This window comes from Aquila chrysaetos, chromosome 2 (assembly GCF_900496995.4).
Source record: "Aquila chrysaetos chrysaetos chromosome 2, bAquChr1.4, whole genome shotgun sequence".
In the NCBI taxonomy this organism is placed as follows: Eukaryota; Metazoa; Chordata; class Aves; order Accipitriformes; family Accipitridae; genus Aquila; species Aquila chrysaetos.
Window position 1 is genome coordinate 46,516,226 of NC_044005.1, and position 71,393 is coordinate 46,587,618.

The following is a 71,393-nucleotide window of genomic DNA, read 5'->3' on the forward strand; positions in this document are numbered from 1 at the left end:
TAATAAAAGGCCAAGGCTAGAGCCAAGAGTCTCAGAGGCTAATGGGTTAGAGCCAGACCATGAATAATTGAGGGTATGTTCTCCATTTATGGCATTGAGTGGCAGCAACTGGCTGTGAAAATGCATTTGTGGGAATCCCAGGGTCCTCAGGCTTTTCAGCAATGAGCCCCTGTGGCTGCTGTTTCTCACCTTCCCCAACCAAGTCGGAGTCTGACACCACCACTTGCAGTCTGTCCTTCAGCAGCCAGAAATCAGACCTTTTCTGAAGTCTACCGAATTCAGCCTCAATTCCTGAGAAAAGCCAGCAGGGACCAGCCACACCACCACACATGGGAGAGTTACAGAGGAAAGAACAACTGCCACACATTACATTCGAGTATGTGCCATGCAAAAACCATCACAGAAAACAAGATGCTTTGCAACCTATAGGCTTACCCATACCCAGTCTAACTAATGCAATTCCTCTTCCCTTTCCAGAACAAAAAAAACACCTCATGGGAAGAATTATAGGAGCTTCTGAGTTCCTCATGATCACACAGAATGAGGAACGTCACCAGTTCATTACTAGGGGCCTTGCTTAAGGCCACAGGGAGGTCACAACTATACTCTTGCAATATTAATTATTGGCTTGGAACAGCAATATAGCAGCTTATTGGTTACGCGCAAAATGCTTCCATGTGCTGAGCTACTGCAGCGGCTGGAGCTGCGGGTTTTGCTAGACAAACACTGCAGCTCCCAAGAAGTCTGCTATTCTGATTTCTAGTTCCAGAAGCAAACCTTTACCTCTGGAGACGAGCTGGGAGCCTGGCCCAAGGAGCAGCAGCAGGTTTCTTGCTCTCTGAAGGTCTGACGACTTTCTTCTTGGAATCCTTTTTTAAGCCAGGTTTATAAGCATCGAATGCCCCCTCCTTCCCCCCGCCCCCCCAGAACAACCACACAAAGGAACTGAGGATAGAGGGAAATGGGAAAAAGATGGGAACAGGGAAAGAAGCAGCAGGAGAAGCTCTTCATGATATCTTCAACTTCCAGAGCTACATAGGGCAGAAACTCAAGAAGCAAGCACAACCCATATACAGTAGTGGAAGACATGCAACAAAATATCCAACTGGGTGCTGCTCCAAGAAATGGAAGGGAAAATCATCCCTAAAAATGCCAAGCATGCAGCACAAATCGTTTACGAGGAGAATACAGTTGTAATTACAAGTTATTTTAGCTACCCTGCTGCCAGGAGTAACTAGGAGCAGAAGGAAGCGATCAGTGTCATCATCTCGTCCCCCAGGGACCAGCCCATGCTGCTGATGCTGCAGCACCCGGGCTGACTTTTCTTGGTGGAACACCTCCCTCCAGTGGCCAAAGGCAAGTGGTTTCCACAGAGCTCGGGGGACCCAAGTGGGGGACAAGCAGCGGTCCTCACCTTCCCTCCTTTCTCCTTCCAGCTGCGCATCAGGCTGAAGGAGAACCAGCAGCACCCTTCCCCACTCAGCAGACATCTGGTCAGGTCTGCCATGAAGTGTAGCCCTCTAAATCGAGAGGCCCTAGGAAAGCACTGCCACCCGATTAAAGCAGGGTGCTCCGGGAAACCTGCCACAAAGAGGGGAGATCCCGTACGACCAAGAACCAAGCTCTCCTCAAGCACAGCCCAGGACAGCCTAAAGGAACAAACTGTACTCACAGATCGGACAGACCATTGCACGCTACTGCGGGTCCAGGATCCATTTAAGCACCTCTCGCTCCACTGGTCAGGGTAACTGAAGTCTTGACTTTAGACCAGTTGCCACCAGTGTTTTCTGGTAGCACCCCAGCACCTTCTTCTCTACAAACTTCACTCTGTTTCTTCAAACATGTATGAGGGCTTAGGTCATGCTTATTACTTCCTAAAGCAACAGCTCCAGACTCCATTAGCGCACTAGCGTAGGTCCTTCTAAGCACAGCCATTCTAAATGGCCAGAAACACCACCACGGAGCAGGATCTGAAGGAATTTGGAGATCCAGCTCATATCCACTTCTCAACTGCTTACCTGAGGGAAGCAAGAAGATTCATACAGTCGCTCTATCTACTTCTCAAGAGCTTTTCAAGCAGGCAAGCCCAGTGTGTGGTGGCATAACTTACAAAAACGGCTGCCTCAGCTTTCTTCCTCCTCACAGTGGCAGGGCAGGGGCTGAGAAGTCTTTTTTTAAAGTAGCAGCCTAGAAGCAGGAGCCTACTGAAGGCGAGTAGGAAGAGGAAAAAATGGTAAAGCTAAGCTAGCAAGAGCTGCACGCACTGTGGGCATAGCAGCAAGCTTATATTTTGTCAGTTAGTCCCCGAGGCTTATGACTTCATACAGTGCAGACTGTACAGACTTGGAGCGACATCTTCAAATACAGAGATCACTTAGCTTAGGCGATAGCAGGTAATTCAAAGGAACTACCACTCTGTCAGCTAACTCTAGGACAAACATACTTCATAAAACAAGGCAAAGTTTAATCTAGAATAGAGCCTAGGAAAATTGTCACCTGCATCTGCTGGGCAGTATCTTCACAGTCCACACATGAACCTCAGAACAACTGTTGACAGGCCCTTTGCTACCTTGAACAAACAAGGTGTCAGTGATTCATATGTAAAGCGGAAGGAGGTGGAGAGGAAGCAAGGGGAAACCACTGCAATGCACAAGTCATAGGCAGAGATACATTTTTTTAGCAAAGTCTTTATTACAGAAATATTCACCCTCTAGACTTTTATATCTGTACATGCATTTCTTCCAGTAGGAAGATGTTGCTAAAAACAGACAAAAACCAGAAAGGAAACCCAGCATGGGTTCCTTCTTACTTGCTGCTCAGCATTGGCATCTGTAACTGAACAAGAATCTTACAAATAAGAACACATTAGAGAATAGACTTTGTGCTACAAAAGCTAGCAAGCTTTACTGCTAAGAAGGGTGCCTTCTGCTATAGCAAAGGTCAGCTTGAAGGATCTGTGCAGGAGGGGGCAGGTGTCTCAAAATAGCAAAGCCTTAACAGACCTCTATAAAAACCAGTTGCCCAGTCATATTTACTCTCCCCAATCACTGCTGTGTCCAGAGATAAGGACAGAGCAGGGACCCACTGCCGGGGCCCTGATCCCCGGCACGAGCCTTTCTTCCCAGAAGGAAAACCAAGTAGGTAGTGAAGCCATCCCCTGGAACTCCTACTAGGGATATTTCTACCAAGCCCACCCCTGACAAGAGACAGTCCCGGGACCACCTCTCTAAGGCAAAGGCTCTCTCACCAAGTACCTTGTGTCAGGTCTCAGGCAAGGACCATCCACTTCTCTCTCTTACAGCTTCCTGCTGTCAGGGTGACTGCACGCACGTGCAACTGCAGGAAATCTCTTGTGCCCAAGCCACTTTTAAGACTGAGGATTTGCACCCAGCTCCCTTATCTAAGAAGCTGGGGCAGTTTTTCCACATACATTTCCTACTTACTTCTGCTCTACACCACTCCTTGCTGCTGGCCACTGGCTGAATAGAGCTAACAGCCCAGCCATTAAGTACAGAAACCACCCAGCCTGCGGAACTGCTAAACCAGCTACTTATCTGCTGCAGTGCTTACACTTGAGACAGAGCTCAGGATGCAGCCATGGCTCCAGACCACAGTGGAGTCAGAAGACTGGACAACTGAAATAAAAGCAACTTATCCTTGCATCCAAACTACGGAACCTAAACGGGACACTGGTAGCAGTGATGTCTCCAATATACAGCGTCAGCAATCCAGTCAGATCCCTCCATATTCATAGTTAAAAACCAGAGCTAACAAATTTTATGTTCATAAAGGGGGCAGGGGAAGAATCATGTTAATCGTAACCTCTATAAAAGTTGGCAACCCAAGAATGCAACCAGCAGACTCAGCCTGGGGCTGAGTCCACGCTATGCAACAGTCTCTGAAGTGCCTCCAAGCTGACAGGAGCCAGCAAAGCAGTGCTAGGGGGAGAGGAAGAGGTAAAGAGGCAAGTGGGAAAAACATGTAAGTGTCAAATCCAGAACCCAAGGGACCCATTCCAGAAGCAGCTGAGCACCACCGCCACAATCTGCCAGGCCACACTAGGAATAGGTAGGCTTGGCTCTCTCCTGGTGGCTTCTCATCAGGCTCAAAGGAAAGAGCTCCACTGAAGACAAGGCATAGCTGACTCCAGAAGCAGGAGAAGCAAGTATGAGGGTAGCACTCGATTTTTCAGATGAGAGCCTAGGCTGGAAGATGCATAGTAGGAGCTGAATCAGGTTAACCACAAAGGAGGAGAAGGCCTATAAAGCACGACTAGTTACCACCACAAATCAGTGAAGCAGATGAAGCTACAGAAGCACTGGAATCTCAACAGCAATCCTGGCTCATAGGACAAAGAGATGGGACTTCTGGGGGTAGAGAGAAAGATGTGTGGGAGGAGAATGAGCGGGGAGAGGAGTTATTGTATGTTAGGCCCAGTGGGTTGTAGAATGGAGATATGAATAGTATTGTTTAACATGGAGCAGGCAGCAAAAGCATTGTCCCCTCAGGTTAATCGGTGTCTCATCTGATACGAGACAGTTAAGTTCTGCTTCTTGAAGTAGAAATAATCCAGAGGCAGGATGCAGATGGCCCAAGGGCCCTATTGCCAGAAGATCAGGCTGTATTGCAGCTCTAACAGTTCTTAGCAGAGTGGTATCAGAAATGGGATGTCACAGGAGTAATGGTCAATGGTTGGACAGTCTGGGTATGAGGCAGGAATGTTCTGTTTGCTCCTTTCTCTGTGGTGCCGTAGCTCTGGAGTCAGCCAACTCAAGACTTGGGCACTTTGGTGTAATCTTCACTGTGTATGTTCTTGCAGAGCGAAATGGACAGTATCATCCCCAGCAGCTGGAATAAGTAATGAAGAATGGGAACAAAATCAGCAACCAGACAGATAAGGTGGGAAGAAAGGGTGATACAGGGGAGCAGAATACAGTGGTCTCTTTTTAATGACACCACACAGGTGAACAGAGTTGGTCCCCAATGCAAGGAAAATGCAATAATCGGGATGACAAAAATATTTTGCTGCAAAAAGGTATGCCTTCATCTGGAATCTAGGTTATGGGCTTTTTAAGGCAACAAGTGGGATCCCACTAGTGGGATGTTGCTTGTCTCATTCTTCTTGGTTATGCATACAGTGAATTGCCAAGCATCAGACACAGCAGCAGGAACCACAAGTAGACAGGGCTTTGTTCAATTTTTAATCCAATCAATGAAAGCAGCAGCTCAAAGCTCCAGGTAGACACAACCAAGAGCTAGAACTGCACTGCCAATAGACCAGGTGTCTATTACTTGAAAAAATAGCCATGCCTTTAAAAGAGTCTCCATGGTAAGACAGTATAGGTTCACGTCAGGGAGTGACTTACCTCTATAACAGCAACACCAGTGCAGACCCCAAGAATGACACCAAGGTTGTCCTTCAACCACTTCTCTACACTATCCATGCATCCCTACGGAGAAAACACGGTCACAAGGGAAAGAAGCACGAATCTAAGTATCTCAAGACTGAAAATCCCTAACACATCTCCTTGTGCATGCAGGGATTATCCCAGTTACCAAGTTTCACAGTAGCTTTAGCAGAAAAGGGCAGGATCCCTGTCCCCCCTCACCCCAACTTCCACAGGTACTTCAACAAATACTGATGTGAAAAGAGTGCTCTAAATAATTCCCAGAGGAACAAAGACAACGTGACTTCAGTGGAAGCTTCACAGGGCCCAGACATACCCACTCACCTGCTCATGAACAGGCCAGTCGGCATACGTTGCAGTACCGTTGACAGGGACATCCAGATTACAGAAACCGGTATCTACCTGAAAGTCCTTGGAGCTATTGGAGCAGGAGCAGGGATACTCAGTCATGCTTTTGTTGATAAGGATCTTATTACTTTCCCAGTCCTTTGCTCCAGCCCAGCCACAGCAAGAGATCTAACAAGCAGAGAGAGATCATCATGGTCTTACACATTGTACTGGTAACATACTGCCCATGAAAAACAAACAGACAGTAGAGGTAGAAGTACACAGGAGCTCTCCGTGTAACAACATCCATCAAGCCATACCATTTGCATGAATTAGTTACATTAGAACATCACCCTGTTACCAGACGATAACCTATGCATAGGGCCATCCAGAAGACAGGGGTATTATTGCCTACCAAAGAATCATTCTTGTAGCAAGACAGGAGTTAAAGGGCCACTTCTAGCAGACTGTGAGCATAGCAGACTATAATATGCACAAGTCATCCATAAAGTTCTAGCACAAGAGTCATGCTAGAATATGAATCTTTTACAAGCCTTACTGCACAAGGCCTAAATACTCAGATTTCAGCAGGCTCTACAGCTTGACATCAATTCTACAGAGTGTAATTTTGATTAGTTTTTGCACATAAATACCAGCAAACCTTATCTTATTTCCAGGTGACAATGCTAAACAGAGGTAAAAGTGCAAAACAGATGTTGCTGGTGGGTCAGCTGGAAGAGGGCAGTTGTCCTGTGTGACACATTTGAGAGATTTTTTCAGTCCCTCCAGTTCATCATCAGTAGATTGATTTGGTGAGGGAGAAGCAAGGCAGGCAAGAGATTAATGTGTTGACAAGATACCACATGTATTCAAAGACATCTCAAAAGGATTACTACCTAGTCTTCCACTAGCAATGCCACTTCCATAGCTTTAAATGCTAAGACTTCATTCTTCTTTGAGTAGCGCGCATTTTTTGATCAGACGTGAAGCAGGAACTTTCCATTTTCTGGTTCCCAACTGCAAGGTACCACTGATCCTAGCTGTGACACCCGGGGGACACCAGCAGCCACCGCACGATGGCGTCGACAAGCCACTGAGCCCCAGCAAGTCAGGACGAGTTTGCACCCGCCTGGCTGCAGCTGGGACTAGCTGGAAGATGGGATGAGGAAAATTTTCCATCTGAAGAAACGTTTACATTCCTATACAGCCACGTGATAAAACTGCAGTTGCTGGAGGGAAAAGCACATCGGGAAGTCCAGCAAAGACTAAGATCTTAAGCATGGCTCCCAGTGCTTGCATGGTGGTACAGAGCAGAAAGGCTATCAAACTTGAGGTGGAATTTAAGGAAAATCCCCCTCCGCTCAGAAAGAAAAAGTCATGTTTCAGTCTGACATAACAGACATGAAAGCGGAGGTACAAACAGCTGAACACCCACACCAGGACAAGCATTTCATTTCCAAACAAGTGTTGAAGATCTAGCCTCCAGAAGGAACTACCTCTGCCTCACAGTGGCTTGGAGTAACTCCAAGACTGGTCTACAGAACACCCATCCCCTTTCAAATGCTAACTCTAGTACACGAGGGGAATTAGGCTTCTAACACTCAACTTCTCCACCTATACAAAACCTTCTTCTTCTGTTCCTATGTAAAAGAAGGGCTCAAGCAGGATCCTCTCTCTACAACAGTCTCAAGCTTCTCTTGAGTCCACTAGCAAGGAGATGCAACTACAGTGATAAAACATAAACGAATCATTCTCCCTCCAAGGAGGGGAAATACTGCAGGTCAGTGTTTTGCAGACCAAAGAAAAATGCTATTACTTGTACTTACTGCACATCAGTCCCATGCTGGGCATGTATTTAACCACCACAGCCAGCCAGCTCTCAAGCTTGTGGTTCGACAGTAAACAGCTATCATGACTCCAGGGTGCCTGAACACTGACCTAGTTGCTCAAGCGCCAACCATGATGCTAAAACAGAAACCATGGGCAGTTGGATGGCTCCCAAGAACACTGACATTTGCAGAAGAGCTGTCACAATAAGCAAGCAACATGCACCAAGTAGTAAGGCAGGCAGTGCTGCTGACTTGTCTGGCAATAAGCTAGTGACTTTACTTGCTACAAAAATAGTATGCACCATGGTTTTCACACAGGCTAGTGTTCTGGAGGCCCTGCAGAGAAAGAGAAGTGTTGGGGTGCCATTCGATAGGCCAGATACATTAAGACTAGCTAACATTGGCTGCACAGCCTAACAGCCAGCATGCAGGAATGGTTCAGGGTCTTACCTAGTAATAGCAAGCAAGACAGTTTTCTGGTCTGCAGGCACCAAACCTCTCAGGCAACTCTGTAGATCAGCCAGATCAATGTGGTATACTATTGCCTCTTGCAATACCTGTTTTCCTGTCCTCAGCTTAGTTTTAAAGGCCATTGACTGCACTGACAAACAGCATCATCTGCCTCTTGCTGCCCCTCGTGACTCACCTGTGTTTGCACATAGTCCCATGCATCTTGTAAGTTCCTCTCATCATCATTCGAAGGGTCATAATTTTCAATCAGACTTCCAACTATGCGGGACAACTCTTCTTTCAGCTGGCAAGGAAAAAAGGCAGGAGAGTTAGATTAGTCAATTCCTTGTAGCCTTTTCTTTGGGGCTTAGGGTACACATAGGCAGCTTTGGTCACTCAAAAAAAGCTAACTGCAAAAAGTAACAAGTATAGATAAGATGATATATACAGCCTCAGTCTCGAAGGCAAGGCAAGACAGCAGCTTTGCTGTGCAATGCAACAGGCAAAGCACCAGTACTTCCCAGCAAGTCCTTGCCCAGGCACAGAGAAGGACTACAAACCTGATGAGCAATAAGGAAACAGAACTGGGTATGGTTACCCTGGTAAGACACAGGCTGAACAACTGCAGCCTGCCCCAGACGAGAGAGAGGTGAAAGGTAAATGCAAGCTAAAGGACAACATTGCCTTAAGTACTCACAGATAACTACTTCTGACCTTACCCTGCCAGCAAAACTCTGGACCAGAATCTCAGTCACTGCAGTTCATCTGCACCGCTCAGGGAAGGTATGAGTCACCCTGCTCCTGTACGCAGCTGGGTTTCTGACATACAGCTGGTGAAAACTTCCCTTTTTCACAAGGCATTGATCTGCCTCTCCCCAAACTCCTACAACTGCTGCTTCTATATTAAGACAGGAAGTACTACAACTATCTAAACTGCTCAGTAACAGTCTTATCACAAAGCTCAGGTGTATCAAATCATCCCTTCACCCCCATTCCTTATTGAGAGATATTTACACCACCACCTTTCAGTTTGACGAGAGGTGCAAGCTACCACCCAGCGGACTCCTTCACCTTCTTCCTCCCACCTCCTTCTGAAGCTCTTCTCAGCCAGCCTGTACATGAGGACAGCTGTTACTGCTAAGGACAGACCCAGATCACAAGAGGTTGGAGAGAAGCGTCATTAGACTGCCTGAGGGCAGGATGGGATAGAGATACATCAGCCTGAGCACTAGGATGCTCCCACCCCATGTCTTACCTTTTTGTCTGTGGTGCCACAGCATATTTCAGAGTAGTGGAAACCATTTTTTCCTTTCCTGCTACTGTTAAGCATTGCAAATGACCATGGCAAACACAGGGACACCCAGCAAAAGGAATCAGTACCTCCTGTTAGAGAGAAGCTTCTCTACATCAGCAACTCTTCTTCCTAGGAAAACTGCAGCTCAGCTCACTGGGATCAGCTACGGCAGACAGATGGGAGTTGCATGATCTTTCTTCTCATGAGGTCTAGCTCTTCCCTTTTTAATTACTTTGCTTCCCCTTTTCCTTCCCTTCAAATCAAGGCAACCTGACCTGGTTCTCACTAATGAGATTGGCCTCGGCTGCTGCCGTAAGCCTTATCAGTTACTGAACCTCTGAGTTCCCACTCTTGCCCCTCCTGCACACTGCTGCTCTACATGCAGGAGGAGGCACGGAGAGCTGGGTTTGTTGTCCTACCCCGTGGCCCATCTAGCCCCTTAGCTATTAGGTCAGATGGGAACCTAGTGTCACTTCTGCAAGAATCCCAGGCAGTGCCTCTGTTCTCCATCCCAGGACCCCACCACAAACAGAGACAAGGCCTGAACTAGATGTCCCCAATCACAGCTGCATAGCGAAGCTGTATCTCTACTCTTACGCAAGAACAGGCAAGAATTCTTACAAACAGCTCAGGTTTCAAAAGATGAGGCATTTAAGTTAAAGAAAAACTCAGGCATTCTTAGGTGTTTCAGAAAGTAATTGGAGAAAGGGGAAATATTATGCAAACAATAGCACAACTCTGGAGACCGCACACACAGGCAGCTCGTTCACAGGTTTAACCAGCAGAGCAACCCAAAGGGGAAAAAAAACACAGGCACCTGCAGCTGATCACCCTTCCGCACTTCGCGGAGGAAAATGGAAAAAAGCAACAAGCTAGAAAGGCGTACTGGACACGTAGGCAGGCCTTCAACATCCTCACCATCTTCACCCATTTAAGGCCTGTCAGGACTCAGTGCTGTGTGGAGCATGATTGCTCCAAGAAACAGCTACCCTTGCTTTCTGGGCTCCTGCTGCTTCCCAGCTCTAGCTAGCTGGGTGTCAGAAGGCACAATTCCACCACCCCACAGCACGGACATTCAAAGCCTAGGCACCAAATCCACAGACCACTGCCAGAAAGCAGCAGGGCTGTCAGTCTCCCCTTCACACACAGGCTTACTGAGGAGGGAGCTGGGGGAAAGCTGAACACCAGAGGCAAGAGCACAGGTCTTTGGTTCCAGTCTTGTTCACAGAATGAATCACGCAGGCTTCTTCCACTGTCAGTCATCTATTCCTGTCGCTCTGTCTGAGACTCAAGCTAGATCCGTACCCCAGAATTTATCAGCATCTAGCCTGCACAGGAAAACAGGCTCAAAACAACAGGAGGGGGCTCTCACCCCACCAGTCACTTCAGATTCTGAAAATAACCCATAGTCCATAGCCCCAGGCAAGTTGCTGCACGCAACCACACAGGCCTGTTTGCTGCAAACAATAGCTAGGAAGTAGGGCAATTCCCAAAAGACCACAGCTCTCCATCCCTCAAGGCATTTAGTGCCAAGCAGCAGAGAACTGTGTGAACCAGGCTGAGAGAGACCTTGCCCAGGCTCTCCCATGTTTAAGGCCTTGTGACCCACTAGACGTAGGTGACCATCGACATTCAGCTCACAAAGCAGAATGCCATTTGGAACGTTTGTGACATTACTATTTTGTCGTCACTAAAAACAACTGACCCCAGCACGCAGTTTCAGTCATTAACAGATGGAGGGAAACGGGTGTTACATCAACATCCTCCCAGCAGTACTGGGCAATTCCAGTCTGAAGGGGCATTCCTCTAGCAATACCCATGGGGGAGGCAAATCAGCAGCCTTCCTGTCAGAGACTCAGCCTTTTACAGTTACACTAACTCTATTTCAGCATACTTTATATGTCAGGGGTTGGGAAGGATTTTGACACTGAAAAGGAACAGATATTCCAACAAAAAAAACCCATCAAGTGAATCTGTTCAGTAGCTACTAATCAAGAAAAGGACAAGTAGAGAGGAGTACAATAATAATCCCGTCTACTCTCCTGCAGTGCAGAAATAAATACTTTAGTTACAAGAAGTGGAGGAACAAGTATCACGAGTATCCAAGATCCTTTCCTCCATTCTTGTTATTCCTTGTTTTATATCTAACCAAGTTCCTGAAGTCAGAAATAAACACAAGGAACACAATAGACATCCAGGGACTGCATCTTGAGCAGTTTTCAGTTTGCTTTGCTGTGCTCTGAGCTGCCCTGAGATGACGTACATCAAGTGAAGCAGAGCGACATTCATAGCATCACTGAAGCGCAGCCACAAACCAGTGTGTGGGAGGTTTCAGCCAAGACCTTCCTGAAACAGTTCTTCTTGGTGCTCCAGGCAGGTACTTCAGAGGATCCTGAAATAGAAGGGCTCTAGAAGAGCTTTTCTATAAGTTTTGTTCACTGAGGACTGAACAGGAGCATCTGTTCAAAGCCCAGCTTTCCCTACCATTCTCCTGGATCCGTACAAGTGATGATCTCAGCCACACCGGCTCCAAGGGCTGTGCAGAATAAGCCCCAGCACTTTTATTCTCTCCCTGGTCTGACTGAGGTTCAAATGAAGAGCTACAGCTCAAAAGCTGGAGTTTTCTAGAGTAGAGTGACAGCTGGAGGAGAAATACCAATGGAGGTACGGAATTTCATGTACGAAAAGTCACATTTCCCCATCGCAGGGGAATGCCCATCCCCACACCTCCTCCTCTGCATTAGTCAGAGCTGTTTGTTTAGAATCAGCAGCTTGTTTAAAGCCATAACTTTACACACCAGCTAGCCAACATTTCGGTTTCTCCTTCAGCTCCAGCCAGCCCAGAGAGCAAGCTACATTCATACCGCATTTGGCAAGGAACCCAGCCAACAGCTGCTCAGTCATCACAGCCACTTGTACAAAGTTCGTATCAGCTACGTTGGGGGCAGGCACCTTCCTCCCACCCCCAAACTTCACCACCAGGCCCCATCCATTACTTCCTCAACCACTTGCTTTCGGTAACCACCTAGCACGAGGGTTGCCTTAGGAGAAGCAAGCACAGCCATGAACTGGTATAGATATACAGTTATGTGGCAACAGTTACCCACAACTGGGACCAGAAACCTGAATACCAGGACAGAAGCCAGCAGAGAACCCACAGTTACAACTTGGCCCCACTGCATGAATGTGGCTCCCAGTTTAGCTGTCAAACAGCTGGAGGCCTGACCAGGCACTGCCCTGGACAGGGAACCTACAGCCAGGACAGGCTGTTGCAGTGCACTTAAGTAGTTCAATGTTCCCTTTACACTACTAAGCCTATTAAAGCTCTAGAAGCATACACTGTGAAACTGCATTCCTGACAAAGAGATCCACTTCAAAATGTTAAACCACTTGGCTTTAAGCTCAAACTGTAGTACAGGAACTGTCAAATACTTGGGTTTGCTCTTGGAGAAAGAGGACAGCTCTTCCAAGGAGAGTTTTACATACAGATGCAGAATGACCGAAAGGACAGAATAAGATGACACAAGGAGGGAGGGCAGTCAGAAAAGCAATCACTCAGGCTGGTAACCCCTCAAAGCACCAGTGATGACAACATGGTAGTAATCACTGCAACTACATGCCCAAATAGCAGTCTGCAGCAGGATCAAGAGGAGGTGTGGTCAAAAGCCTTTCAGGAATTTATTTTTACTGTTCCCACTACCCAAAAATAAAGCCTGCATACCAAACAGAGAGCTTCATAATCCTTGAGAAAGTAGCACTACTGAGGCTGGCAGATACAGAAGCAGCAAACTGTACAGCAAAGCTGCTGAGTTGGGTAGAGGAAAGGAGAATCCAGTTATGCCTGCTAACAGTATAGCCCGGTTTGGAAGAAAGAATTTCCATTTGTCTCCTGTTCCCCCAAACCAAGACCAAGGAAAACATGCACAGTAAGAAACACCTACCGTTTCTTTCTGGAAGTAGATGACCAGTCCAGCAGCAACCTGAGTTATAAGGATTACCATCAGGCAGGTGAAGTACTGGAAGCAAAAGAGAATAGGTGACTACTATCAGCCTTTAGAAAGGTCTGCACATAACAGCACAAGTTTTAGTAAGATTTCACAGAAAAGAGAAGTCACAACATTGAGCCAACACCTTTGCCTGCAGATGAGCTCTACTGTCAGCAATCCTCTCCCCAGTAAAAGGCTTAAGTACAAGCATCTACATCAGACCAGTGCACTTCAGCACTTCTCCCATCAGGCCAACAGGAAGACTTCAGGAGGGAGAGGGTTTAAAATTTAAAATTCACCAGCAAGCTGCTTTTAAGGAAAGTTTGACATCTGAGGTTACTTTTAAACAGTGGCAGCTACTACCATTACATTAGGAGATGTTCCTAATGCCAGGACACACAGTGTGGCCATACTTGGTTTCCTATACATATGTGCTCTGAATAAACAGGAGTCAAGTAGCAGGCTGAGGTGTATGAAGCTAGTGTCATCTCATCCATCACAGACAGAAAATTTCCTATAAATGAACTGTTTGAAGAGAGGTCCTTACATACAGGCCGTTCCCAGTCAAGTCTCTCTCGACTCTTGCACTTTCCACAGAAGCTGAACTTTGCAGCACAGCAGGACACCGTCACTCTTCCTCTTCTCTCTCCCCCTGCCCTTGACAGTTGTCCTTGCACAATGCCAACTGGGAAGTCAGGGTGGGGGGGGACAAGGTACAGGGTCGCCTGGGACACCTCTCCTCGGTTGGAAGTCCTCAACCCACAGTGTGTTTGCAGATAGCGTCAGCAACATCCCTTCTCATTTTGCAGAGTTTTTAGCTAATGACCAGTAATGTCTGAGGAACTGCTATTGCAGCCTGTTGACTGCTGGAGAATTTAACGGGTGCAAATTAAGAATTGGATCCAAGTTGACCTAGCAGAAGTACCATCCCCAGGAGACGTGAACCCCAGCTACAATCCAACAGATATTTTGCAGGATTGGTGTTAAAGGTTGGATCTAAAACACAGCATGAATTCTCTCACCAGACCCAAGAGACATCGGATTTCATTGACTGCTCCAAGACAACCCAGGAACCCCATCAGCATGGTAAGAGCCCCAACACCGATGAGGATGTATGCACCAGTCTTCAGGGAGGGAGATGACATCTCTGTAGGGGCCAGGAGAGGGAACAAAATTAGCTACTGACAAAAACTACATCTGCCGTCACCATTTAGAGAACTGCCTCCATATCTACTTAAAATAGTCTGTTCTCTTCTACAAAGGGACTGCACAGAGGCATGTTGGACAGGGGGACAGAAGGCTGCTTCTAGGTGTCTTGTGACAAAGCAAGACTTTCAAAGCCAACCTGCAGGTCTCCATTATCTCAGAGCCTGGAAGACTCAAGGTCAGTCCAAACAAATTAACCTTGTTTGGAGAAAGTTAGCTGCTTACTAGATTTTTAATTCCCTCATGAATGCACTCTGAGTGAGAGTAAGATAAAGTATGTCCTACTCCACAACTACTGCCTTTGCTTCAATTCCCTTCGCTATCTTCAAGGAAACTTTTTTTCAAGTCCCAAAACCCTTTTTTGCTTTGGCTTTTCACTTTAATGCACTATTCCTTTTCACGTTAATGCACTATTCCTTGTTCCAGCCATTCTGTTTTTACTTATCCACTTGCAGTCAACAGTGGGACACACAAACTTTGGGGAGTGAGACACAACGCAAGAGCTACAGCTAGTATTGAGCATATATGATGTGACAGGTTACCTGACAAGTCAGTGTTGAATGGCATGTGGCCAGGCACTCGCTGCAGGCTGTTGCAGCACCTGTGTATGACCCCCTGCAAATAGATGCTATTCCAGGTTCAAAACAGGTATTGTGCCCAAATTAGCTACGTTTACATATCCTCCTAGCTATCCCCTGCTATTGCGTCTGGAATGACAGTGCTCTTAAATGCTCAACAGTTTTTCAACCAAGTTTAGGTAGTATCATTTCAGATATGCTGGTGCTGTCAGTCCTCTCCCTTCAACATTTAGTACTGCAAGCAGCAGAAGAAACTAGCTCTTACATTTGGGTTGGTCACAGGACTGTTTCTTGCAGAATAGGATTGGAGGAAGCAAGAGTTACAGCACAAAAGGTGAAGAGATACTCTGTCTAGAAATAGTAACCAGAAGCCTCATTTATCATTAAGAGATATTCTTAAACCTGCAAGCTGCACAGTGTAGGGGAATTCTGGATGTCCAGTGACTAATGAAAATAATGTTCCCAGAGCTCAGCATTTAGTTTCCTGGATGTAAGTCCCAGGAGGCAAGCTTCTTCTGAGCTCCTCGTGAAATAAGTTGAGAGAGAGAGAGAGTAACTGAATCCAGACTAATACTCTTCCCCCTAACACATATTTCCTCCCACTTCTGATACCTGGTACAAGTCACCAGCTTCCAAACTTTTTCCCTAGAACATACCAAACAGAGGGGAAAAAAAAATGAACCAGAGCTCTTTGCCACACAGGTCACTTCAGACAATTCAGCCTTGATTCATTTCCAGGCCAGACTCTCCCTGGCTGGACATATGCCACAGAAACCACGATCCTGCTCCTCCTTCCTCACCAGTCCTGGGAGTCTTGCTGTGCAGGTTAGGTGCTGATACTGCAAAGCATTTACTGAAGTAGCAACTTTAGAGAAGTGGCCTTCACAAGACTACACTATTCCCTCCCCCCAAGTCTGCCCAGCCATCATACAAGTGTTCAAGTGCCTGGGTTGTAGCACCTCCACAGTGCTAGAAAGCAGTTGCTTAGTCGACTTCTCATTAGAAGAAAGAAAAAGGTATTTCCAACTCAAAAGCCCTTCAGAGAAGTGACAGTGGCAGGGGGACAGGAGCTGGTGCTTGCACTTCTCATCTGCAGCACTTCTCATCTGCAATACGTCTTGTCTTGCAAGAGAAGGCTCTGCTGGCAAGACGACTCCTGCTCTGTTTGCTGTCACTCCGTGTTTTCCTCTGCGCTGGGCGGGTGGCCAAGCAAGTACAACAGGCTCCTTTGGCAGCAGCTGGAGTGCCCTGCTGTGCAGAGCTCCTTCCCTGATGCCTGGGTTACTAAAGCAGAGGGAAAGAGGGGCAAGGCATGGGAAAGGAAGCAAGGGGGCAGGGAGAAAGAGCTGATGCTGGAAATCTCCAGGAAGGAAGCTAAATCCTTAAATGCCCTGTTAGCGGAGACTCTGGGTAAAATGGGAATAAGCAGAGTCAAGCTCAGGGACTTCATATCTCCACAAGTGGCATATACACCCATCAGACTGGGGGAACAGCTGCTGGCCCACTGGTATTAAACATGCCTCAGACCGTCAGGGGTGCTGCAAATAGCCAGACCCTGATAAGGTCCTTTTTGGCTGCCTGTACTAAAAGGGCGTTTCTGCCCCCACTTTATTAACCAACACCCCTTGTTGTGCTTCTTGCCCTTCTAGTACTGCAGGAGGAAGCCAGATGCCACAGCACGACAAACAGAGCAAGCAGCAGTATCTGTGTGTATGGCATTAGTGGGGGGTGTTGTCTCCACCCAGCACCTTCCAAAGCCAGGCCAGAGTGTTCAGTGGGACTTGGGAGATAAAGTCCTTTGCAAGATCAGTGTAGCTGGGAGCAGGGCTATGAATGCCATTACTGCTCATTCCCTGGGGCTGCAAGCAGCGCCCAGGCAGCCCTCCTGCAGTATCTGACACTAGAGCCAGAGTCAGCAATCCTGGAGGTAGTGTCAACGGGTAACCAGACCCATCAGGCAGAAAAGTTGTTTGAAGCCCCCTCTAGGAAAAAGCACAAAGGAAGCAGAGCTTGTGAAAGGTGGAGCTGAGCTACTCATTCAGTGAGAGTCTGCTTACAGCCCTGCGAAGCCCAGGCTCTGCTAAGCCAGCTCAGTTTTTTGGTCGTTGCAGAAAGCAGACCCTCTGTTAAGACTCAAGTCGATGCTCTTGGCTGACTTAAAGGGGAAGGAACATAGCCCCGTGCACGTGCGGCAACACAAAACACCTCTGATGGCCAGACTAAGTCTCACGAAGTGTGGATAATCAAGTATGTTTTAGAAGTCAGAGCACTAAAGACTTCAGACCCACACCTTCCATCCCCCCTCAGATCTACATCCTCTACTGCTTAGGAACAAATATACTGACTACTTTCAATGTACGTGAAGCATCAATAAAACCATGTACTTTCTTTCTTTGGCATTTAAAACAGTCAAATTGAAATAGATCATCACAGAAAGCAGTGGGATCATAGGGGACTCACATAGAAAACTACATTAAGGCATTGGGGGCCTTCAGACACGATGGTAATAAGGAAGATGTTGTGGAAACACAGAGCATGCAGTGAAAATAGGATGAAATACTAGTCCCTATGTTTAAGTTGAAGTATTTGGATTGTTGGGTGAAGAGGCAATGGTCTCCCTCAGTCTGACCCTGGTGTTGCAATCCACAAGACTAGGAGGAATGCTGTGTCTCCAGGGTTGCTCCCTTTCACCCTGTCCCTGATAGAGTCCCATCTTGCTATACACCATGTTACTGCTCAGGTCACAGACCATGCATAAAAGTACTGCCATCCCTAGACTACACCATGGCCAAGCACAGCCCTGGACTACAGTCAGTTCAGAAGGAGAAAGAAGATGAAGAAAAATGTTCTTACGTAGAACCGCAATGAAACTGGTTTTGTCGGCCAGAATCCATATTCCAAAACCCAGGATCACAGCGCCCAGAATCTGAAAGAGTAAGAACAAAACACATACAGCTTGCTTATTAGTTTAGACAAATAAGATGAGGCAGTCACTATTCTCCATACTTCCAGAGTAAAAGCAACCATTCTTTTGCTGCTCCCACCCATCTTTCCCATGCTACTCCTCCCAAAGTAAACAGGATTAGCACGACTCCAGGAAGAGCACCTCAGCCAACTGCACAGGAGCCCCAGGTTCTGCTTGGCAGTCCTTCACATGGTATTTTAGTAGTACACGATGTTGTACAGGACCACTGTTCAAAACAGTCTGAGGAAGAGACGCCCTGCTGCTAGGACCTTGCTGTCGGCAGCAAAAGGTAAGTGCACTGCTTCTGTCAAGAACTGAGGAAGGACAAACACATCTAAGCATATGATTGTAAAGATTTTTTTGAATAGAGAAATCCCTGACCCTATGGGACCAGGCTGGGAGCCAGCTGACAAAGGATTAGATATCTGGCAGCTGGAACCTTCCCAGGAAGGAAATCTTCGGCTCTGTTATAACCTTATGGCTTCAACCCACAAATGCAAAAAACCAGCAGCATTCATTTTACATGCAGGTTCCCCTGAGTGAAGTGCTTTGCCCCTTCCAAAGCCAAGCTTAGGCATTTTGGCTTGGCCACTACTTTATGCCAGAATACCCCAGCCCCTGAAACCAACACATCTTACCACCAACAAAGAGTAAAGCATTATGAAACATCAGCCAGTCTCTGCCTCACTCACCACACAGTCTTATCTAGGGCAAGGATTAGCAGAGCAATACGTCTCTGTGAGGACTCAGCTGAATCCATACTTCGAACTGCAAAGGCAAGAGACATACAGTTTTCCCATCTCATTTGGAAGAGGTGGGTGAGGGGAAGAATGCTCTGTTTTAGCTTCCAGGTATCACCATGTTTTATGCTACACTGTGAGGCGTTTGCATGTAGATGACCCCAGCTCCCAAATTAGGATGGCAGCACCATTATACCCATAATAAAGTAACTACGCTGAGAAGCCTGTAAGTCCGCGGGTTTGGCAAGAAGCTGAAATTTGTGCTGTTCAGCCAACTAAAAGTGGCAAAGGCTGGAAACCACTTGTGCAAAGATCTAAAACAGACTTTGAAGAAACAAGGGAAGGACAAGGAGTACAAGTGAGATGCTTCCAGAGGACATGAACTGCAAGCAGCAGTTCTTACACCAGCAGAATTTCAAGATAGGAGGAAGTGAAATACTAAATAAACCAAAAGGGCTGAAGAGAGATTGCAATTCTGTGCTTCATTGGAGTATGTTCTGATATTTGGGATACAAGCCAAACCCCCACCTGAAGGAAGCTGGTAGAGAGGGTTGTATGGACAGGCATTGGCTCCACAATTTGAAAGTTTACACTATGCTTCATCTCCTCAGACAAAGAAGCTTTTCTGAGCAAAGATAAAGCAACAGTCTGAAATAAGCTGCTTGCAAGCTTTCCTGGCTTGGCAGAGGGCACAACATGTAGTTAGCTCTGGGGACAGAATTAGAAAGTCACCAAGCAAGTTCCCATCTATGAAGATGGATGAAGAAGACTGACTCAGCTGCAGAAAGCATGTAGCTGTTGTATCCGAGACAAAAAAAAAAAAAAAAAAAAAAAAAAAGGACAAGATGGCAGTAACAAGAATTCCCCCTTGCCTTATGTCCCAACATGCTGTACCACAGCACTCAATCTGCTGATCAAAATAGAAAGGCCCCTTGAACACGCAACAGCTGTGGAGCCTAAAAAATTCCTCTCAAACTGCTGAATTTACAGTTCGAGGCAGTCTCACATTTAAACTACAGTCTTAATAAAATATTTGTCTTAACAAAGATGCAAACCGGGCTGTATGTGACATCTCTTTTGGCTCGCTGACCCTGAAATGTCACCTACGTTTTGCTGTTGCTGACAAAACACAGAACAGCTGCTGAGCTGAGTGCCTGGGAAGTTATTTGTTATGAGGTGCTCAGACTATCCAAGGCCTGTTTTCACTCTGATCTTTGCTCTAGTCCACAACTCATGCGTTTGCCAGGAGCTGCTGTGGAAAACACTAAAAGGGGAAGGCAGGGAAAAAATAAACCACAGGGAGAAAACACTGTCCTATTAACAACAGTATATTTACCTCCTAGCAGGATAGTATCTCTGCTCAGCATCTTCAGGAGTTTCCTTAGTATAGCGGGGCTGCTTCTGTCACTGGCTTCGCTTCAGACCCAGCTGTCCTCCCCCAGCACTGCCTGCCTTCACACTCAGATTGCAGGAGGTAACATTGAGCCTGGCACAGGGGCCAATAAAGGCTCCTAAACTCCAGGCTTTGTTTCAGGTAGTAGCTTTGTGCTTCATTTACAGAAGGGTTAGAAGTAGGACAGATGGTTACATATTCTAAATAAATAGTTTCCAGAGACTGTTGAACTTGTCTGAAAGAACTGTTTTCTCTTTAAGGAGAAGCATCTGCTGTGGCCTGTGTCTGCTACCCAAGAAGGTAGCGATGTATTTAGTTTTCATTAGAGAAACTAAGCTTTTACTCCAAGCTTGCTTTTTTGTATCTTTAGTAGCACATAGGCCAGCAGTCCAAATAACCTTCTTCCCTTTAATCAAAGCAGGTCAAACCCTTCCCTGAAGTAAGGCTCCAAGACTGCAAAATACCAAGTCCCTGAACTACTTCAGCTATAGCAAAGGACCTTCTCACAGACCTCGAGCTGTAGAGAAGTGCTATTTCAATGACTAACTCCTAAAAGAGTCACTAGCGTGTCTCTAAAGGCTTAATTCATCAGCTCTAAGCAAGGCTTGAGAACACACTTCAGACAGCGAGGGCTGGCCTGTACAGGGTGCAATCATAGAGGCTCAGCTCAAGGTCCAGAGCAGACACAGAGCTCCATCACTTGCATTAATGTTCCCATTTGTACAAGCGCTCTCCTCAACAAAACTCGGCAGCTCTGGGAAACCAGCATGAGGTATGCAAAACCTGCCCGTGCCAGGAGCTCACAGCAACGCAACAGAAGCAGTTTCTCTGCTAGATTAATACTCATCTACCACATTGTATGAGCTCAAGAATCCTGCCCCCATTCAGATCTTGAACAACTATAACGGAAAAAGCTTCTCATGTCAACTACTTCCTATGACAGCAAGGGAGTAACGGATACCACCTCCCTCAACATCTGGCACGTGCAAAAAGCCTGCCGTCGGTCAAGACAGAAGCATGCTCAAAATCTTCGCTCTAGAGAAGTATCAGGCTCCCCACCAGAACACAGCAGCTTCAGAGACCTCAATTCCACAGAGCAGCCTGAGGGGAAGACAGCGCCTGTGCTGCACGGCAGGCTTAGCAAAGAGCTCCTTAAAGCAGCTTCTCCCTTCAGTCAGCACAAACCTCCTCACATCCCACCTTAAAATTCTTACTCTTCAGGCCCAGCTCAGTGCATCAGATCAGCTTTCCCCAAGAGGAAGAGGGGCTGGCTGCTACACCAGAGGAGTTGGTTTGGAGCAGAGCGTGCACAGGACAAAGAACAGCTGCTTCCCATCACTTGCAACCCAGACAGGAGCGCTCAAGCCTCCCCAAGACCCGCAGAGGGATGCAGTGCCTGCCATCCTCCCAGTCTTGCAAAACATAGGAAAATGTTTTTCAGCGCAGACGTGGGTCAGCCAGACAAAGCAGTTCAACTCTGCCTCCTGACAGCGTGGCTATCCCCGCAGGCTGCCCGCGACCATGCCTGGCTCGGCAGAGAGGGGAAAGGAGGGCAATATGGAATAGAGGTGCCACGATGACCGTTGATAGCATCCAGCAAAAACAGCGACAGTATTGTAAGGCACCATAGTATTTCAGGCTGTTGTCCTTCCCCCTTCCTCCCATGGTAGGCTGACTTTCTTGAAGAGAACTTTCTCTATACAGAGGTTAGCTAATGAACTTGGAGCTAGGTTCAGGGATAAAGGAAGACTGACAGTGCCCAGGTACTGGGCTTCAGCAAGACTCAAAAACTGCCTTAACAAATGCAGCTCTGCTTCTCAGGGTAGACTGGTTAAGTTACATGCTGCTTAAAAAGTTATCACGTCTTCAAAAGAGGATATAGCCTGGATGCTAATGTCTTCAGAGGAGTCCTGCACTAGTAGGAGGACAGGCCTGGACTCAGCTGGCTTTTTCCTATCCTTAAAGTGGACCAAATCATACTCTGAAAGATCTAGTGGCACTTGAAAAACTTCACCTCTCCCCTCCCTCCCAAGAGTCTTCCCCACAGCTGATTTGAGCACCCCTGACTTTCAGCCCTTAGACCAGAGCTAACTACCCTTAGGATGCAAGCAAACCGCAGAGAGAAGAGAGCCAGCAGAGTGAGCCAAGGGAAACCAGATCCAGATGTGCCTCAAGTTCAAGCCCATGTGCCAGCAGCACAGCACAGCCATGCAGGAAGCAAGAGTGAAGCTGCGTGCAGGGACAGAGACCAGAAAGCAGTGCTCACCTTATCATGCTCCATTTCCCTCCCTGCCCTCACAGCCTGGCCCTTCCTTCCCCTTACATGCTGCACAAAGGGTAACGATATCAGACAGGCTATTTTCTTGCTGATATGTGGAAAGCTGAAACCTTATGCTTCCCTGCTATACCATCCCAGCAGAAGGGCAGCACCAACAGTACCATCACCATCCAGATGATACACAATATCTAAACTTCACAAACCATGCATGCAAGAATGTGTGTGGCCCTCCCAGACCCACTCTGATCCAAAAGGAGCTCATCTTTTCCTGAGCCTCACACTTGAAAATAACTGCATCTAGTGGGCTGCCTCATTTCCCCAGGCAAGCCTGCCCAGTCTCCCCCACCTCCCAACTCCATTTCAAATAGGGTACTTGGACTAATTCATCTTGTTAAAAATCAAAACCAGCCGTTGGGACTCGAACAAAATTAGAGTTGTTCTTTGAAGCCTGCTTGGCCTATTTAGGAGGGCACTGCCATTATGTGGCAGGTTTTGTAGCTTTGCTGCTCAGGGACAGCTCAGCTGCTGCTCCAGAAGTGGCAGAGAAAGTAGTTACAACTACTCTCCTTCCAGAAAGGACCTGTAACTCCTGTTTTCCCCTCCCACTGCAGGGAGGGAGCTGCGTGCATTGGAGACAGCAGGTGGGTAGTGGGAGCGGAGCTGCTTGATGTACCCGGGTGCCCCACAGCAGCTCTGATGTCCCTCAGCTTCAGGGATTCCCTCCTTCCTTCCAAAACTCTGGCCACCTTCTTTAATGAACACACTGGGCCAACATCCAGAAAAAAACACCTTTCCAGCTGATTTTAGCCCAAGCCTTCCTTTCTACTCTGCAGATGCCCACGATACTTACAAGGAACAGGAGATTGAAGAGGAAGAGGAAGTACTTGGTGACTTTTAGGCAGCCAGACCCCATCTTCTTTCACTGTCAGGACCTGAGAGGAAAGCAGACAGACAACCAGTTATATTAGTGACAGGTCCTCCAGGCAGGTTCAGAGCAACACCCTTACCCTGTGCAGAACTCTGGATCATCTGGTGGGTCTCAGAGCAGATGCACAGAAAGCACGTGCTCCGTAGAACTACCCGAGTTGCCTTTTCAGGGCAGCAAAACAGGACCCCACCGTCACTACAAACAGCCATTGCTGCCAAGATCTCCTGGAGAGTGACAAAGGGCTATCAGCAGTTACAGAAGGGATTTAATCACAAATACACTGCTAATTCCATCACTATTTATACAGACTTTGCATTAATAGCATCAACCAAAACACCAACTCTAGCCATCACTCCCAGCAGAAAAAAAGGCATGCACTTGTCTGAAGAAGGAGCTCACGAGGCCAGCTCCCTCCCCCCGAAGATCTCATCTCCTCGTGATCCCTAAGCAGCTGAGGGAGCACTGAAGAGCAAGGCCAAAGGGTCAATTTAAAAAGCAGCATTAAATCAAGCTTCCTGTGCACAACTTGGCACCTGATGCTTTGACAACACATGAGGACCAGCGAGTCTGCTCCATGGTTACATACTACCAATTACGCTGCAAGATCAAGACGGGCAAGATTTCAATAAGTCCCAGTTTCCAAAGCCAACCTCAGAAGTTCGAGGCAGTGTGGGAGCCCTGATAGGACAGGATGCTGGTTTTAGTTTGTTAGTACCAACCACAAAAGCTACACACATCCATGGGGTGGCTAGCAAGCAATACAGAGAAGGCAAGAGACAAAATCCAGGGCAGGTCTTCACACAGAGAGAAGGGACTTTAGTGTATCTAAGGTTAACTCTGCTCAATTACCATGGCTGAAGCTTATGTAAAGCATGAGAAGAGATGACAAGGATGCTCTTCACACTGCAAATTAGGCAGCTTATCAGCAATGGATCCTCATCAGGTCTTTGCACTATGGGACCCAGGGAGTAAATAGATCTGTATTACTGCAAGCTACTTCAATTCTCACTTGTCTGACAGCAAAGAGCTCAGAAGCTAGAAAAAAATCCCACAGACTATCCCTGCTACCGGAATAAGCCTCCTCCTGGGGAAGCAGCACAGCTGAGTAACACATGAGGACCGGTGGGGGAACATCTCAGAGGTCAGCTTTCCTACTTCTCCTTCCTCTCCCATGCTCAGTTATGTTTCCTGCCTAGGCAACAGGGGGCTTTTAAGTTCCTTAAAATTTGCTCTGGCAAGCTCCTTGCTAAAAACAGACCATGCTGCTTTAAGAAGCAACAGCTAGCGGAAGAGCAATACTAGGCTGGGGTCACCAGCCTGGCCTGGGAAGAGCCAGCCCCAACAGACAGCAAGGTCAGCAGGATTCCCTGCTGCGAGCCTGGGTGTACTGAGGGTCACTGGAGCCCAGTACGTTCTTTTGTTTCAATCAAAGGCTTTTGCTTAATCCTGTTAAATATTTAGGTTAACTCTGGAGCTAAACTGGTATGTGGGCCTTGTTATAACTGGCTAGTCTTCCCACCAAGCAATGGTCACCTTCCAGCTACCAGGAGAGAGCATGAGTTTGAACTCTGAGGCTGAAGACAACACTACTGCTCTAACTTCAGGGAATGACATAGCTAGAGGTTGTGCTAAGCCCATTGCTGCACAGCACCTAGCAACATGCTACTGAGATGGGAAAGCAGCACAGAAATACAGTATCAGCCAGCTGTGCTACAGGTTGATCTTAAAAATCCCATCTATATAGCAGTCATTGCTAAGGAGTCAAGAGCTAAGGAGCTCTTACTGCACAGCCACGTTAGCATCATCTCAGTCACTTTTTATTCAGTTAACTCCTCAGGTCAGAGTCCATAAAGCCAGCGGCATCCAAAAGCAGGTCCTTCAAATTAGCTGGGGAAAGCTCCTGTGATAGTTTCTGGTTCATACTTACATCAAATAGTAAACACACATTCCCATTCCCATTTCCAGCCCCCCCCAGGTGCAGCCATTGGCTATGAACTGGTTCTGTTCCAGCACAGATGCACTATACAACAGCTGCATCACTACCAACCTATGAAAAGTGAGTGAAGCCTCTCTGTTAGCAGGTTTTTACCCTTGGTTAATGACAGCAAGTTTATTCAACAAAGCCTTGCCCACATTAGAGCTTCTCTACAAACCATATGCCAGCTTGCTGTCACGGAACAGCTGTAACCCAAAGACTACCATGCCCTTCAAGGGTATCTCAGAAAAGGAGTGAGTGTTTGAGCAGGGAGAGCACAAACGTTGCTTCCTTCAGACTCTGTGCTTCCCTCCTTTCCTCTGCAGGAGAAACGTTCTCTCAGGCCATTAATCCTGGCAGGCACTAACACCTAAGACTGCACTTGGAGAGGATAACTAAGACATAAGTTTTCCCATCCAGCTGGCTTGCTTACTGGCTTCACCATGAACACATCTCCTCTTAATAGCATGACAAACTGGAGCCTGGCAGTCTAACCAGAACATTGAGGCAGCCAGGTCCCTAGGTGATGATGAATGTCTGTTGTAGGGGATACAAGTGTTTTTCTACTCTTCAACCTAGCCAAGAGCTAAGCTAGGTAATAACTTCCTGCACAAGGCACTGGACTTCTTACCTTAAGATGTCCAGTCCCAGGTGCAATCCTCCTTATTTTCAAACTGGAGGGGCAACTCCCAGTACTTGGCGATTTGCTTCCTAGCACTAAGTAGCCATGTGCTGCCCATTTCCAACTCTGTCCACACTACTTTGATTAGTCAGGAAAACAGAGATTTGCAGAGCTGTTAGGATCTTTACAATAGTTATCTAAGATAATTAAGTAGTCAAACAAGTTGAGAAGAGCTCGCATGGAAGATGACATGCCTGAGGTGACAAGAGTAAAAGATTGCTTCCAGGGCTCTTTTACTCTTAGCTATTTGTTAAAGGCATACCACCTTCAATGTTTATTAAAAAACCAAAAACCCAACTGCGCATTACAGCATTATGCACTGTTTGCCTCTTGCCACAGGGAGATATACCTCTTCCATAGCTCCTAGTCATAAAGTAATTCAAAGTACAGTTTTCAAGTCAAAAGAGAACCAGGTTTTTAGACTTTTGCTTTAAGCTTTTAAGATACTTTAGGGCTCCACATAGTAAAACATTACAGATTTTCCAATTCCTCTGCTATCCTTAAGAAATTAAACTTGCTTTTGTTCACTACATTAATGAAACTCCTCAAAACCCTATGTTCTGAAATTGCACAAACAGTCACAAAAGCAGCAACACTGCCATACAGCAGAAGCTGCAGCTCAACAAAATTTGAGATGGGCCAGGTTTGGAAGCAGACAAACTTGGCGTTACCACAAACCGGGCACATCCATGGGCCACTTGGCAGTGAAGGGCTGGCTTAAGTACTGAGTCTTGCTAGCCAGTGCTGACCGTGTCAGCAAGAGCTGACCATTCGCCTTTTGAAGCTGGTCAACTTTTGAGCCTTAACATCCTGCAGCAATGTGTGCAAAGGTTTAATACATTAAGTTTGCAACTTTTAAGTTCCATTGATTGTCCGCAATTGTTTCTTCCTTTTCCTCTCCACCCCAACTGCTTCGACCATTTGAATTTTCCTCCCCAAGCAGCCACACCCACTCTTTTCAACAATCCTGCCCATATGCTTCCAAATTTTCCATGTCATTCTCCAGATTAACGCCAGCTCTGCAGAGGATTTCATAAGAGATGGTACCGTCTACTTACAGAGTGGCATTTCTCCCAGCCTCTCATTTCCCATCCTGTAAACATATGCAGGATTATTTATTCACATCTATCAGTTTGCTGCTTTGAGGCACTACTGCCATAAAAACTTGGTTGCCAACACGGCCTGGTCAGCTTCTGTGTAGTTGATCCTGGGTCTTTCTTAGCCCAGCTTCAGCCCCAGGACCTGAAGGGATAACTAACTCCAGGAAGGCATCAATTGATCCAGGACCCTGGGGTTCCCCACGGGGGAGGAACGGGACAAGTCCGCACAGGCTAAACCAGCATCACGGGATGGCTTCCTGCCCCCTCTGCCACCTCCAGCTCTCAGACCTGTTGTTCTCCCAGCAACAGCGATAACAGCAAGACCGGAATGTGGAGCACAAAATCCAGGACAAGCGTGTCTGAGGAGAGGCAGACAGAGGCCTGCTTTGTTAATGACAGCAGAGGAGTCCCATCACGGCTCAGAGATTAGCTTATTTTTGTCGCAGGAGCCTGTGATACTCCCAGCCCCCGTCCCGCAGAAGGTGACCGCAGCAAAGGACAGGCGATATGATATGGGGAGAGCCAAACATCTCTGCCTCCCATCCCACCATCAGCCGGTGAGGCGGAGAGGGAACACTTACGCGCAGATGTTATAACCACCTCAGTCAAGGGGCAGAGAGGCTAAGTTCATTTTTAATTGCAATTCTGCTCTCTCAAATTAGACCCTGTATTGCCTCCACATAGCAAGCACTGCACGTTTGGTGCTCACTGAAGTTTATGATATTTGGCTGAGGCTAGCGCTGTACATGCCTGCGCCACGCAGCTCTGCCAGTAAGAGCTCAGCCTTCCTCTGCAGCACCGTTCTTGCAGTGCAGGTTTCTTCCCCATGAGCTCTGGCAGCTGAAGCACCTCAGCTGCCAAGTCACTGTACGGCACAAATAAGGGGCTCATTTACAAGCATGGTGAAAGAGGAGGAGACAAGCAGGAACAACCTCAACGTGAACCGGAGTAGATCAGTTGTGGAAATCACCGTCTTGGTACGTTTACAGGCAAGTGCAAAGTTCCTGCAAACCCTCGAGAAGAGCACGCGCACGCCTGAGAGCAATGAGCTCTGAAGGTCAGCCCCAATACTCCAAGTCAAGTAGAAGGGGGTTCACATTTGAATGCGTCTACAGAGCCTGGAACATGCTGCTCCCCTTCCCCCAAACCCTCCTCATTAAGAAAAGGAAATGATCGGTTATGAAGAAGCTGCAGGTTGTTTCTATGTACTTTGCTCAGTTCCTCCCCACTACCACCCCTCAGGCTCTAAGCCCAGGGAATGTAAAACAAAGGCAGACCCTATAGGATATGCTGCTACTAGCTTTTGCCAGGCTAGGATGAGGTCAAACCAGCACCAGAATTGGTTTTCCAGTTGCTATTCCTTCCCCTTGCCCCCACAAACACCTTGAATGCCCTGTACGGCTGGCATGCCAGCTCATTTCTGCCATCCCTCCTGCCTGCCGAAGGGGAAACTTCCAACTTGACAGATGCAGAGATGCAGCAGACAGTGCTGTGAAGTAAGGTTCCGCAGCATACCCTGAGGCCCCTGATCCTTTACATCTTGCACCTGATGTGGCAGGTGGGATCTTTGGATGAAAGTTCAACTAGTCCACTGAAGCAAACCTCCAAAGTAGCCTCAGCTGACGACGAGCACTGCAAGTGCCTCCTGACACAGCAGGCAAGCACCACTTTCCCCATGCCCTACCCAAGCCTTACACATTGCAACAGGTTGTTTCCTTCAAGATACTATTACCAGGCTGGACTTCGAAAAATCTCTACAGCTCTCCCTGATCTGGTTTCACGTCCCTGCCTTCTTTTCACACCACAACAGTGACCGAGGTTAGCTGGGCTCATTTGTAGACAGATTGACCAAGAAGCCCTGGAGAAGGAGGAGCTCCCACTGATGTACTCAGGTCACAGAACTGGCTTCCTCTCACCACAGCAACCAGCACCTGTCCCTAGAAGGGAATCAGCAAGCCACTGGTTCCATAAAGATGTTTATCTGCACACTAATTTGCATGAGGTTAAGGCCATTTTGAAGGCTAGGGCAGTTACTTTGTGCGGTATTATCCCAATCCAGAAACCAGAACCAGATCAGCCGTATACCACACCAGAGACCCACAGAAACCAGCTGAGGATGAGAAGTTGCTCACTAAACAGTCACTTCCCCTTCCAGCTCCAAGCCAGACACCGGCATGCAGGAGAGGCTGGGGAAGGGGCAGCCCAGAAAGCCACCATCTTTAATGGCAGGGGAGGAAACAGATCATCTTTTGCAGGATTTTAAGCCCTTGCACCACAAAGCCCAGCTGCCGGGAATGCTTCTCTATCCACACACATGAAGAACAAGCACTGGGCAATCAAAAGGTCTCCTGATCATCAGTGATGAGGCAGGACAGCTTCACACAACAGTACTGGTTAATGAACAATGACAGAGTTACTAAGTCTCCTGTTAACCAGGTACAGCACTGCCCTCAGGGCAGAGACTGCAAGTTACAGCCACATTAACATAAAAAGAATGTCCTAAGAAGAGTGCCCTCATCTTGTTAACCTTAATATTCAGAGGCCTTGGACTTTGAGTACACCTGGGAAGTACATCTTGTCTCTGGCAAGCAAATAACCACAGAACCAGTGAAAGACTCAGGTCTGAATTCATTGAACTTTTCCTTAAGCTCCACTGAGATAATACCAGCTGTGTAATGACCTTGAAAACATAAACAAGATCATGTTTGTCATGGAGATTTTCCAAACAGCGTCTCTTCAAAAGTTACAATGGAGAGATTTGAGGGAGAAGCTAGATCCTAAAAATTAAGGCTGCTAATTAGGGTTACCCCCTCAAACAGGCCACACTTGTGGATGCAGAGATTGTTGGAACTAGATGATCTTTAAGGTCCCTGCCAATCCAAACCATTCCATGATTCTATACGTGTGTGTGTGTGTATATGTCACTGATTCAGCTACAGTTTCTTTTTGAAGGAAAGTGTCGGGGCAAGGTAGAAAACTATTTCTGCATAATACAAGCTTTGGAAACAGAAGGGAAGAAAAGAAGGCATGCAGAACAGACTATCTCTTATTCCATCTACTCTAGAGACAGTTGCTTCTTAGCTTAAGTAGAAGCAATTGCCTTCAAGCTAGAGGAGATGATTTGAGGGCTAAGCACAAAGTCAGCCATAGCAGCATAGCTACATCAGCCCGCAAACTGCAGCACGATACTTAATTGTCAACAAATTTTGCTCTACCACGTAGGAGTAGACACATTTGCACTGACACCCTAACATGAGTGTCTACAAGACATTTGCAAAGCAGAGGCTCAAGCATGCGTGCAGTCCCTCTACCTGTGCTATTGCTGGAGTAAGGGGAGCAAACTAAAGCAAGGCAACAGCTGGCTGCAAGTACTACAGAAATACCACTGGAAAGACTAGATTTCTTAGGAAACCAGATGAGTTTGAGGAAACTCATCAACTCACACTGCAAGGGTAGATTTGTTCCTGTTGCACATGGTAAGACATTAAAAGTTTTTCCGTTTGACTTGCGTAGTTAGTATACTGTTGTGTGAATAATCTGACAAGCAACAGTGTCATCCCTAGATTTAGAAAGCACCCGTAGGACTGTCTATGATGGCAGAGGTTTTTCAGCATGTTTTACAACAGCAAGCGCACGTTGTGCATTTTGTAAAAAGGAAATGCGTATTTTATAAATGTACTTCTGACTCTCGAGGGGAAGTTACTAGATAATTATAAACCACTATTACACTGTTAAAAAGAAACCAAGTCACAGTTCAGTATCAAAGAGCAGCACAGGTTTTAGAAGCGCCTATCATCATCTCTATATTTGCAAGGGGTACAATCAGATTTTAAGAACATCTGGACTTCACACTTCAGTTTGAAAGCCAACATTAAAGTAGGTCTTCAGTTCCCACAACTGGCAAATTGAGAAAGTTCTTTGCTATTTTCAGTCCACACACTCATGCTTGCACAGCATGACAGTATTTGCAGGACAGTATTTCTCCCATATAAGCAAAACTTTCCATTCAGCAAGACCAGAGATACAACTCTGGCAAAAAAACTGGAAAAAAAACCCCAACCCAAAAAACCCACAACCTGTCCCAGAAGTCATTTGGTTCTCCTCTCCCCCTAAAAAAACCTAAACAAGCCAACAAAAAAAAACCACTTATCAGAAATAGCAGACAGAAGAAAAAGCCAGAAGTACAGTTTAGTGGACTTTTTCTCTTTTTGATCACCACGTACTAGAATGTTATTTGTACAACAAACAGTGCAGGTAGGGTCCAGAAAGAGGTCTCCACACTGACTAAAACCAGCACAAGGTACAGTAAAAATGCATAGTTTTCACAAAACTGGTTGGGCAACTCTGCCACTTGACTACATTGGCTCTGCACTTGGAGCTGTTAGGCTGTAAACTTAACCTCTGAAAGAGATGTCCCTGCCAGCTCCTCCACCCACGAGCAGCATCTGTCAAAGGCAGTCCCCCACCCCGGCTTGCCCCACACCTCCCCACAGAGGAGGAAAGCCTGTGAGCAGGACCTGCACCCCAAACTGCAGCAAAGCGGCTGGCACAGATGAGCAGCACCCTGCTCGTGCTTGGATAAGCTTCTCCCCGGCGTGGCTCCGCAGCAGGCAAAGGATGCTGTTGCCGTCAGATTCATCAGCCTGGAAATCCCTGGTGCAAGTACATGCACAGGACAGGCTCCCAAGCCGAGCCTCCCTTCTCATGCAAACAATGCCTTGGAGGTCAACAAATCTCCAAGGACAAGTTGCACAATATCCCTCCCAACACTACTTGGCTTGGAGATACCTTCCCAAGACCCAGCAGCCTTCCCTCCCTGCCAAAGCACCTAAAGGCTAACACAGTCCAGGCAGGAAGAAAGCCTTAATACAAGCTTTTTATCTACCTTATGAGACAGCACCAGAGATTGCCACACAGAGGTAGGAGCCAGGTAGTATAACTGATTTTTATCTTTTCCACCACCTCCTCCCATAAGATGCAAGAGGTCAAGGTCGAGGACTTTCTACTGTAAAGTTCCCTTTCAAAACAAACTGGTTTTCAGTTTACTTCCATTTTCTCAGATGCTAGGGCAGATAACTAGTAGGTGTTTAGATTTCACACACCCATGCCAAACATGTTTCTGAGAAGTCACAGCATCTGCCTGAACTGGGAAATGAGGTTTCCTATTCTTTTTGGTTCTTCCCAGGAATTAGCAAGGATGTACTGAAGGTGCAGAGGGAGTAGTTTTACTTCAAGGGCAGGAAGTGTTCCTTAGCTTAGCAACTTGAACAGCAATTAAACAAACACCCTCTCCCTCCACCTCCCCTCTGCCTGTTGAGCCTTGGGACTACACCACTCTTCTCCACAGACAAGTGGATGGGGCTGAGCAGAGCCCAGGCACTGGCACCCAGCGTGGGAAGGCAGCTGAGCCCAATGAGGTTTATTCACTGCTATTCCCAGCAATAGCAGGCTCTCCAGTAGGTCACTCCATAGCTGAAGCCAGACACTGCTAGAAGCCAAGCACTAGAGATTGCCTACCCAGAAGAGCATAGGAGGACGAGCACTCCCTCCTGATTCTCAGGCTAAGCCTCTGGAGGAACTTGGACACCCTGCCAAGCTAGCCAAGCGCTCACCAGAGCACTGAAGTCCCACGCTGCTGGGGGACTAGCCCACTGGAGAATGGAAGCGTCTCCTGGCAACAGGATTCTCCCCAAGACCTCTCCCCCTAGGGTCCATCCACAGGATCTTGAGTGGCAGAAAGGAAGAAAAACAAAAAAACAAAAAAAGACCACCACAAAGCAAACACAGACCTTTGGCTTGTTATTCTGAATGATTGTAAAGCTTTAGAATTAAGTCAGCCTTCTCAAACAACAGAAGAGACAGGCTATTAGTCTTTTTAATCGTATCACATGCTTTGCATCAGATCCTTTGGTGATAGCAAGGCACTGATTTCAAGAAGCAAAGGTTTTAACCCTTTAGCCCCACAGATCAAGCAGAGCTGGAAGACTACTGCAGACCCAGCATGACCAGAAAGTCACAGAAGTCCCACTGGCACAAAAAAGTGCCTCAGGCCACAAAGGGATGCATCTTTTGGCCTTCTCGTGTTTTGAACCCAGCCAGCAACTAAGCACCACGCAGCTGCTCGCTGACTTCCCCACCATCCAGCGGGATGGGGGAGAGAATTGGGAAAAAAGTAAAACTTGTGGGTTGAGATAAGAACAGTTTAATAGAACAGAAGAAACTAATAATGATAATGATAACACTAATAAAATGACAATAGTAATAATAAAAGGATTAGAATATACAAGTGATGCACAATGCAATTGCTCACCACCCACTGATTGACGCCCAGTTAGTCCCTGAGCGGCGATCCCCCCCGACCCCACTACCCCCCAGTTTATATACTGGGCATGATGTCCCATGGTATGGAATACCTTGTTGGCCAGTTTGGGTCAGCTGCCCTGGCTGTGTCCCCTCCCAACTTCTTGTTCCTCTCCAGCCTTCTTGCTGGCTGGGCATGAGAAGCTGAAAAATCCTTGACTTGGTATAAAGACAACTTAGCAACAACTGAAAACATCAGTGTGTTATCAACATTATTCTCATACTGAATCCAAAACATAAGGCTATACCAGCTACTACAAAGAAAATTAACTCTATCCCAGCAGAAACCAGGACAGGCCTGTTCACAGAAATAGTCCCTTTACTATTTGTGATCTCAGGAATCTTCTTTTTGCCAAATACACCTTTTGCTAACTGCAGCATCCTCACCATTTACCAGCTGTCTGTATGCCTGTGGCTACCGAACCACTCCTCTTCCCCTGCTAGTATGCTGGCACTGTTACATGTGATTCTAGAACAGAAGACCACAGATCAGCAGCTGTAATAACCACCTCTCTTCAACAACATCTGCCCTACCATAACCATGGGCCCTCCACTCTACAATCTGAAGGACCCTGTTGCAGGGCTGCCAGTACCCAGAGTCAGAAGTAGAGGATTCCTGCAAGATTCTCACACAAAGTATCTCACAGTGTCTCCCAGACAGGCATATCAGGGAGGACAAGGAAAGCAACTCAGCAAACCCATTTGTTACAAGGAGACAGGGACACCTAAGCCAGGCGTCTCCAAACTCAACGGACTCAATGGTACGGAGCCATTCGCGCAACAGCAGTGCCGCAGCCACGAAAGGTTACTGCCGGACCCAGCCTGTCCACTCACTGCCCTCTACTCTAGGAGCAGCTTTACTTCCCATCAGACCATGCCAGGTCCACACAAGACCTGCGCCCCACTGGAGACTGGCCCGCCAGCTGGCGAGATGAGCACCATCACGGACAGCCTGAGGACTAACATTTCACAATATCCTGAGTTTCACACCACGGATACCACTTGACTCTACCACCGGGCATGAATGAAAAGAGAAAGGCAGAACTATAAAAAGCTTCAGAGGAAGGGACTCTGTCTCAAGCAGCTCCTTCTTCCAAAGTGATGATTTAGAGAGGGCAGGGGGGAAGGAAAAGCCCTAAAGTACAAGAGTTTAGAGCACAGATGTTTTGAGTCATTCCCTTCTACTCAAAAATATCCACCTGCAACCACATTTTCCCCCTCCAATATCAATGTGAATAATACAAATAGTTTCACATTTGTAACTGGCAGCACCTGGCCACAACAGCCAAACCCCTCACTGGTCTGTTCCCTCTGAGCATGCAGCTCAGAAGCAATTCCATGCAACTCTGGAAGAATCGGTCCCGGCAGGGGCTGCTGTACAGTCTCCAAGATGTACGGCAGCATTGCCTAGCACTTTTTCCTTCCACCTTCACAGAGCAGTCTCCTCACTCCAAGTTCTTCCTACAGGAGGAAGAAAGTGCAAAAGAAAGCTGCAATTGTACAGCAGTAAAGGGCAGCACTGTGAGGAGGAAGAATAACACAGCACAAGCTGTTACAGAAGCTGCAGTGAAGCCGCTTCGTTTCCAGCCTTTCCTAAGAAGTGAAATGCCACAATAAGAAATCTCAGCAGACAAAGCTGGAAAACAAAGGGGGCCTCCAGAAAACACTCAGCTAGCTGGAAGAGATGCTCAAAAACTTTTGGTTTCCCTTCTGTGAAGATGGTCCTGAAGGCCAAGGCAGACTGCAATACACGCAGGTGTTTTGCTACCCTGCTGACTGCCACATTACCAGGCAGGTAATCCCAGCAGACTTAATTGGAGCAACTTAATTGGAGCAATGTGAGAACATTACTCAATTATAGACCTGCCACCTGCAGTTAAGATCACCCCTCCACCAAACACCATCCAAAAAAAGGAAAATAATTAATCCATCCTTCCAAGCACCACATGCGTAGGTTATGTACAGGGCTGCTTCAAGCCAAGAGGAACAGACATATGGGCTAAGTTCCCCAGGAATTTGGCAGTTAAAATAGACAGCAAGACTTCGAAAAGCTGCGTCTGTTTTGGGAAAAGGAGGGGCCTCCTTGGAGTCTGCAGACCTATGCACAGTGGTCTGGAAAACGGGTTCAGCTGAACCTGAACCAAGGGAGGCTGGGTGGCCTTTTCTAGTTTCTTGAAAGGGTCTCCTTTTCTAAATTTAGAGCACAAATATTTCAGAAGACTATCTGATGGAGCAATGCTAGAAGAATGAGATGGAAAAAGAGTAGTTCAGAGGTATTTATTTTAAAAGGAAAGAACTTTTATCCAGAATAACTGATTTACAAATATCAGATAAGCCTCAATGCAGAGAGAAATCCTCTCGTTTCGGGGGGGGGGGGGGGGGGGGGGGGGGGGGGCGGAACAGGGCTGTTTCATCTTTAATCAGTAAATCACGACCGAGGCTAAGATTACTTTTTAACATGGCTGCAGACACTTTTTTTTTTCCTTACTTGCCTCTGTCCCACCACATTGTGGTCTTTCCCCTACAGCCTGCTCCCCGAAGACCGTTTCTACTCCACATCAGTTCTACAATTTTTAAATCAAGCCAAACTTACTAACGACATCAAATTACAGCAAGGGGTCTCATGCATGTTACCTGTGCAGGTTATGGCTGTAACACAAGGCTCCTTCTGCCCCCAGGATACCTGCCCACCCCTCGCTGGTGCAGCAGCTTGAAACCTAGCCCAGCAAAGTCCCACAGCCGGCTCCTCCTCTGACGGGAGGCTGCCAGCAGGACAGCCACCCACCGCAAGACACCGGGGCTCTCCACAGAGACCCTGGGCACAGGAGTAACCATCAGAGAGCACGGCAGTAACACAGCCGCTGACCTGGCTCAGCTCGCACACCGCTGTACAGGCTGTTCCTCCTGACAGCAAACACCCTGTGGCAAAGGCTGTCTCTCTTCTGGGCAAACAAAGAGCAACTGTTTAGGTTCCCATGGGACAGCACGGGGTGCACAGCCGTCTACTTGAATACACACCGGTAGGTCTCGCTGATAGCTGGCAGCTGGGCTAGGAAGAGGTTTCCCATCTGCCTGAAGCTACGCAAAAGCAGGAACTTACTGTTTTACTATAGGATCACGTCTAAACCACCGCCACGACAGCCTCTGAAGCTGCAACACGATGGATTGGGAATGAATGCAGAAACACCCAGGCTCTGCGACCACCGGCAGGATTGCAGCATCAAATCAAAGCAGCCTTTGAGGTCCTGAACTCGGGCATTAAAGCAGCTGGCTGTTCCTCCAAATAGCCCTCCCTTGAAATAGCCTCTTCTGCCAAGGTAGCAGCCAGCTTGCTGCCGCTTTTGACATTAAGAAGTTCCCACGCAGTTTCGGCAACAGCATCATGGTCACCTCTGTTTCGTTCCAGGAAGCTGCGAGTCACAACCGCTCCCCCAGGGAGCCGGGGAGAGGGGAAACTCCGACCTGTCGGGTCCCCTCACGTCAGCCAGGAGAGGCAACAGCAGTCGTGGGCATCGCCTCCCACCCCTCGGGAGCAGGCACAACCACCCCTATTTTAGCTGCTCTCAGACAAGGTGTTATCACCCTTGGAAGACCTGGTGGGAGGGACCTGCTAAGCCCTGTGCACAGGGAGCAGCCACCTCCCGCGGAAAGTCCCACAGAAGGGCTGGGGCTCGCTTGCGAGGTTGACCTACCCCGCAGAGCTCCACTCCCCCTCACCACCAACCTCCGGGGACCTCCGTTGTACCCGCAGCCTCCCAGCCCGCTCCTGTGGGGCATCCCCAGGGAGGTGCAGCAGAAGGGCTGTGCCTTCACCTTGTTTCACGTGGCTCACCAGGGCTTCTCCACACAGCTCTGGTCTAGCACTGTCCTGCAAAGCAGCTGCCGAGCAAAAGCCTTCTCTAATTAAAAGAGCTTCCTTTGGGAATAGGCAGATTTACCGCACAACTCAGAGGGCTCTTTAGTTATTCCATGTGCAGTGTCTCTGCAAACCTGCATTAGAAAGGGATCTGAATGCAAAGAAGAGCCCAGCAGCTTCTCAGACTGTTGGGAAAGTACATCCAGGCAGCTGGGTTTTGTCAGGTTGGGTGTGGTTTTTTTTTTCCCTTGCTAGAAGAGACTTCAGAGATGAGCATAATTAGGACTGCTCCCTGCCTTTTAAGCCCCAGTTTCTTCAAGCATCCAGCATAGATGCTGGAAAATAGCTCCCATCTCTGCTCACTCAGTGCAAAACTCAAGGCAACAGCAGGGGGGAAAACAGCCTTGCTAAACTGCAGGTGAGCAGTCTCCTGAATCCAAGTCCAGCACAGTATTCTGGATCCACGCTTCTGTATGAACAGGGAACCTAGCTCCATGATCACAAGACAAGGAAGAATTGGAGCGAGGGGACAGGAGACAGAGTTTACTTAGTGAAGCACACTGGGAAGTTGAGGACCTTCCAGCAAAGCCACTCAAGACTGACTCATCACCAGCAGCTTCAATCCAAGCTGACACACACAGCAGACACATGACTGGCTCCACAGAGGTCAAGAGGATGCTTTGATTGCACCACACCACCAGCACGATTATAACTGCAGTACTAGAGATGGTGTCCTATCTTCACACGAGCCAGAACGCCACTCTTTTATGCAAAGGGTACTCTACAAATCATTTGATTACAAGCAGAAAGGAGAGGAGCAGAGCAGTCTGCATGGTGCCTTTCGAAAGCAGGCATGTTAGCTTTGGGGACCAAAGTCCAAAAAAACACTTGATAATGACACCACTGAATACAGAACCTCTCCAATTTCCGTCCACACGTATTCCAAGTAATGTTAAGTAATTTCGAAAGCAGGCATGTTAGCTCTGGGGACCAAAGTCCAAAAAAACACTTGATAATGACACCACTGAATACAGAACCTCTCCAATTTCTGTCCACATGTATTCCAAGTAATGTTAAGTAAGCCGTCTGCAGGACCAAGGAGAAATCGGAAGAAAAACAGGTAGGAAGGGAATAAGACATTCCCAACACAGATATTTTTGTCTCTAAGACTAGAGCACCTAGAAAATGAAATGCCATGAAAGGTACAGAAACTTCCCTGGAAAGGTCTAACTAGAGCACTGAACCGTTTTGTGCAATACTAGAGCTCCTCTAGCTAATTTAGACTTCACGATTGATTCCCAACCAAACAGCTAATCATCCATCACAGGAGACATGCCAGCTCCGGGCGTTTAGGATTTGCATATTATATTACGGGATGACAGCAGCAGCCCTTGCAGTCCTAGCCAAGTGCCAAGATGTTACTTCCACACCTGCCTCACGTGCCGCTCCTGAAGCCCTGCACCAATACAGCACAGCTTGTGATCCCACAGCACCCCGGTGCAGAAAACATCTAGAGGCAACTCACTCGAACCTGTGCCAGTCCCGTAGCAAAATCAGGGTCCTGGAGTGGGTTGCTTTTAAAACTAGACAGACAATTTGCTGTATGAAGCCTCTCTTGCAGAGGCAGGAGCTGAGGACATCAAGCTCCCCTGTGGCTCCCCGACCCCATCCTGGCAAGGGCACAGAAACCTCACGGACCGCAGAGGCAGCGGCCAAAGGAAGGTGCTGGTGGAGGACACTGCCACATCCAGTGACCACAACCCCTTCTCCCGGGCAACTCTGGGAAAGAGCCTCCTTCGTTCCCAACAGGCAAAACTACCATACAGCAAGTTTGGGCCCTGCTATGCAAATCCGTGTAAGCTAGTTCCTCTCCCGCAATTCCCAAACTGCCTACATGACAACGGATGGGGAGCAGCAGCAGAAGGGACCAAGGGCAGTATCCGACTGCAGCTGTGGGAAGCTCAGCTCGGCTCAAGGTGCATGGCTGCAGCTCTGACAGCTCATCCCTTCCTTTGCTTGCATACGAGAGACCTCTGACTGAAGCAGCATTATTTTTGCCTACAAGGGGAACTCTCCATTATATAACTTCAAACCTCCAGGCTGCTGGATATCCTAACGAATATAGCTTGTCCCAGATCAGCATTTCTCCAGTACACATGGCCATGGGATTATCATCATACTGGAAGAGATCAGCGATCTGCTTACAGCCCAGCAACAATTTTGCAGTAAAGGGTAAAGCGCTTTCAGGATGCACCTGTTTGCTCAAGGCTGTGCTGCAAAGAAACTAAAACAGCAGCCCAGCAGCATCCTTAACAAATGCCACCAGTCCTTTGCCCATGTCCAAGGCTCCTAGTAGCACAGAAGAGCTGGCCCTTCCCAGCTCCTGAGCTGCTTAAAGACAGACAGGCCACTTACCTCAGCAGCAAGTTTCAGAAATAAAGTATGTGCACCAGACTTTGATTTGACTTGCTTTTAAATGGTGGTGTCCCAGTTCTGAAGCTCCATCAAGGAGATAAAAGAACTAGAGCAGTCAGCCAGACAGCCCATGCATATGCCTCTTCCCACAGGAGGAAGCCTGCCTTCAGCTTCGTCTCCTTCCCTTTCTCCCCTGTATTTGCTTTGGATGAGCCCCAAACCACCCAGCTTCCCTGGCCCTGCTGTGTCCAAGACGACACACGCTTGGGTACTGAGCCGGCAGTCTCCAATCCCCGTCCCCATCCCAAAAGGCTACTATTTTATTCCCTTTTTCTGCTGTCATCTACCAGGCAGTCCCTTTCACAGAGCTGCCCACAGTAACGCCTCATCTTTCTTCCAGAAAATTAGCTCGCTCTGAATCTGTCAGCGCACGCAAGTAATGATTTAAGCAATCTCCAGCACGCAGTTCCTTGTGCTTCACTTATCACCCTGTCTAGGTTCAAGTCAGCCATTAACTGCTTCAGTGTTTCTGAGCCCTGCTAGCCCAGAGAGCTTTCAGCAAACAGGCTCTGCCACAGCCGACTGACCGTCAAGGAACTGCTGGCACTGGCTGTGCCTCCCATATTATTCCTTTTACCATGCCAAGAGAGAGCCTGTAATTTGTAGCCTTTCCTCCATTTCATTCCCTCTTTAAGAATACAGATGAGCCAGGAAGAGATGGAGGTGTTTAGGTAACGACTGCAGCTCATTACACAGCTCCTAAAGGGAAGGTGGCTCACACAGCCATCCCTTCACACACGTGTCATTAATCATTTGCCCGTGGAAAGCTCTGATCCCACATTCCTCCAACAGAAGTGTCAGTGCAAGAGCAGAGTTTATTTCTCAGCCCGTCAAAGCTGACAACGCGGGGCAGGGGGCAAGGCTACTGGGCCCAGCTCACCCTTTGCTGTACATAAGGACTCCAGATCCCAGGATGTCATGATCCACGTTCAGAGACAAATGAAGGCAGGGGAGGAAAAAGGGATGTAGACATGGTGCTCCTAATTTAGAGAGGTGAAGTTAAGGCACTCTAGGGTGAGGGCTAGAGTTCCTGGCAGTAAGAAGTTAATTTTGACGCACACAAGTTTTTCCAAAGAGGAAACTGAGGAAGAAGTGCAAGAACTGAGGCTCCCATCATCCCTTCTTGCAGAGGCCCACTGGAAGCATTGCTACCTCCTCTGGCCTTCCAAGCCACTCAACCATAGCCCAAGCCCTGCTAGACCCAGCACCTCCCACTCACCAGCAAGCAGAAACAGAAAGGAAACCAGGAAGAAAGTGGCTGCCACTCCGCTGTCACCATTGAAGCGGAGCAATAATCACCGCTTCAGATAGCATGGGGCACGGTCCACCTCCCAGCATCACCCTGGCTTTCCCGTAACAGATCCTGTGCCATCGGTGCCCAAGGTCCCTGCGGCAGCACCTTCTGCCTCTGCTGCATGCTTCCCACTGCAATGGTGCCAGTGGGCACCAAGAACCACAGCCACGGTTTGAGTTGGAAAGCGCCTCGGGCCCCGCGGTTACCAGAGGTCTGCAAAACTCCCACCCGCACCTCCAATTTAAACATCTACCGCATGAATGTCTGCAGTCCTGGATGGTCCCCTGCTGCCTTACAGCTGTGACACAAGGACCCAGAGATACAGGAGAGGGATAAAACCTTTCCTCAGCTACAGTCAAATGAGGAATTTCATATGAACCCCCCTGCACTTCATGGAGTTTTGAAGCAGAGAGCGGCTTGGGTAGCAGGGGCAGGAAATCCCTGTGGAGCTGCGGGAAGGCCTTGTTAGAGCATCTCCCGCACCAGCTTACAGTTGTAGGTCACACTACACCTGCCTGTCCCCCGAGAACTAAAATAGAGACAATAACAGGAATGAGGAGAGTCCAGATGAGCCGCATCGTTAAAGCCGCTAAATCCTCTTAAGGGAGGAGCTTCCATGCAGCAGGACAGAGATCGCCCGCAGGGAGAGCTTTCTCCAGGCACTGAGCTTGCGTCTTGCTCTATTTCTGTCGCATGCAGGTAAGAAGCTGAGCGGATGCTGCAAGACTTCACCCAGCCACCCCTGCCCTGTGGCACAGGGACCAGGATGTCATCCCAGCGGTCCCCAGAGCCCTCGGCAAGGGCGGAGAAGCCCTGGCCAAGGGGGGTTCAGGCCCAGAGGGGCTCCACCAAGTGAAGTTATTTTGGAAGCAAGATCCTTCTATGAAAGAGGTGTTAAATGAAAAGACTTTAGGAGTGAGGAGAGACTGCTCACTTCCCTGAGCCACTCCAAATCCACACATTGGCTTGCAGAGCAGTTGGCAAAGGTCCATTTCACCCATGTGGCAGCCCAACATGAGCAAGCGCCCATGGATTTTTTCCTTTCTTTTTTTTTTTTTTTAAATTAAAGAAACACAACCGTAGGTGTGGGAGTTCTCGCTCCAGCCAAAGGACCAGAAACAAGGGTGAATGTTAAAAACGACCCCACTGTAGCAACCACAAAGAGGTCCTGGGATGGGACACTGGCAGGACTGCCACCACCCACGCAGTGACACTGCAGAGTGGGCACACCACCAGTGCCCTCCTCGCCCTTTAACACTTTCTTTCCACTTAGTGCTCATGCAGTATTTAGTAAGATCTGAGTAATTTGTCATTTTTACAGCTTGTTTGTCATACGCTTATCTTGACAACAGCATGCAGCAGCACACTACTGAGACTGCTCCTCTCACTAGATACCTCCCTCTAGATTTTCAGAGCAGTGTTTCTACGCTTGGACCTGGTGGCCCACCAAAAGGATCCTAGCCACACGCTTCTGCTCGACTGTTCTCACGCAGCGAGCAAGCTTCACAGCAGCAGGCTTACACCTCGGTCTTTGAAGATTTTTCTTAAGCCCAAGGTGCCTGAGAAAGTTAAAAAGAAAAAAAAGTCTTCTGTGGAGAGGAAGTATCACCGATGGCAGATTTCAAGATGGCACCCTCCAGCTGTACACCCTCGCCAGCACAAAAGCACACGGGTGTTTTCAGAAGCTACACACTGAGAGGCCTCGCTAGTGCAGGGATGGGTTACATCCCTGAGAACCTCTACTGCCAGCAGCAGCACAAACATCTCCAAGAGCTGCTCTTCTCCCCAGCCACCACCTCCGAGAGCACTGCAGTAGGACACTCTGTCCCTCCCCTGCACGGCTAGTAAAGTTTTAAACTCTCATCTCACGCGCAAGATGGAAATGCTAGAGCTGGTCCAAGACACAGGAACACTTCATCCTGAACTAGCTTTACAGCTTACCGAAGCCAACATTTAGATTCCAGGATAGTTGCTTCCCCCCTGCCCCCCCCCCCCGTTTTTTTTTTTGTACCGAGCGCTCCATTTTATGTTAAAGCATACACAGCAGAGCTTTTATGCTCTGAGGCACAAACAGCACGCCTGGGTTGTAACAAGCCCTTATCCCCTCATCAACAGATTTGTTAACAGCCCCACTGCAAGACAATTCACAGCCAACATCTACCCAGCTGTTGAAATGCAAGCACTACTCCGAACTCTTCACTGTCATCTTAAAAGAGAGGGAAAAAGAAAAAAAAAAAAAGGGACACGGCAGGCTGGGCCTGTACCAGATTTCTGTGGCTGTAACGGGAGGCAAGATTGCTCCAGAGGCATCTCACCTACATCTCAGAAATCAATCAGGACAGCGTCCCACTGAAGGCAGCAGCGCTGCCCGCTCTGGCCGGTACACGGCCGATCCACGTTCAGCCTGCCGAAACCGCTGTACAGCAATCAACGCGTCCGGCCTGCAGGACACGCTCCTGCGTGACACCGGCTCCACCGCACCTGACGAGGATTCTTTATTGTTTTTTGTTTTGTTTGTTGTTTTTTTTTTTTTTTTAGGCCACAGACCAGCTACACGACAGGATCGAAACTCACCCACCGCTTCCGAACGGGCACACACGCCTGCGAACCGGCAGCAACAGGGACTCCCCCCCCCCCCCCCCGCCGCCACCCCCGGAGGGGCTCCCCGCGGCCCTCGCACTTAACCACCCACCCGGGGAAGCGACGCGGGGGCTCCCCGGGACGCCCGGAGGGCTGCCGGCCCGGTCCCCCCCCCCGAGTGAGGGGCTCCCCGCCTCGACTGCAGAAAGCCCCCCCGGGGAAGTCCCCGCCGCCGAAATCCCCTCCGAGACCCCCGGGGCTCAGCAGAGAGAGCCCGTGTGTGTGTGTCCCCCCACCCCGCGCCTCGCCCTCTCCTCCGGCTCCACAGAGCTGCGCGCCTACCTGCTCGGCGGGGCTCGACGGTCCGCTGCTCTCCCTCCCTCTCTCCGCCGATGTGGCTCCGGCTCCCGGCCCCGCGGGGCGGAGCACGGCGGCTGCGTGGAGCCGGCCCCCGGGCGGGCCGCCGCCCGCCGCCCCTTGAGCCCGGCCCCCGCTGAGGGAAGCTGCGGAGCGCCGGCGCCTCAGCCGGCGGCCCGGCCTCCCGCCTTTTTTTTTGCGGCCTGCCCGGTAGGGACGTACCCGCCTTAACGGTGAAGGCCGCTCGCAGCTTGCCCGCTCCTTGCCAGAGGCGGGCTGTGGCTCTCCGCCAAGTGAAAGCGAGCCTGATGACCCACTCCAAGATTTTTTTTTTATTTTATTTTTTTTTCTTTCCCCAGTGGGCAATTTCGGTGCCCTAAGTGAACCCCAGCAGGGCTGCCGTATTGTTCCCCCGTTGCGAACCCGTTAAGCTCTTGTTTGCCCCGGCGATCGCAGACGGCGAGGTGCTAGTCTGCTGCGGCTGCTGTTTACTCTGCTGACCCGTGTCCTGGCATTGTTTCCCTGGGTTTCCCCGTTTTGTGCAGCGGATCCGCTTGGTGCGGCGGGCAGCGAGCTCCCAGCGCCGGCTCTTTGTTCTTGGCGTGTGGCTTAACGTGCCCGATGGGATCCTGCCTCTTCTCTCCTGGCAGAACAGAAATAAAAATGATAGCGGCAAGGTAATCTAACAGTAACGATAACGTGACCCTCTTTAAATCCTCGTTTCAGAGATACTAAAACCAAACCAGGCGAGCCAATCCTAAAACGAGGGAAGGTCGGGAGGTCCCTCACCCTCCTCAGGAGCAGCATTCCTCGCTTTCACTGTTTCCCCTGCCCTGGCAGGAGGAGGAACAGCAAGGTCATGCAGCTCAAGGCCACGGTCCTCGATCCTGGGGCAGCAAAAACCAGTTTGGCCTTTGTACTGAGACAGGTGTACGATGGCCACCCTACTCTGTCCTTACCAGATGCCTCTCAATCACCTTTCCGTACCCGCAGGGTGATTCCTCACTATGCCACCAGACTTTGAAGAAGAGATTTTTAAAGGTCCTTTTCTAGCCTGTGCTGTAGTCGTCGCATTGACTTCGTTTCAATTCTTGCATTTACAGGTGCTGAAGCAGAAGAGGGACGATAAGGTGGAAGTGAAATTACTCGCTCTGCGCAGGGGCTTTCGTAGGTGTGGTCTCGCCAGCCCTATTTCTGCAGCTGGCCACGGCAATACCCGGCTATCCACGGCCTGCAAACTGTCTAATAAGCCTAACCTTGCTCAGGCTTCTCTCTCTTACCAAAAGAGTTGTCAGGTCAGTTGTTAGTGTCTAAGATGAGGACAAATTTTGCATCAGAATTATTGGGGGCACTATCTGAAAACTCATTTGCAGCCAGTCTGGGGGACTACACGTCTCTATGGAAATAGGTAGCGCTCCAGCACCTCTTTTCAAGCAGAATAAACCTTCAGTAAAAATACTCCAATTCTGAAACAGAATATTGAAAGTTGAAGAATCACTTTCTCTTTCCGCCTTCTCTCTCTGTAATAGGCTTTGTGTTTAATTTAAACTTCTGGTCAGGCTTATGCCCGGACTCTGTAAGCCAGAATGCTTACCTATAAAGATGCAAGGCTCTGCGGGGCAAGTGAAGCAGTGTCTGCCTGCTCCTATATTTAGTCTTCCTCATTTGTGCACTGACAGAGTATCCAAGCCTACAGGTACTGAGCACGTACCCTGGTTTTGGTTCTTGCAAAAAGTGTCTTACTTTGAGGAAGGAAGCCTGGGCTCAAAATATTCCCCCTGAGCATCAGTGCAAAGGCTCCTTCTTAGAGAAAATGGGTTTAAAATAAAAAGTGATTACAAAGTGCAGTGCAAATGGATTGTGTATGTTCCAGCAGCTCCGGTGCCGGAATGAATTCGTGTTAATGGCTTTGAGAATGGGATACATGTTAGCAAGGGCAGTGTGGAGGTATATATGCATCAGTGATTGCATGTATAACTGGTTATGCTTCAGTGCTACTCGGGTATGAATCAGTGAGTCTGTAGAAAAGCATTAAGTCTATACCACTGCATTTGCTGAGAACAGGGGATAGGTTTTAAAAGAGAGCTTCCAAAGAGCCTGAATTTTATTAGAAAGTCTGAAGTGAATCATCCTCTTCTGAGGGCTTGCGACAGGGACTTGGCAACAGAGGAGAAACAGATCTGCAGAGATGCAGCTAAACTGTGCGCAGATGATAAACTAAAAGCCCAAGTATAAACAGCATCTTTTACAACAGTACACAGTAGGCTGGATTCTCAGCTAGTGATTAGACAAAAGTGCTTGTAAGAAAACATGCAGGCTGGAGAAACCCACCATTATGTGGTGTGTAAGGCTGAAGACTGAATACCGTTTCAAAGGGAGCCAGAGACCAGCCAATAGGTCATTCAGCCAAGCAATCTTGGTTTTGCCTTGGGCCATCTTCATTTCAAACACAACAACCATTCCCTGTCAAATGAATACTTTCTTTTTAGAAGGAATTAATCTCTTTACCCAATCGAGTCACGGCCTATTCTGTGGATAAACACGAGAAGTCTGCACGCGAGGCCAAGTCCCTGGGATGCAGCCTCGTACAGGTCCTGATTTATTTGTACACAAGATCTGTCTCCTTCAGGCACAGGGGAATATTAATGCCCTGCACAGAGCTGGCCGTGCTGCACCTTCGTGGCCATTTGCAGCCTTGCTCTGGGTTGCGAGAAGCTGCACAGTCCTCAGAGCCCCACTGCTTTGCAATGAAAAACGCAGGTACTGCATGGGTGGCTACTAATTATGGGTGGCTGCTAATGATGGAGGGAGCTACGGCCCCCTCCTTCTCTGTTGGTAAAACCATGCCTGGCTGGGTAAGGAGCCATCCTGGAACAGTGGGATGCGAGCAAGCAAGTTCCCACCATTGTATACACAGGCAGCCCTTCGCGTCTCTCTGTGAAGCAGGGATGGAAGGTCTCGGGGTTGTTCTGCAGCAAGCTGCAGAGTGAAAGGGACTAAACTGCTTTTCTCTAGTCTCAGAGGATCTCTGAGAAGAAGGAGTCTGAGGTTCAGATGGCACAGGTTGCTGCCCAGCGTTACGTATATCAGAAGCAGGAAATTAGTCCTTGGCGTTAGGGAGAACAAAGAGGAAGACACATGTGGCTTTATAACGTTTGCATATTTCTTTCCCTTAAAAAGTCTTTGAATTGGCCACACATTACTGTGGCTCTAAGAGGGGAAGGATTTCTGTGCTGACAGGGCCAAAACTCTGAGGGATTGGTTCAGGTGGTGCAGTGATGACTGCTGTAATTATCAAGAGAAATAGCCTAACTTTGAAAAAAAAAGTTCTTTCAAAATTGCTTTGATAAGGAGGAAAGACTTCAAAAACAGCGTAAAGAATTGCTGTATTTTTTCTGTTTAAATTCCAAGTCAAAAGGAAAAACACGATCAAACAACTTACAGTTCACAGTTAGTGTCTGTTTAATAACACAGTATAAAATAGATAGAATGCAAAGCACGATTTAAAATTACATATTTTGTCAAGTCTAATTTGACAGAAGTGCTGTCATGGCACTGTAAGTGGAATGCTCTTTTATTTGCCAAAACCTGTGATTTATTACCAGATTAATCATATACAAAGAATAATGGTTAGAGTGAACAGCAGTAAAAGTGCAGTGGTTGCTGGGTCTTTTGAGGCAAGAGGAGACTATTTTAAGTTGCGTTAGGGAAAAAAATGTTTATCAAAAGGTATGTTTTTAAAGTAGTCTGTTGGTTTTTTTCAGGACTAATTATTTTTACTAATTCTGCTTTTTATGACTTCGGAGTGAACGTCAGCTTTAGTAAACCGAATTAATTTTCCTGATGACCAATTGCCCTCCCCTGGTTGAAAGGAGAAATGCAGGCAATTGACATTTTCCAGCAGAAGTTAAGACTTCGACAAGCCAAAGGGAAACTGTTCTGCCAGAGGCACCACGTAACTGGGAAGCAGATTCTTCTGTAGCTTGGTTATTTTGAACCCTGATAGGGGTCCCTCACAGCTGACTATTACAGAGGTGACTGCACTCCCAAACTCAATATTTTGCAAGAAAAGATTGCTCCCCCCTCGATGGGTGCCAGGAAATGCAGCACCCGGGGATGTGTCTTCCTAGGCACTAACTTTGGGACTTCTGAACTCTAAGCTTTTGTGATCCATTGAGCATTAGCAAGTATGGGAGCATGTGCCCCCATGAGTTGGATGCCTATCTGACTTTTGGGATGGGAAATTTTCTGGAATAAATCATCAAGATTTACCACCCTGTGCTTTCCAAAATTTCTCCCTTTTTAAAAATCCTCATAGAAACAAATCTCAAAAGGTCTTCCACAAAGTGTGAGCAGGTCATAGACATCTCTGGATAGAGAAGAGACCATGACTGTTGCCATGGGCCTGCTCATTTGAGGCAGGTAAGACAGAAAATCCCAGATGAGTTTCAAAACTGCATCCCAATCACTAAGGAGCTTTTCCTTGTGTTGCTGAGCTCTGTTCAGTACCTGGGCATGCCTGGGCTAATAGCATCCATAGTGTGACTTTGTGGAACTTGGTTGAGCTAGGACTTAACCCAATTTTACAATCCTCTTTGTGCCTTTTGCAGTCATCTTTGGCAACCAGAAACTAATTCCAAAGAGGTGGCATTCAGGCTCAGTCCTTTTAAACAAGCGTAGGTATGGATAAACACCTGCAGAACTTGACCTTACTCCTAAGGCTTCCATATTAGACACCAAAATCTTTCTTCTTCCTCTTACACAGAAGCGTTCGGCTTCTTCAAGTGTGCTCGCTCTCCTTGGAGATACAAGGCGTCTTGTCTGTGCCTTTTGCAGGAGAGGTCTTACCTTGAATCACAACCTCCTGTTCAGAGAGCAACAAGAATATCCACTGTTCCTCCAGGAACCAAGTAGGGTCTTGTTTCTTGTTATTGTGCTGGAGCACAATAGGTTCTGCTTACAACCTTGTTTTGATCTAATACTTGCAGATTGAAGGGTTATTCTGAATTTTATGTCCAGCTTTGCACTGGGAGGTTATGAAATGCCAAAGCACCATGAGATCCCTCCCCTCCCACAAGATTTGAGCTATTTTGCATAATAACTTTCCATAACAGTCTTTCTGAGGTTAGGCTGTCTGGATGAGTATATGCATTTTTCTGCATAGTAGGAAGAAGGAGCCAGAGCGCTGATAATAAGACTACTTTCCTCCTAAGACCATGACTTGAATGCAAAGTTGCATGGATCTGCCCTTGTCTTTCAAAAAGGAAGAACAGAATTTGCACCAGAGAAACACGGGCACATCTGGGCAGATCTCATATGTGATTCACTCCTGGCACCCATGTTGACCTGGACCAGCTCTGTCTGTGATACAAGGCTGAATAAGTGTATTTAAACATCATCTGCTTCTTGACAGTTCTTTTAACTGTCAGTTACCTTGGATAGAGAGGAACGAACATTACCCAGCAATGGGGAAAGCTTCCCTGTTGATCTGCCCTGGGGGTGTGCTGGGACAGGTGCTGTTGCTTAGGTAGTATTCATTCCACACCCCACAGCCCTGAAGACTGGTAAGAAGTCATCCCTTTCAGTCCAGTTAACAAAAACACTTTAGAAAACCCAAGGAAGGAGAACCCAGTTCAAGGTCTGCCAAAGTAAATGAAAGCACTCAAGGGCTGGCACTGTCAGGCTGGATATTTTCTCAGGGAAATGTGTGTAACACTGGCACAATCTACCTGAAGGAGCAAGGCAAGTGGAACAAACAATCCTATGACACTAATGCTTCTTACATAAGCTCAGATCCGCAAAAGTATTTAGAGACTTAATTCCCTTCAATTTCATCTGTGAAGGCATCCAAGTACCTCCTCGCTACGTAGAGCCAATTTTAAACCTTGCATTGAAACAAGTCTCTTTTCCACCTTTGCTTCTCTGCTCTTTCTCACGCAGATGCATGTTTCAATACTCACATGGTCAGCGAGGTGCCCAAATGTGCCCCTGCATCACCGATTTATGCGTGTAAAGCTGCAATGAAACGCGTGTAGGAATGAAATCCTTGAGGTCCGTTGATGACTTGCAACTGGTCATGTGCCTTGCTTCCACTTGGTGTCTCTCTTTAGTCTCAAATCTGGGGCTGGATCTCCAGTAGTGCTCTCCTGGGGACGATTCTTTGTTATTTGCATGGCAGAAGTACCCCAAAGTTTCAGTGGGGCACCACGACTCCACAGTGATTAGCAACGTAGAGAACTCACAAAATGTGAGACTCCCTTTCCCTCCCCTCCCAGCTGTATAGCTTTGCTGTATGCTCCCCATCAGTTTAAAATGTGTTTAGGAAATGAAAATATTTTTTTTTTTTCATGAAAGTAACATATTTGTTGTCCAACTTGATCTAATTCGTGTTACAGAGAACTGGTTTGACTCCCCCTCTAACAAATGCTAGAGAACTTCACAGGCATGCAAGTGAAACACGAAGTGTTACTTTACTGAATTCACAAAACAGCATTTTTTAAAGCTATAATTTCAAAATAACATCAAATAAAAGCACAGTCTTTTCCCTTGTGCACAAACAGAGAAGATGAGGGAGAGTTTAAAAAACCCTGTACAGTGCTTCTAATCCTTCTTCATACTGTAGTGGAAAAATTGGGGGGGGGGGAGTGATTTAAGCCTTTTTGCGCCAGAACCAAACTTCTTTATGGTATATAAGACCGACTTGATAAGGAAATCCATGAGTTTGGCTTCCTTTTTGATTTCTGTATAGTGCAAGCCGGTTTTTCAATGACAAAAGCTACACTGAAACTCCCTGAAAGACTTCAGATATTTGCTGCTACACATGGAAAACACTGTGGCTTACAGCATAAATGTCCTAATGTGCTTGATTCACTCCCGTTTCTGGGCCTTTTCTGTTTTGCCAGTTCCTCTGAGATTAAATCTCTGAGAGAAAGTGGTCCAAATCTAATGTGCTTGGCAGTCCCCTCAAATAAAAGCTCCTTTCTCCAAAGACCTCTTGGTGTCTTGCTTAATTCTGATCTGGAGACCTAGAGACTAGACTCTCAGCTAGTATAAACGAGGGAAGTATACCACATAACAGCAGCTGAGGATCTGGAAAATAGTATCTACCAATAACTTCTTACTTCATGTGGGTTCTACCCAAATAATTCACTAGCCCTCCTGTGGGAGAACAAAGCACTGTATATTTCCTTTTATGAGCTGTTTTGCACATAAATGCTCTTTGCAGCCCTAGTACATCTCCACTGAAACCAGTGAGAGCAAGTTTGCAAAATCTGTGCGCAGCTTATTTTTAAATCCTTTCAAAATCACAGAGGAATGTTCATCAGATTGCAGATCCCCAATGCAAAATAACTGCAAAGTGTGCCAGCGTTTTCTTACAGCAGATGCCGAGATGATAGCGTTTCATCCTTTTGCTGTGCCAGTGTGGGATGAGCGGGACATCCTGGACTTTCGTGGCTGTGGGATACGGAGTTTGGACAAGGATGGACGTGCCATCTAGCGGCTGCTTGTCCCGATTGCTTGGACAATCTTATCCCAAATTCTTAGGATCCTCATTTCTCTCTGGGAAGTGGAAAATCAAGCATTGCAGAGTCTTATCTGAAAATCTTAAGTTGTCCATCTTTTCTGTACAGCACCAAGCTGGAAGATCTCTATATCAGGCTCCTCAGTCTGGTTAGCAGGATTTGCCACACCCAGTGTTTCTGACAGTTGACTGATTGAGGGCTCGTCCACTTGCACTGAGCCGAGAAAAGGGGCTTCTGCCACTTGCTGTGGGTGAAGGTTTCCCACTCCAGAAGCTTTTCTCCCTCTTCCACTTGCAAGACTTTCCCCCCCTCCACGCCTCGTTTCACTCCTACCCTTTTGAGCTGCCCTCGGCAGCTCCTTTCAGTCCCTGGCGTAGGGATGCTGCAGGGGTGGCAGCTCTGCAGAGGAGGCTCCGGAGCAGCTATAAACAACTCTTTAATTCTCCTCCTCATGCCAAACACTGACTAACGCTGCTATGAAAGGGATGTTAGATGTGGGAAAGCAATTTGCAACCCTCAGGATCCTGCTTGCCACCAGCAGAGTTTCCCCAGCGAGAAGAAGGCAGAGAGGCATACTCCACGCTGTCTCTAGACACCCTCCACTGAGCCGGCACTGAGCGATCCCATACATCAGGCCGATATCAAATGCAACCGCAGAGGAGGCTTTCCCTTATCTTTCAGGACAATTACCAAGCTATACATCACTTGAGCAGTCTGGGAACTATGGGAGATTGTGGTTTCTGGTAAAATGGGAAAAATCTTTTCATGGTTAGCACTGGCAATGAAATTTGTATTCCACCTCCATCTGGGCTGAGCCACGGGTGATCGTTCTCTGAGAGATGAGCTTCTCTTGATGTCAAAGGGCAAATAAATAAATAACTATGTGTGAATGTGCATTTCAAGGAAAAATCATGCTTTTTTTCCTTCTCCCCTCCTGCCCTTCCTTTTGCCTTGGAGAAGTTACAGGTTTCCTCAGGTCCTCAGAGAGGTTGAAAACTGTCCAAAATGTGCTTCAGGAAAGTGATCGCTCAAAGTGAATCAGTTTCCAGGGTCTGCTCACCATCTGTGTGCCTTTAGGAGATTGTCACACTTTCGGCTGGCTTCATCCATCTCTCTAATTCCTTGGTTACAGTCAAAACAGTTTTGAAAGGGTTCGGTTCCCACAGTGGGAAAGTAACTGGGACGCTGCCTGCTAGCATCACTTCACCCAAGAGCAGCTGACGCCTCATGGAAAACTTTGAAAAGCAAATTTCTCTTCTGAGTCAGTTCTGCTGATGTAGCTTCCACTTGGAGAATTTCTCTGCTCCCTTCTGCTTCTGTATGTGTAAGGCCGTTTGTATGAGAAGGGGATCCTGCTTTCCTGGAAGGATGCACTGCTTCTGGTGAAGTCACAAGCATCTGTGGCATTGGTTCACCCACCCTGAACGATCTGAACTGGTTGATTTTCAGGCAGAAGGATTCTGATATGATGAGCCACGGCTTTCTGGTCTGGCATGTTTTGAATTATTATTCCGCCTCTGTTACATTTTTCACAGAAGTGCCCCAAGCCACTGACAGACTCTGTTTAGCAATAAAGAAATAATCGTCTCCACAGCAGCTAATGGGATGCCAACAAAGATGCTATGTGGCTGAGTCATCTTCGTGTTGCAATGGTGCTGCCCAGCTAGCCACCCTACGAGATTTAGCAGGCCCAGACTTTTCAGCTGGGATAATTCATCTCTTGCAGTCTCTCTCTCAATAAGCTTCAGTAACTAGAAGGGTGAAAAAAGAGCCCCTTTCATTGCAGAAGACAACTGATGGTCTCACCACCTAAGGTGCTGACTGTCCCAATATGTATCTTCATTAAATGTGGCAGTCAGTGAGGAGGCTTGGGGAAAAAACAGTCCTTTCATTGTCTGAGAGCTCGGAGAACGATCCCATAGCACCCAGTCATCTGTCGCAGACAGCTCAGACTGTTGGCCAATAGCTGGATTTCTAGTGCAGTTCATGGCAGCCAAAGAGGAGTTAGATATCTGAATAATCCTGGGGGATCAGGGCCTGGATTAGAAAGAGAGAGGAGGCAGGAGCCCAAAGTTCAGTTTAGTATGAGTGAACGATTACACCGTATTACTTGCCTACTCTCTAGAGGGATACTTGCATCCACCCTGCTGAAGAGCAGCTGCTTCCATGTCGTGAGCAGGAACGGGTGTCTCCACGACTTTTCTTGCCCCTTCTCACCTTTCCACCTCTTCCTGCGGCATGCAAACTGTTTGACTTTGCTCTGTTGGACCATCTATCTATGCGAGATCCATCCTAGCAGGGCAGGGTTGCCATTGTCTCACTTTAAGTTCAGTGAGGCTCTCTGCATCCTGCTCAAGAGTGAATTGTCCAGGTTACCTGGGGCTCTCCTCACTCACCCCTCCTGTGGCATCGTTTATAGACTTCCTTTTTAGATGTGAGATCAAAATGCAGCTACCAAGCTGTGTCCAGATCTCGAACCCTTATGTCACCTCTTAGTAACTGAAGGCAACTACCCAGAGTTTTGGATACAGCTGAAAGGCAGCATTTTGTGTCCTATGGTTGAGCACACCACCATGCTCAAGACGGATTGGGTCCTTTCTAAGCAGCAGCAGTAGGCACCTGGCCCCTTCTGCCCTAAGGGTGACTCCGTGACCAGGAGCAGGGAAGGGGCCGCTTTCTGGTGGCCTCAGGGGACAGCCTGCTTCATCCTGGCAGTAGAGGTCTAAGTGGACATTTATAGCACGGCTCTCCCCAAGGGATTTATGGTTTGGCTCTGCACCGTGGCAAGCTGCTAAATACTCAGAGTATGGTACAAATTGGTTGGAGGAGAGGCAGAAAGCCAGAGCTCCATGGGCAACACGCAGGAGGTCTTGCTGACTTATGATGTGTGTGGCAAAATGATGGCTGAGGAGGCTGCTACCATAAATGTGGGTATCACATGTGTTGCTCTAGTAGATGCAGCATCATGTAAACATTAATGCTACGGCTCTTAAAATGGTATTCTGTAAGCACAGAGTTGTTTCCTCTGCAAAAGAGGCCATCTCTCTTCTCCATTACCAGAAAAAACGAGTGCATCCCTCCATTCCTATTCCACTTTGCCCTGCTGTGCCCTAAGACAAAACAAAAAGAGAGCGAAGAGGAAGGTAGTAAAGAAGAAAAATATGGGTTTGCACTTCCAGCATTCAAACAGTTTGGACATTGCAGCCTCACCTGGACCTTGAAGCACACTCTGGACCCTAGCTGAAGGCCAGCCACTTTTGGTATGTTTGCAAACGGCTACCAGCCTGTTGGGCTGAGGATGGAACGTCAGTGCATGGCATTAGCCACCTACATTCCTTCCTAAATTCCCTCTGCTCGCCTGAGGATTGGTGTGACACAGCAACATGAATCCAAAGCCTAGCAGGGCTTGGGTGTGCTTCTAGGCTTTCCAGCACCTTGTTTCAACGTGTGCTGAGGGGCTCTGGTGATGGAGGGGAAGGCTCTGATTAAGGTCCAGTTGAGAGCTGAGTGTTACCGGAGGTCATCACTGCTGATGGCTCTTGCCTGTCTGAGAGGAGCGTCTTGGTTTTCATCCAAGCCTTAGACTCAACAGCACCGAACCCATCACCGCATCTGCTTCTACAGAAGCACAGCCCCTCGCTGGCAGGCTTGGTGGAGAGGATAGTGCTGAAATATGGTGCAAAGACTGATGACACAGTGTCTTTTGTGGAGATAAAGGGAGGCTGATCCCTTTCATCGCTGCTTAAGCAATTGTTTCAGATGTCTTTGCTTTGCTTTTGTTCTGGTCGGGGTGGAAGCTGGGGGCCTTGGTGGCTGCAGGACAACCTTTGCCAGAAGGTACAGCTCCCAGTGGGGGCCTGGGCAGTTCCCACTCCCGGTTCGCTGGAGGGCAGCCCCACACTGGGGCATCTCTGTCTGCCTTGGCCGCATTAGAAACGCCTGGTGCATGGGGATGTCCCTCCTCCTGCCTGTTGGGGTGTCTTGCGAGAAGAAGGGCTCTTCAGAAAGGTTTCTACTTCTGGCTTAGGAGCAAAATGCAACACAAACCAGTGACATTCCCTCCCATCTGACCCCCGCTGTGGTCCTTCTCCTAAGCGGGGGCCCAGCCCCGCTGCTCCCCTGCATGCAGTATGGCAGCCAGGAGCGTGGCTGCAGAACATCAAAGTTAATTAGCATCCAAAAGCAAATAAATCAATCAATACATTCCCAGCCCCCTTAGAAAATCTCATTATTGGGAACCGACCCAGGCAGGGACTCCCAGGAAGAACTACAGAGAAAGAGATTCTCCAAAGCTGTAATTTTTAAGGTTGTACCACTTGGAGAATAATTATAACCAGCAAAACAATGTTCACATCTCACATTAATATAAAGTAATGACTGCATGCCTGTAGCCTGCTAACCACAGAACTGAGAAGAGACTGTCAACTCTTCTGTCCTGCCATAATACAAAGCATCTTGGAAATGCTAACAGCCGCTGCACGCCAGCCTCTTGTCATCCCTCCTTCTTAAAGACACAGACCAAGAGCTGCTTCGGCCTCCGAATGCCGCTCGTACGGGAGATGTCGTCACCGATGAGTTTCCTTTCTGTTTAAACTAAAAATGAAAACTAATATGTTTATAATTTTCAGTGAAGCAGAATTTTAAGATTGTTTCAGACATTTAAAAAAGCTTTTGTTTCAGAAAAATACTGCTTCCAGTTTTTGGAAATGTGTCAAATTTCAAAATATCATTTTGTCTTCCTTCCTTTCTGCATTATATTTGCTATCCTTTTTACGCTAGTTCCAAGTGTGACTCTAGCATGTGCTTATGGTGATGTGCAAAGAAATAGTGGAAACGAGAACAACACACAAATAAATGAAATGAAATAAGATAACACAAACCAAATCAAAGAGAATTTTTGAAACTCCATCACAATTTCTATAGCTGGAAAATAATCTAATATGAAGTATTTTTCTCTGGGAATTTTCACCAAAATTGATGCAATTTCAGCACATTCCTCCAAAGTTATTGGAAAGTCTTTCAAACATCCAACCAAAAATCTTCTGAGACGAGCCTCAACAGAAGAGTCTTCATGGAAATTTAGATGAGGGTCGGACCTTAACTTGAAAGGCATTTGCAAGGTCTAGTGCAGTCAGACCGTAAGATCCTCGAGATGGGGACTGTGTTTTAAATTCTGTATCAGCGATTATCCTTGAGCCATGAGAGAGACCGTGAGGCAAATAATAAATACTAGTATATTCACTGTATATAGTGAATATAGTGAGGTTTTCTCTGGCAAAGCCTCAGGGGCGAGGCGTCTTGGAACAGGTCAGCCCTAGGGAGGGCTGGGCTGCCCTGGCCCCTGGCTCTGTGCTGACTGCCCAGGCTGTCTCATGGGGGTAAAGCCAGTGACCGGGCCTGACCCAGAGCCAGCAGATCTCGATGCTGTGTTTAAAAAGGAATTCAAAAAGCACATTAAGTATTATGCTTTTTCCTTGGCAGTCCTGATCTCTGGAAGAAGAATGGGCCACATAATTCCAACCTGGTCGTCAACATCGTATCAATATTTATGACTCTTTAGTCTGATATTGGCAAAAAAAAGAAAAAGGAAAAAAAAAGAATGTCTTGCAGGGTTAAACAATAAAACAACGTGAGTGAAAATCAGAAATTGGGGATTGTGAAATCATCTCCCTTCAGACTGAGATAAAAAGTAAATACAATATGGCAAGAGTATTCTGGATATCAGGATCCAGAGAGGACACCTTTATTGCTGGTAACATATATTGAAAGGATTGTTACAAGATAATTTGCCATCAGAAGGAGACTTCTGCAAGTCAGTTGGAACACTAACATGGGTATGGTTTAGAAGCAGTCCCTACTCTTGGTACTGGAGGAGGTTCAGGTCGCCATCTTCATCTGTCAGATTAATTAGCTGTTTTAACCAAAGTGTTCAGGAGGTTGCACTATTTTGTCAGCAAATTCTTCTGCTGTGGCTTGTTTTGACTCTCTGGAGGAGATCTTTCAGGGGTGGGGTGGTCTGCCTATGCTTTGGCACCCAGGTTCTCATGCAGGGTTTCGGAAGGTTCCCTTTTGTTCTCCCTCTTGTCTGTTGTGCTTTTGAGGCTATTGGGAGGATTAGTAAAACAGCTGCCTAGTGGCTGTTGATGCTTTAACTAAATAACAAAAGAAAGGAAAAGTCAAAGGGATGTTAAGGGCAGAGATCATGGCAAGATCCATGAAGTCAGCAGAGCCTGCAAGGATTTGTGAAGATTAGAGCACCTTCACTGTGGTTTTAATGGTCTGGAGTAAATCTAGTGGCAAAATCATACCAACAGCATGGGTGTGAGGTTTTGCAAATGATGTTCTGCAAAACAGCCAAATCAGCAATGATGGGCACAGCAGAAAATGAATTCATCCCCAGCCAAGAGTGTGGCATAGGAGCCAGATACAGAGGAGGGAAGAGGAGCCTCTTCTGTTACTTGGAAAGCTGAAAGTGTCCTTCTTTCTTCTGCAGGAGATTAAACACTGACTGGACACCTGCTTTACCTCTGGGTAAGGAGGGTTTGGTAGCTCCCTGTGTGCCTCTTGCCATCTAGGGACCCGAGCCCTGGCCCGAGGGGAGGCCAGCCAGCGTCTGGAACTGGGTGGACAGGAGGGTCCCACTTGGCAGCCGCCGAGGACATTCTTTGGCTCATCTGCAGAGCTTAACCCCAGAGGCATTCATACCGTACCAGGGGGAGAGACTGCAGGATGAGGCAACCTCACTTCAATCCCTTTGCACCCTCCGAACAGCCCGAACTTGCCTCAAGTCCCAGTGAAAAGCTGTCACCACTGGGCACAGGGAGGGAACAGCTCACTTTTGTGCCGCTCTGCCATCACCCCCTGAGAGACCGAGGGGATGGACCCGAAGGGGAAAAAGCGGAGAAATTGTACTCTCACTCTGTGTCACTGGGAGGCCACCCCCGGAGGTCTGTCAGCAGCTGACATATTTAGGATAATCTTTATGCTTCTGCAATCCAGTCCAGGGTCGAAAAGCAAAATACAGAAGGTGTCATCAGCTCCCAGCTGGAGCCTCACCTTCTTCACTGGGGACGATTACAGCGAAGCGGGGACTCTGGCCCTAATTCGCAGGATGAAGGCGTAAGTCGCTTTGCAGAAAACAGCAGAGTTTCTGGGTGTCCTGTGCTTTCGTGGTGCTAGGCAATAGGCAGTGAATCTCATTTATCTTCCAAGAATCTCAGAAAGCCTGGCAACTGCCCCGACACCATCTCGCTCCAACTGAGAACTAAGGAATTTTGCCGCAAGACCCATCCGAAACCCGCTTGAGCTTTCCAAGCCCACCGCTCCCTTGGGGCAGGGGAGGCAGGGAGAGAGGCTTGTGTTGATTAATATTAGAAGAAACTCCCCTGAAAGAATGATAGATCATGGCTTGGTGACTCCAGAATCTTTTCTTGTTTCTGTCTTTGATGGGAAGAGGGGGAACTGGAAACAAAAGGCCTAGGAAGGGGGGAATGGAGGGAGGGGTGTGTTTTGAAATCTGCTTCCTTTTGGCCACGCTTGAACTTCCAAGAGCCTGGCTTTGACTGACATCCCTAGGAAATGGGAGAGAAAACTCCATGCTGAGCCGGCTCTCTGCCCAGAGGAGGAAGGAGGAGGCATCTGGCTCCAAGGAGCTGGAATAGATGCCTTTAATGTGTCCATCATCCAGCATCGCAGAGGTGTACTTGGGTTTTTCAGCTGAAGCGCTCCGTTCCTGCAGGCTTCCAGGGCCTCTTCATCCCCCTCCGGGGTCCGTTTACCTGGGCACTGCATCCGCACTCACCTGGATGGCTCCAGGTGGAGCAGCAGAGGAAGAGCCCAGACACAGAGCCGCCGCGTGTGCTCACAGCTAGCAAGAAGGGAACGGAGCTGCCTTTGCAAAACCTGGCTTCGCCCTTCCCTGCAATCCTCTCTGCCAGTGCAGGAGGGGTGGCAGGGAACGGGGACTGAGCATTTCAGAGACATCCAGGTTCAGGGCCCGAGGAGAAAGTCTGTTAATAAGGGTATCACCCATGCCATGCAGCTGCCCCCCCTGCCTGCAGCCCCACGGGGCCGAACTCTGGCACACATGTGGGGTATATGACAGAACAGAGCATCACAGGAAAAAATGGGAGAGCAGCCCTGAGAAGGGAGATCTCGAGTTGCATGGAGCTGGGATGGGAAGGGAGTCGGGGAAAGGTTGGGGGAAAAGTCTAAGTGTTAGCATTACCTAGAGCTTGCAAACTGCTGGAGACACTACAGAGGCACTTGCAGGATGGTCGTGTCAAGGTGGATGCTCAGAACAATGTCTGGGAGCATTGTAATTCCGGCTGTCTCCAGAGAAGTTGGGGTGATGCCTCCTGGGTGGGCACTCACAGAAAACCCACCTGATTTTTGCGAGCGAGTCCACAGCTTTAAAAACACCTTTTTGCCTTCTAATGCCCCTCACATCCATCACCCCAGACACATCATCGACACTGCGTTTGCCCTTACGGCCAAGCCAAGTGCTTATTGCCGTTCTCTGTATTAGATCTCTTATGCTGGATACAAGCTAAGGACACGAGCTCTCTCCCAACAACTAGGAGGTTCTAAAAGGCTCTTCCCTCTGGTCTCCAGTTTTCCATGTCCGAGCACATGAATTTCTCAGTGGAGAACTTTTGAGGTTCCTCCCAGCAGAACTCAAAGCCTGCTGCCTTTCACCGTGTGTTGAAACGTTTAGTTGTTTGCATTGGCTTTTGCTAACTAGCCGTTTTTTCTGAAAGGAGGAAGAGAGGAGTTCCCATGTTTCTTTTATGACTGATTTCTCATTCCATTATTTTGTACTCATCGTTAGGATATAGGAGGTTGGGCAATGGATCTGTCTACCCACAAGTTTGATGATGTGCCCATTTCTGCTGGTAGGTATTTTCCTAATGCTCACCCTAAGCGGTATACTCTAGCAAGCCATTAACACAGAACATGGTCAAACCCTACTTAATAAAAAGGGAGGGAAAGTCAAGCAGACCAGATCTGTTAGGAGAAGAAGGACAGTGTAAATGCTACTGCAATGCAGTTTGGGATCTTATTCACTTTTCTTGAGTCACAGAGGTGTTTTCTTGGTGTCCTCCTGCCAATGTAGTTTTGCTGAGCTTGTATTTTATCATGGCAGTCTCATGATGCATTGTCATGATCGTGAGTGACATCAGGGTGGCTTAAGGACAACTGCGGTCTCTGTCTGTCACTTGCAACTCTGGCTTTCTTTAGGTTAGGGAACTATTGGTGCCAAACCGAAGGAACGAAGGTGGCTAATGGCACAAGATGTTGATACAGACAGCCTCCCGTTGTGCAGTTGGCCTGCTGAAGTCCATAACGTGTTGGACAAAGTCCTCTGTTATAGGTTACGTTTGCAGGCAGTCAGCTGGCATTTGTGCAGCTGTTATGGGCTGTTGCTGGTGTCCCTGGACTAATAGTTTCCCTCTAAGTTCCTCTTTTTCTCCTCCGGCTTGTCTTCTAAGATTGCATCCCACCCCAACGCCACTAAGGCCAGGCGGTGCCAGCAAGGAAGATTTCCCCTCGCCGAGGAGGTAAATGGAGCGCAAGTTCAGCTGGTCTCCAGCCAAGAGCCGCCGAGAGCAGGTCTGACCCCACCGCGCTCCCCCCTCTTGGGGAGCGATGCATAGGCTGGCTGCAGAGCTTGCCCTTCTGCAGGCAAGAGCCTTCAGTAAGAGCCGACCGTGCTATATCCCACGGCCTGTCTCCAGTTTCGCACGCTGCCTGTGATGAATAGCAAGCCTGGGGAAACCCACGAGGCTTTAGCTCCCCATGTTTTAGCTCTCCCAGCACACTGAAATCCTGCCCTCACTGTTGAGAGACAGTAAGCTTGCACGCGTCCAGACGAGGACTCTACAATGATAGATAATACCAATAAACCCCCGAGCTGTTCTGGGGAGGGGAGGGTGATTTATCCCCAGCTGGACGGCTGGGCTGAGCGGAGCGGAGAGCGGAAATCCTACGGGAGCTGCGGGGCACACATCAAAACTGCATGTCACAGCGTCCGTGACACCCGGGGCGCCAGTTCAAAGCCGTCACGTGCTGCGGCTGGAGACTTAAGGTGATGCCAAGCTAATGAGCAAACGAAACAATAAATAACCCCAGCGATCATTACGCGTTCCCCCTCCTTGGAGCTCGCCTGCTCCAGCCCTGGTGAGCAAGCGCTTCTCACACCCAATTACTCATGCCGAAGCCCCTCGAACGGAGCCCGGAGCAGGCTCAGCAAACCATTCATCTTTGCAGAGTGGAGCCCTTTCAAGTTTCTCCGCGGCAGCCGCTCTGTTTATTGTTAAGATGAGCACACAGTTTACACGGACTGTTCTTATTTATCTTTGACTTTTACCTTTTAGGTCATTTCTTTGCACGTCCAGCACTTTCCAATGCTGTCTCAACCAAATTTTTATTTATGTCCTAGGCTTTGCTGTCTGAAACTCTCCAGCTCCCAGTGATGGAAAGGCGAGCTGAGCTCCTGACCGGGGCCTTTTCTCCAGCAGAACTGGAGTCCCCGAGGCAAATCACTCCTCGGGACGGAGATTTAGGAAGCTGCCGAAGGGAGGGGACCGGAGGGGTTGTGTGTCAGAAGGGTGTGCTCGGGTAAGTGCTAGCAGCTGAGTTTTGCGTGACTTTGGGCTGAGGCCGGACGCTCGACCGCACTGGGAGAGAGGATGGACGGGTACGTGGTTTAGGCATGACGAAGGCGCGCTGGGAATTGCTTGGCCGTGGTGTTTGCTTTGCAGGCTGCTGAGATGCCCAAGGGCAGAACAAGCCCGAGTATCATCCCCAGCGGGCTTTGCCTGTTGACCACTGCTGCATGCAGATATAATCTTTCCCAAATTCCAGGTCTTCCTCAACCGCCGCCCCAGCCACTGCTCCCCTGCCTGCCGTGCCGGCCCGTGCTTCTCTGCGCCCGTCTGCTCTCTGCCACCAGCCTCGCTCCTAGGGTAGAGCAGGGCACAAATTCTGCTGCTTTTCAGATCAACCCTATAACAGTGACAAGGAGAGGGGAGTCTTTCCATGCCTTAGGGGTGATGTATCCAAACCACAAAAAGCTGGATTTTGATTCTCCTCAGAGCCAGAAAATGGAAATATCTTTTATAATACCATTGTTTATCGTCAAAGGCCAACAGGCCAAAACCTCTGCTGGGGCAAGGTGGCACCAGACATGCGTCAGTTTATAAAAGCTGGAGATCTGCCTGGTGTGTATTCACGTGGGAGGAGGAGACGCTAACACCCAGGCTAATGAAGGAGTACTGAGAGCAGAGAATCTCTCCAGCAAATTAATCACTTGGAAAGACAGGACAGAGTGTGAATTGCATTGCAGTTATCATCTCACAGTCTCGGAGACCTTGAGGCAAGCGGCCAGAGTCAACACGGACAGGGCAGAGCTGCCGGTACCACCGCCTCTCCAGAGGGCTCGGTTGCAGCCCGGGAGAGGCAACGGCGAAGCAGCGGGGACTGGAGGGACCGGTGCCGGGCTGGTCGGTCTGCGTGGGCTCCGTGTGGGGCTCCTGGCCTCTGCACGGCTCCTACGGCTCCCTCACCTGCCGGCTGTGGGAGGCTGGGGCCGAACTGGGCTGATTCCCGTCCCTCCGCAACCGCCGGCGCGGGAGCCGGAGGAGTGCAGCTCCGCTGCTTGCAGCCACGTTGCACAGCGGAGGAGGCAGCCCGGGAGGAGTCGCTGCCCTTTACAGCCAGTTCGGTCTTTCTGTTTCGAAGGAACTTTGCCAAAGCAAAAATTCACACATTTAAACTTCCTTCCGGGGTTAATAACTCCCACAATGATTAAAATGGAAAGAATTTTTTAAATTACATATTCCTTTTCACTGTTTGTTGCCTTCTCTGGCCTGGCCAGGAAAAAAACCTCAGAAAGTTTTGCTGCTTCTTCCTACTCATGCTCTCTGAATTTTCTTTCTAGCTTTGTCACCGATGTCATCACTTATGTTAGCCAGTGCCTCTTCCTACCTCAGCTCTTTGACCTGTGAAAGAGCTGAAGAGCCTTTGCATCTCATGTGTCAAATCATTACGTGCCAGCAGAGTACCGTGAGCACTTTCCGTGGGTGGTACTAAAGAAATGTGATGTCTTCACAGTGTCAAGAATATTTTCTCACCCGTAAGGATCAGCTTGCAGGTGTTTCGGTCCAGAGCTAGCCCATTACAAAACCACTCACAAATATGCAGGGCCAAATTCTGCTCTGAATTACACCCACCCAGCTTGTGGGGGAGCCTGCGGGAGCCATGCAAGTTCTTCACAACACAGAAGGAGAGGGAGCAGGAGCTGGGCCTGCTGTGGGTACATGGAAAAGTATCCTAATTACTGGGGTCTGGTGGTGTAAGAGTGCTTCCCCCTCCGTTGAAGGAAGGGAGAGCAGTAACAGGAGAGGCTGCATCTTTTGAGAGGCTTTGCTGAGCTGGAGAGTTATCAGACATAGCCAGATTGTGTTCATGTCTTTCTTCCTTTCAGAAAGGGTTAAAAAACCTTGTGATATAGGTCTGTGCTCACATTGAATCTACACCCATCACATATACATCGGGTTTTGTGGAGGGGGGGTGGTTTACACATGTCACTGGCCATAACTCAGACTTTTATTATAATCGTGACCATATGGTTAATGGGACTTAATAAACCACTGTTGACCTGGACTCTGTGCGCACAAATCTCTTGCTCCCTTTGCTTTTTCCTCGCTTGTCTGGACGCGCTATGCCAAGCAGCTGCAATTTAGTGACTCTAAAACGCCAGTTTCGGTGACCAGCAGCTAGTTAGTTTAGAAAGAATAAAACCCCAAGAAAGCCATATTGCACCATAGCCCGATGGAGACAGGGACCGACTTTCCCAGGACGACGAGGCAGCTGATCTGTGCATTGGACAGACACGAGCGGCATCTCCGTGAAGGCTGGAGCAGGGGACGCAGCGGGGACATCAGGCAGGCTCCTGCCCCAAACACCAGAGGCCCTGGGCGAGCTCCAGTGATTGCTGTGGAATTAAATCCATGCTTCTCCTGGTGCAAGCGAGAGGAGCATTTAGCCAAGCATTTCAAAGAACCCTTGCCTTCTGGTTTTGGCAGGCACAAAGCCTTCCACTTAATGGAAATTAGAATGGGGCGGGGTGGGGGGGGGAAGCTATTAAATCCTATCTCAAGCTTTCCGCTGGGAACCCAGTGCAGGACTGATCCAGGCCACGTCTTCCTCAACTCCTTATCTAATCTAGTTTGAAAACGACCTAAATGATGGCCGCAGCCTTAGAAGGACATTTATTTTTCATCAGTGCCGTGCTACCACCTCTCCTACTTTTAACAATGCTGCATTGTCACCTGCCTGTCCCTGACCAGCCTGCCGAGCCACCTCTGTCCCCAAAGGGGTAATGCAAACCCTCAGCAGGCACAGCCGGACATCTGCTCGCCGGTATCAGTTACCCGAGCTGCGCTGCTCCTTGGGCTTTTGCCTATAGCCCTTTACAAGACCTCACCATCCAGAAATTTCTCCTCGCTTGGTTTCATTGCATTACTCCCGGGAACGCTGCTGCAGACTGATTTTACAGGTGGGGGCCCAGGAGGAGAAGCTCCTCAGCTTTTCCAGAGAGCTGAACATGTGCGCCTTGGAGGAATGAGCAGTCTTGAAGCTATAGGTATCGAGGCATGTGGCTGACACATCGGGCTGAGCCATGGTAGAGGTTTTGGTTCATTCTTTTGATCTCGAGCTGAGACTTAATGTTTTTATTATTTGATTGGTGTTTTTGTGATTACATGCACCTGCCAATAATGATATCCAGGCACACGTGTAGGTGGGGTGCTGTTAAAATTAAACTCTCTTCCTTCCCTAAAATGACTGTGTAAACACCAATTCCAGCTCCTTGTGTCATGTTTAGAAATGAGGGCTCCTGGTACTGTATTACCCTTTCTGAGCCGTACAGAACAGACACAGAGGAAGCCTGCGCTGTTCTGCTCTTCTGGCCATTTTTTTTTTCTTTCTTCTTTCTTTTTTTTTTTCAAATCGGTTTGCCTGCTGTTTGGGAAATGTCGTATCTTTGCCACATCGTGCACTTAGGGCTGTGTTTCTTCTGTCCACAGATAGTTCACATGGCTTCATTTAGGACCTGATCCAAGGGCTGGTGGTCACAGCTGGAGTCTTTATGCTGTCTTTGATGGATTTTGGAGCAGCCTGAGTAGATTTTGGTACATCTTCAATCATGTTGGGTAGGTATCAACTGTTACTCTTCCCAGAGCTCTGTCTCTCCTGAAATTGGAAGGTTTTTTTCCTAACCAGTGGCAGCCTTGGTACTTGGGTAGCCATAGGAAGCATCAGAGGTAGATGGACAGACAGACTGCACAATGAGTCAGAAACATAAAAGGATAGGTTTAAGATGTAAAAGCCAAAGATCTGTGTGAAGGTTTGGACTCCAACAGGTGAGATATGAGAGGTGAAACCTTCCATGTCATGAAGAACCTGACCCCAAAACGGAGCCAACCCCAGGACATCTCACCTTTCACTCCATCCCACTCTTCCCACACAAAACACCCTTCCCACAGTAGCCTCCTCCAGCACCATCCTGCCCAATTCTGCAACAACGCACGCAACTGCTGGCTGGCTAACAAGCGCCGGGTCGAGGGCTGGTTGCCAGAGATGGATGCAGCCTCTGTCAGTTTGGGGAAAGGGGCAAGAGGCAGCACAACCACCCATGGCACTGGCTGGAAATCACGGCAGGGGGGGCAGTGGTTGCCCCACAGCGTCCTCTCCCGCAAGTCCCCACGCGTCAGGCGCAGCGGCTGATGTGAAAAAGCAACCTCTGAGAGCGTAGCACCAGCTTTGCCCGCGTTGGATCTCCCTTCTTCTCTATTCCTCGGCACAAGGCTGCCCAGGGGTGCGGGCAGAAGCATCCACAGCTCAAAAAGCCTCACCGCAAGCAGGAGCCTTGCAGCAGAAGGGCACTTGCTGGGGGACCAGGGGTGGTACAGGCACCTTCACTGCCGCTACCATACTCTACGTACAGATGAGAAGCATCCAGCTCCAGGCGCATCCATCCAGCAGCTCTCCCTCGCTTGAAAACCAGCCCGAGCAGACCAAACAGCAGAGCAGCATGCACGGGGCCACTGCCGGATTTTACCCACAAAACCTGGTCTGCCTAGTATTACTCTGGCCCAAGGTAGCGTGTCACACTACACCCGTTAAACAGCGTGAGTGTTGCTCCTCCGAGATAATTTCAGCCGTGCTAGAGGCGGCCAGTCGCACGGGAAAGAGCCCTTCAGAGGAACACATAACAGACAGGCAGCGTGACGAACGTCTCTGCCCATCGGAGGGGACGCGGGAGGGCTGCCCCGCGCCCCACGGGAGGAGCGTGCCCGGAGGAGGGGGAGGCATGTGGTCTTCGCTCCGAAAATGCTGGCAATGTTTACAAAGTCAGACACGTCAGCGCAGTTACAGTCAGCGAAGTGAGTGTAAAACTGGCCTTGTTACTTCCCAGATCTGAGGGATACGAGTCAAACGCGCACAGATGGTCGGCCACTTTCCATAATGAAACACGTCTTTATTGTCCCGAGGAAGCTGCGTTTCACAACCTAAGCATTGAGGCTTGCTTCTTTTTTTATATATTTTATTTTCTCTGCAAACTGTGGGCAGTTTTGCCCCTTTCCTTAAATCAAAAATTGTGGACGATAAAGACGTGTTTCATTACTGAGAGCTGGCCAAGCATCTGTGTGCAATGGACTTCATTTTCTTCTCTAGGTTGCTGGCACAAACATTCCCAGCCGAAGCCAGAGAGGAAACTGAAGCGAACGCAGGGATCTGAGTACTCCCAAACTTGGGGAGAGTTCAGACTTTGTGGCTGCTTCTTTCTGGTACGTGCCCAACTGCCACATCCCAAACTTGAAATGATGTGGTGAAGTTTAGGCACAGATTGGCTTTGCCAGACATGAAATATTTGGGTGCCTACGCTGTCACGGTTCCCAGAAGCAGCACAAGCTCACAAGAAGCAGATACTGTCCTTTGAGGGATGACTAAATTGGTGCAAGGCCGTCTTGAGTAACCTATCTAGAGAACACATTATGCTAGTGATCCCCAGGCTTTTTTTCATTTCTACCCTCACTAGTGGTATTGCAACCCTTACTTCTGTTGGCACGTCTGAACTCATGGCCCTGGTGAGGCTCGTGAGCGCTAGTTTGGGAACATCTTCCCGTGAGCTGGTCCCGAGCTCCTCCTCACTGCCAAGGAGGGGATGTGGTGTGATGTTCGGTCCCCATGACTGCCATTCATGAGGCTCTAGGATCCTGCTAGGATCTTGCCTGCCCAGCAGAAATGACGCTGTCCTGTTCTGATTTACGCTCCTGACAGAATACTTAACAAATACACTACTTTAAAGCATTACCATATTCACCTTGGGACGAATCCATTCAGAGACACAGTACAAACCATATGGTTGTGATGACAGCTCTGGGACCGGGATGTATTTGTCCCCGGTGCAATGGGGTTATGCCTGCAAGCATATATTTTGTGAAAAGTAGTTGGCTTTAATGGTGTTTAAACAGCCAGTTCTCTTTCTCAGGAAAGACAAAAAGACTAAGAAATAAAAATAGAGGAAGGAGGAAGGGAGAGGGCCCCAAGAAAAAGACGAGTCATTTTTACCACAAGTAAAAGTGTGGGGCTTTTGACCAGGCACCTGAATAATTAGAAGCATGTTTTTAAAAGCTTCCCTATCTGCATAATTTGTTGCCTGCCTGCTGGTGGGTTCCCAAAGACAATAAAGGACCGGTCTGGGAGGGGAGCAGCTGAGTGAGAACCGTGATTCTGCTCCTGGCTTTGCTGTCGGCTCGCTGTGGGAGCCAGGGCTGAGCCAGGATATGTGCTTTCCCTTCACGTTGCAGCACAGACGTGGGCTCAGGCTGTTTGCTTGGCGAAGCTGAATCGATTTATATCTGTGGGTACAGTCACACCACATCTTACACCAGTTAGACCCCAGGGCTAAAGCCTTAGCCTGGCTTAATTTCTCCTTGCTCATATCCCAGGTCTTGGTCCTGGCTTTCTCGGTCCTGGTTTCAAAGTCTGCTCTGCCCCAGGGTTAGGAGCCGCCAGCACACCAGTGCCCATTCAGGTCCGACTCTTACTGCAAAGGCAAGGGTGATGAGACACATTTCCACATACCGTGACCGCAGCATGGCATCTCATGCAGTACCTCTGCATGAGATCTGTGTCGCTCAGGATGCTCAAAATACAACTTTTAATGGAAAATTCAGGCATACTAGTGTTTAACCTACACAATTAAAACCAAAGGTAATCGACTCACTAGAAGAAAGTGAGTATTAAGGACTCTTACTGTGCTGTTAGAAACCTCCCCTAAATATAGCAAATGCTTACAAAATAAAGCACATGCATGTTCCAAATCTGTACAGCTCATCTTCTCCACTATTTAAATCCCATCTTTAGCTTCTTAAATTGCAAGGACAATCAAGAAACTGAATTTGCAAGTCCCTTGACTGTCCTTACCTAAAGCACCTGGCTTCTAGGGGACCTGACCATCACAGAGTTTTGGGGACCTTCTCCTTAAGTCATGTTTGGGACAGAAAAAAAAACCTCAGCAAATTCACTGTCCTGTTGACAGTTTTGTTAAAAACACAAATGATTTCTGGTGACAGATTTGAAGAGCAGCTGGTGTCTTGGCTGGGGGCGATGCAGAGCTGAAACTTCACTGAAATGCTCTGGTTGCCCTTTGGAGGAGCCTGTTGCTATCCCTTGACTACATGAGGGACATAGAGCCTGGCCTCCTGGCTTGGCTTGGCCAGGCGAGGTGCTTGGTGGTGGATGTCATGATTGAAGAATGAAGTAGCAAGAAGCTATAATGCAGCTGAGCATTGATCTGTGTTAGAGGGCCAACCTATCAACTCAGCAAAGCGGTTATATTACTCGGGAAGTAAAACAAGAAAGAAAAGCCTGCTCCCAGTTTAATTCTGTGCTGTCCTCCTCTGTCCCACCCCTCGCTACATCACGAGATGTCTGTATGGCAGCGTGTTTGCAGCATATCTGCTACAGCTTTCTACACTATCGTTACCTCGCAGGTCTTCGGCTTCAGGACGGACTATCACCCAGCCAGGTAGGTGACCGGAGTCCTCCTCAGTCTTGCATGGTAGGCGTTGATTATTCTCTGACATTGGGGCTGGGGAAGCTACACTGAGGACAACAGCTGTACGGGTACATGATGGTCCTTGAATTGCAGCGTAGCCACTGCGGGGCACAAAGTTCAATCTTGTGAAGCTCCAGTTTTGAAGCTGCAACTCAGAGGCGACTCTAACCTACAGCTAGAGCCAAGAAAACCACCTGGCTCTCACAGCAGACAAGTCTTCATGCTCTTTTTCTTCTTAAAAACAAGTACAGCAGTAGGTAAAGCAGAGAACCCAAACAGTTCCCAAAGGTATTCAGTGTTTTCACAACACCACCATCAATGAACGAAAAGCCAGTTCTGGTAAGAGCAGCATGTCTTTTCTTTTTTTAGATTGCAAACCTTGGCTAGATATAATTGCATGAAGTCTTCTTTCATTGGATTCCTTGTGTTTGTAAGATCAAAGCCCCTCAGGATGTAACAGGAATCTCTACAATAGCCTGTGGATACTCATTTTAATAAAGAGTTGCTTTTAAAATAACACAAAAAAAAAAAAAAAGAAAGAAAAAAAGCAACCAAAATCCAGGTCTTGATGGGATAATGTATTTATTTTCTCTCAATTATTTTCAAGTCTGCGAGACAAGTCTCAGACATCTCTTTCCCACATCAAGTTTGTCTCATATAGAGCTGTATTACCCAACTACACAAGCAGAGGTGGCACGGAGCAAAGAAGGGTTTTAGATGGACTTAGAAGTAGACCAGATGGAAGCAGAATTATGCCAGCAGCCCGAGAAGATCAAGAAGTGCTATTGCATTCTGAGAGGGAGAATCAGCAAGGGCTGCGCTCGCAACCTCAGTGGCATCAAAACGCTCCCTCAAAACCTCCAAGGGAAGGCTTGGTGTCAGGCAGCCATTTGGTGGTCCAGCACTACTTCCTCAAATACTTAAAAAATACACACTCCTGTACGCCCTCAGCTCTTGCCTCTGCTACTCAGCCCTTCTTGAGGTGCTGATGAAGATGCCCCTCACGTGCCATTAGCAACCCCTCTCTGCTGCCCTAACGTAGCGCTGCAGCCCAGTGAGCGTGAGAAGAGCAGCTCTGCTCGCTTTGACCAACAGCTTCCCATCTGCCAGAGCTTGCTGGGTGAACTAGAGGAGTTCAAGAAACGCCCCGTGTTTGGCAACACGGCATCATCCGTATCCACAGCTTGACATTCACCTTCTTGTCACAGTGAGGAACTCAGGGTGTCATAGAGAGGGGTTGGGGTAGAAAAAGCTGTTGATAAATGGTCTCTCTCTGAAGTCCTAAGCAGACAGAGTGTGCCTGAGTGAAAACCATAAAGAAAGCCCTTCTTGCACCACTAAACTGACAGCGAAGCATGCTGAGGGTCAGGGCTTTGGTGGGTGATTCATGGCTCTGGGGTCACAGGGGTTAAAGATTCTCATCTGAAGGGGATTAGGTGTTTCCAAGGAAGCACAGTCCTTCAGTGCCTCCAGCATTTCCTTGAAGCTTTTGGAGTCTCAGACTCACTTAAGACCTACCTCATTATTCTGTCTCATCACATGAAAAGTCCATCACGGCTTTGGCAGAAGGTACGGAGGGTGTGTGGCGCAGGGGACACGAAAGGAAATCCTTTGAAAGGTGCCGGTTCCTTCCACCAAATCCAAAAACATCTGGGTGCAGGGGAAGCCAGGCCAGCTCC

The 71,393-nt window shown here is 48.2% G+C and overlaps 1 protein-coding gene across 2 annotated transcripts; it reads right to left on the reverse strand.

Moving 5' to 3' along the window:
* Positions 1-2,667: 2,667 nt before the first annotated feature.
* Positions 2,668-44,150, reverse strand: CD82 (CD82 molecule). Of its 2 annotated transcripts, none has more exons than XM_030030348.1 (9): positions 44,047-44,150; positions 23,305-23,386; positions 17,932-18,004; positions 14,317-14,441; positions 13,250-13,324; positions 8,211-8,318; positions 5,733-5,924; positions 5,367-5,450; positions 2,668-4,848 (listed from the first exon to the last, which is right to left on the reverse strand). In XM_030030348.1, exons 2-9 carry the CDS (start codon positions 23,365-23,367, stop codon positions 4,771-4,773), a joined length of 798 nt encoding a protein of 265 aa, XP_029886208.1. In that variant the 5' UTR covers positions 23,368-23,386; positions 44,047-44,150; the 3' UTR covers positions 2,668-4,770. The 2 variants fall into 2 exon arrangements, with proteins under 2 accessions (XP_029886208.1, XP_029886217.1); XM_030030357.2 differs by lacking the exon at positions 44,047-44,150 and adding an exon at positions 31,290-31,404.
* Between the last annotated feature and the right edge of the window lie 27,243 nt (positions 44,151-71,393).

Bases quoted from the DNA above. Each gene is read 5' to 3' on its own strand.
- CD82 (XM_030030348.1), bottom strand. From the start codon at position 23,367: ATGGGGTCTGGCTGCCTAAAAGTCACCAAGTACTTCCTCTTCCTCTTC. The intron at 5,925-8,210 runs GTGAGTCACGAG...TCTGCTTGTTAG, and splicing joins GGGACTATGTGCAAACACAG to ATCTCTTGCTGTGGCTGGGC. The intron at 5,451-5,732 runs GTGAGTGGGTAT...TTTTCTCCGTAG, and splicing joins ACTGGCCTGTTCATGAGCAG to GGATGCATGGATAGTGTAGA.